This window comes from Lissotriton vulgaris, chromosome 8 (assembly GCF_964263255.1).
Source record: "Lissotriton vulgaris chromosome 8, aLisVul1.2, whole genome shotgun sequence".
Taxonomy (NCBI): Eukaryota; Metazoa; Chordata; class Amphibia; order Caudata; family Salamandridae; genus Lissotriton; species Lissotriton vulgaris.
Genome location: NC_141696.1, coordinates 30,953,225 through 31,025,313, shown reverse-complemented (window position 1 = coordinate 31,025,313; position 72,089 = coordinate 30,953,225).

Genomic DNA, 72,089 nt, shown 5'->3' with positions numbered 1-72,089 from the left:
GCGTGGCCTAGTAAATATCACTGAAACCCTTGTGTTGCCTTGCATCAACTGAGTCGCCTTGCGTGACAAAGTGCCAAAGCAAGTGCTTGGTAAATCTGGGCTCAAGTGCCATATAATGTTTTAAGTGCAACTACTATTTTCATTTGGAAGCCTAGTGTAGGCGCCAAGTTAGCACAGGCTGAAGGGATATTTATAAAAGGACGTAAAATCGCAATTTAATTCACAGCTCAGTGGTGGTCAGTGGTGGTTCATCCATACATTGTCTGGTTAAGCACTGTTTGTCCACATGAGCAAAGGGCACCAGGATGAAATTAGTAGTTTGAAATCCTCAGGCAAGCAAGGATTTTTTTCTCTTAAGATTCATCTTGTACTGAGCCTTCTTAGCTAGTGTAGTAATATGAATGAATGAATGAATCTTTTATAGCACAAACGGCTACCCTAACAAGGGTTGTCCTGGCACTGGAAGACAACAGTGAGCAAGGCAGGAACTATGGGCCCAATTCAGAACAGTAAACTTAGACCATAAGTCTAACCTGGACCAAAAGTCAAACATTACTACTTTTTGGTATTCACAAAGGGACGTAAGGCCAGATGTTTCAAAGGGTTTTACCTATTCTGTGTCTATGGGGAAATGTGCTCATACATATGGCCCTTAGTACCTTTATGCCTGCGCCGCACTCAGGGTGAAAGTTCTGCAGGTAAACAGTCAAAATATCGAGTTTTTAATTTCGACCTACACTTATATCGAGTTGCTAATATCGATGGGACAGAATATCGATGTCCAGAATATCGATGGCCAGAATATCGACCCTAAGGTAAGTAATATCGAAATCACTAATATCGATAGCATATATATCGATGTAAGTAATTTCGATTTACTAATATGTGTTAGAAATATTAGTTAAGTATTTAAATTAATTGTTATAATATGTGTTTAATATGTTTTTATAATTTAAAAATATATAAAAGTAAATAATATGTTTTACTACCACAGCGGGTTGTGGGTTTATAGGGGAATAGGGTGGGAAGTAATTTATTTGTAATTAAATAATTATTTTTCAATGATTAATTTATTTTGCAATTAAATATTAATTGGCAATGATTTATTTTAATTGATTAATTGATTAATTAATTGATAATTTATGTATATTTTTAACTAAATTATATGTTTTACTACCACAGCGGGTTGTGGGTTTATAGGGGAATAGGGTGGGAAGTAATTTATTTGTAATTAAATAATTATTTTTCAATGATTAATTTATTTTGCAATTAAATATTAATTGGCAATGATTTATTTTAATTGATTAATTGATTAATTAATTGATAATTTATGTATATTTTTAACTAAATTATATGTTTTACTACTGGAGCGGGTTGTGGGTTTATAGGGGAATAGGGTGGGAAGTAATTTATTTGTAATAATTAATTTTGGGTAAAGGGGTATTTTTAGGGTTCAGGGTCAGTTTTCAGTTTTTGGGTAAAGGGGTATTTTTAGGGTTCAGGGTCAGTTTTCAGTTTTTGGGTAAAGGGGTATTTTTAGGGTTCAGGGTCAGTTTTCAGTTTTTGGGTAAAGGGGTATTTTTAGGGTTCAGGGTCAGTTTTCAGTTCTTTGGTAAAGGGGTATTTTTAGGGTTCAGGGTCAGTTTTCAGTTTTTGGGTAAAGGGGTATTTTTAGGGTTCAGGGTCAGTTTTCAGTTTTTGGGTAAAGGGGTATTTTTAGTGTTCAGGGTCAGTTTTCAGTTTTTGGGTAAAGGGGTATTTTTAGGGTTCAGGGTCAGTTTTCAGTTTTTGGGTAAAGGGGTATTTTTAGGGTTCAGGGTCAGTTTTCAGTTTTTGGGTAAAGGGGTATTTTTAGGGTTCAGGGTCAGTTTTCAGTTCTTTGGTAAAGGGGTATTTTTAGGGTTCAGGGTCAGTTTTCAGTTTTTGGGTAAAGGGGTATTTTTAGGGTTCAGGGTCAGTTTTCAGTTCTTTGGTAAAGGGGTATTTTTAGGGTTCAGGGTCAGTTTTCAGTTCTTTGGTAAAGGGGTATTTTTAGGGTTCAGGGTCAGTTTTCAGTTTATGGGTAAAGGGGTATTTTTAGGGTTCAGGGTCAGTTTTAGATTTTTGGGTAAAGGGGTATTTTTAGTGTTCAGGGTCAGTTTTCCCTACTGTTGCACCCACTGGAGTGGGAATAGTAATTATTGTTAAGTAATTATATATTATATATGATTTATCATTTTATTTTTTTATTAAATATGTATTATTATTTTTTTTAACAATTCTTACATATATTTAAATATGTTTAAGTAATTAATAAGTATTATTTACAGTTTTTTTTATGTTATTTTAAATTTCAAAAAAATCGATATATTTAACAACGATATTTTTAACATCGATATTAATTTTTCGATATTTTGGTACTTACCATGTTGTACATAGGGCGTCGATATTTTTGCTATCGATATAATTACGCCGATATTTGTGTAGGTCGAAATTCTGTCTGTCGAAATTCTGTCATAGATCCAGTTCTGCACTCGGGCACAACCTTTCAACATGCTAAGCATTGGTGTATGCCACAGCACATATTCACACATCATGACATATACGTCAAGTTGTACAAGCAACATAATACAAAATGCCTCACAGGAAAATAAAAACTGCTATATGTATTCACTGCCTGTTACATACGTGTATGCTTAGGACATGTGCATGTAGGTAACAGTAGTGTATGACAGCATATTATTAAACATTTGATTACACAATGAGTAAGGTACACTCGTTACTTGGAGGTGAAAAACAAAATGTGATGGGAGTAGGACAAGCGAGCTGTAACCAAAGTATATTGGAGGGGTAATTGTAATAGCCAACACACACCCCTACAACAGTGCAGATATATCAAGAAAGATGCATTACCATAAACATATTTACATTACCCTTCAAGTGGCAACAAGAACATCATAGGTTACTTTGTTACAACATCTCTTCTTTAGTTAGTTGCACATTTACTAATTATTTATCTGTCATGTAATGTCACAATAAGTTCAAATGTGACTGTTGTAGACAAGTCAAAACCTCTAATTAAACCTCAGATTTCTAAGTTTCACCAAAGCACACTTCACACATCTGTGTCAATACTTACCATCCTTCTACCTAGCTGCAACTGAAACTCGGTAGCTCAACAGCCAATCCCAGCCTGGTTGGATGCATAAAAGCAAAGCTGCTAAAAGTAAACCCTTTCAGACCACACAACATGTCGCTAAATGTGCTTGTTGGTTGGCACTTTGTAATCAGACAGAAAGATTTGAGGAGGAGAACTGAGAGTATCTTCAGACAAAGGATCAACCTCTTTGAAATGTCCAGCCAAGATGTTACCCCGGGGGTGCACCGGGTGTTTATGCCTGGTTTGCGGGCCCACGGGGCATTTTGGTATTATAGATGGGGGTGCAGACTCTTTTGTTTCCCTTTTATATTACCAATAGCGTTGGCACACTTATAACGCCAGCTCTATGAACAGAGTGTGTTCTCTCATTTGCATCGGGTGTGCCCTTTGCAAATGAGGGAACTCCTTTGACTCTGCGCCTGCGCCATATTACAGATGTGGGCACAGAGTTAAAAAGACCTCAGGAGGTGCACTGATAGTGCGCCATTTAAAAGGTGGCTCAATGTCAGTGGGCCCCTTGAGAGCAGCCCTCTGCAGGAAGTAGAGGGGGGTCCCATGGACCCCAATACATCCCTTTGCAATCGGGTGCAGTCACTGCAAGGGATACTCTAAACCCCTTTGAAAGTGCAGGTGGTTGCCGCCTGCACTGTGAAAACATGGAGCTGCTGCTCTGTGTTTTCACGTAAATGCGTTACCCATGGGGCAGCGCGAGTTTGCAGCTGCCCTGTGGGCAGCGCATTTACCATAATGGGGCGCATTGGCATTGTTTGTGCCCGATGCCCCTTTTCAAAGGTGCGCCGGGCGCAAACAATGTCAATACGTAATACGGGCCGTTATGTAATCTTGGAGATGGTTTGTGACTGCGAGCAGGATATTGACTCTGAGACATGCAGCTCCCATGCCATCCCAGCCTATGTCAAGATCATAGAAGCTCTACATTACTTTGCTATTTGGTCTTTCCAGAGGATGTCCCGTTATATTGTGGCATCCGGTACTGAGCTGCATAAATAGGAGATTGCCTCTCTACATTTCTATGCCGCATACACTGGCAGGAAAGCAATGGATGATTAGGGATCTCCACCTCTTTTTCCACTTCCCATGTGTGCGAGGTGCAATTGATTGCTCTTGTAACACTTCAGCCACCTCGTCACATACACACATCATCCGCAACAGACGCCACTGGCACTCATTCAATGTGCAGAGTGGGTTTGATGCCAGTGGCTACTTTACTGATGTGTACGCTGTATTTTCAGATAGTACAGAACGTGGCTTCTGGGTAAGTACTCAAGTACTATATAAGTTTGATATGTGTAAATGTTGTTTGAATATTCACATCAATTGCAAATGGCTAATTCTCATGACACATACATGACCCGAACAGACACAGAACGTACCATTCCATGCATTCTCAACTGTACAGATGCAAGAGGCACATGTACAAATATTTCCTAATTTTCCTGCTCTTTTGATGCCGCATATGCACTCTCCCCATATCTTTTCACATTATACAGATATGTAATCACTGTACGTTAGCGTAGGTACAGTAGGACACACATTTTTACACAAGACATCAGAGACCGCACTTTTGATCTTCCAAGTCCCTATTTCAGATGTCTTAACCCTTCAGAGAGGGGCTATTTCTGTACTCCCTAGAAATTGTGTGCAAGATAATAGTAGCCTGTTACATCTTATACATTATTGCTGTGCCTCAAGGCTGAATCCTCATCAAGAACTGAATCCAGGAAGCCAGAGTGTTGTTCCCAAACAGAGGGCAGGGTATGCAGGTGCGTGACCAGCTGGTTGACACTGTTTTCTCTTGATCCACCAGTGTGTTACGGCCTTTTGGTGGTTTTTCAATCTGTTGATGATTGGTAGGCAATTAGCAAAGTCTGTAAATTCAATCCTGAGACCACTCTGTGAGTTTTAAATAATGTTTGCAAAGACCAGCTGTTTTTATGAGACAGAACATAGGCCATGCAACACATTTCTTGCATATGATAGTGATTAGTGTGGGCAAAGCCTCAGATGGACACCATTACCACAGGGTAGTAAATGTCACTGCATGTGTGAGATGTCCCAGGACAGAGGACATCTGAAAATCTGTCTGAACCAAGTGTCACAATGAGCCATGTCTATGCATAGAGTGAGTGAGGATTGGTATTGTGTACAAGATTGAAACCTATGAGTATATGTGAAATAGATGAGATTACAAACCTAGATAAGAGGTGTCATCTTTTGAATTACCCATGGTATATAAGTGCCATGCTGTGTGGTGCACTGTACCCTTTACAATGGGCTTTACTAACATAAATTTCATGGGGGTTTACTAACATAAATTTCATGGGGGTGACAGGCAGTGATGGCAACTTATTGGTCTATTCACTATACATTTTAGGAACAATTAATAACCAAAATGTAACAAACTGCATATTGCTAATTACATTTTTAACCTAATGTCGGCATTGGAGACACAGAAGTCTATGGTGCAGACCTAGTGAGGCTAGGAATGTTTACAATGTAGTATGCATAGTCTACTGTGTGCAAGCATTGTTTTATGATGGGTATCATGATGCTATAGTGACACACCGCACACTCATCAAATCTCCAAGTTGCATATGTGATGTACTCAGACAGGACTACATTTATGATTGTAAGTATCTGTACGGAGGTGTGTTTAAGAATCAAAACATTAAACACATTTATGTACAGGTAGGGATAGATATTTTGGGCAGATTTACAAGCCCCTTACGCCTCTTTTACGCCGCCGTTGCATCACTTTTGTGACTCAGCGGCGGCGCATATGATGCGCCATGGTGTGGGGTATTTACAATGTGACGCATCTGGGAGATGCGTCACGTTGTAAGCCCTTCGCCATAAGGAGGCGTTCCAGCGCAGGGGGGGTGGGGTGGGGGGCGTTCCTGTGCAGGAACGCCTCGTAAAAGTGGCTGAGTGAAATGTACAAGATTTCACTCATTCACTTTTAGGCCATGCTGCGTCAAAACCCTGCGCCTGCTTGAAGCAGGCGTAAGGATTGACGCAGCATTAACAAGATAATACCCCCCAGAGCATTGCTGGAGCTGCGTCGCGATGCAACTCCAGCAATGCGCCGCCTTTACGGCAAAGATGCGTCACCATCAGTGCCGTTTTTGCCCCATGGTGCGCTGCATTGTAAATGCGGCGCACCATGGGGGGCGGAGCTGCGGTGCACAATAACTGGCGCATCCCTGCAGATGCGCCAGTTATTGTAAATCTGCCCCGTGTATCTGTGTGTGCTGCTACTCTTGGTGGGAAATAACTTAACAACGAGGTTCTTCCTTGTTGTGTCTTTACCACACATTTTTAGTATGCATATTTTTACCACATGTATATCTTTACAACTCATGCCTTTACCATGCAGTTATGGTAAGTTAAGGAGTCTGAGGTGTCTCCCTCACAATATATGGAAACAATATATGGAAATGGCATGCGCTGCAAAAGCATATGTGTGGTAAAAACATGTGTGGTAAAACATGTGTGGTAAAGGCCTGCAATATATTTCCCTGAATGGTACCATCGTACAACACTCTTAGCAGTATATCTAGTAAAAGTCTGTCATGCATACACAGTGTGCAACTGTACCTGTGTAATGACTTGGATTGTCTCTGCTCAGAAAGTGACTTCTTCATGTGCCCAATTATAAAGTAGAAGGTTGGTTGGATTTGAGTTTATGGTCCTGGAAGCATCACACATTCTTATAAAGTCTAATGTGCATGCATTGCTATATGTAACTATCTCATGAATACTTCCATGAAGTATGATAAGTAATTAACAAGGTGTAAATGGCACTGTTTCAGATATAAATGGTGAACGAACACATCCTGTATGTAATTTCCTTTATGTCACTTCCTGTGTGCTGTCATTGATTTCCATCCCAATCCCAGAGTCTCTGCCCTGTGAACAGAGATCCCGCTCAACACGAAGGGGCATATTTATAAGCCCCTTGCACCTCTTTTGCGCCGCCGCTGTGTCACTTTTGTGACACAGCGGCGGCGCAAAAGATGCGCCATAGTGTGGGCTATTTACAACGTGACAAATCTGGGAGATGCATCACGTTGTAAAGCCCTGCGCCTTAAGGAGGCCTTCCAGTGCAGGGGGGGGGTGTTGGGGGGGCGTTCCGGCACAGGAAATCTACAAGATTTCACTCAGTCACTTTTAGGCCAATGCTACGTCAAAACCCTGCGCCTGCCTGAAGCAGGCGTAAGGCTTGACGCAGCATTAGTAGAATGGGCCCCCCAGAGCGTTGCTGGACCTGCGTCGTGCATGCGACGCAACTCCAGCAATACGACGCCTTTACGGCACAGATGCGTGACACATCTGTGTGGTTTTCGCCCCATGGTGTGCCGCATTGTAAATGCGGCGCATCATGGGTGGCGGAGGCATGGTGCACAATTACTGGTGCATCCCTGCTAATTTGCAGGGATGCGCCAGTAATTGTAAATATGCCCCAAAGTGCAGAAGTTCGGCACTCCAGTGTAGGTTCTGCACTTGGGGCAGAGGTTCTGAGCCAAGAACCAATGAAAATACACAGGAAGTGACAAACAGGAACTTACATACAGGAAGTTGAATGCAACCATTTTGTGTTCCTTCCATGCCATCCTCTTTTCAGAGCAACATCCTCCGCAATCAATACAAGCCACTTGTAAAGTGCACAGCAGCCTACGGAGCGGCATCCAGGCACTAATAAGATATGTCAGAAAAGTAAAGAAGAAAACCTCCAGACAGTAGTAAAAAAAACAAAGTTAAGATACCTTTCGAAATCAAATTCAGAGCTTCTGCACCCCAAACTGAGAGGATGAGCATTCCACAGCTTGGAAGTGACAACGACAAAAGATCTACCTCCTCTCTTGGCCCTACTAATGCGAGGCAGTTGAAAAAGTATGAGGGTATTAGACCTTAGGGATCTGACTTGGCAATAGAGCTTAAATCGCCGCCTGAGATAGAGGGGGCATTTTAGCTTAAAGGCCCTAAAGGCAAAATGAGAGCCTTAAATTGGATCCTCTTGATATTTGAGAGTCAGTGAAGAAGGCATAGATGGCATGACACCGGTATGCCAGCAGACTCAAGTACATGCTACTGGCATAGTCCAATTTGGACGTAATGAAGGCATGGACAATCGTCTTGTGAAAGTCTTCCTGAATAAGATGTAGAATTCCTTTTAGTGACCTAAATGTACCAAAACAGTTGGCAGAATTATCCTTAATTTGGGGATCAAATGAAAGATTGGAATCCAATTTCACACCTAGGTTTCTTACCATAGGTGCCAGAAGAGGGGGAGCACCCAATTTTGCCAGCCACCAGTTGCTGGAATTAGGAACTGTCTTAGTGTCAAAGTAGAACATTTCATTTTTTTTCTAAATTAAGCTTTAAATAGCTTACTTTCATCCATTCAACCACTGACTTCAAGCAAAGATTACAGTAAATCTGTTGGACCTGGGTCTTTCTGTAGTGTCACCCCCAAACCTTTTGCCTCCCTCCTTTCCTTTTTGCTGAATTTGTTTTTGTTGGCTTTAGGACTCTGGACACTTTGCCGCTGCTAGGCAGTGCTAAAGTGCAGGTGCTCTCTACTTTAAACATGGTAACATTAGCTTATCCCCAATTGGCATTTTGAATTTACTTATAAGTCCCTAGTAAAGTGCCCTACATGTGCCCAGGGCCTGGAAATGAAATGCTTCTAGTGGGCTTGCAGCACTGATTGGGCCACCCACTTCAATAACCCTATACACATGTCTCGGGCCTGCCATTAAAGAGCCCATGTGTATAGTTTTAATCAGCCATGCCAACCTGGAAGTTTAACCCTCTTGCTAGGCTCAGACTTCCTTTGATATACGGCACCCTTAAGGTAGCCCCTAGACAGCCTCAAGGCAGGGTGCAGTGTATTTAAAGAGTTGGACACGTACTTTTAAGTTTTACATATCCAGGTAGTGAAAACTCTTAAATTTGTTTTTTTTCACTACTGCACGGCCATATCTCCCCCCTAGGTTAAGATTGGGCTTGCCTGATTACACTTTATAAGTATAATTCCCAATTGAAAAAAGATAGATATTTTCGGTATGATGTCTCTGAACTCTCAATTTAAAATCACAACTTATGGTAACTTTGGATTTTATGGTGCAAGTCTGAAAATGCCCCTTTTAGAAAGTTGACATTTTCTTACTTCAACAATTTTGTACCTCTAACTGTCCCTGAATACATGACTGGGATGGGTGAGAGCTGGGACTTGTGTATTCCCTCTAGAAAACCCAAACACAAAGGAAGCTTAGATTTGCCTGATGCGTCATCTACATCCTGATGGCAATTCACATCCTGACGGGTCATCCTGGGCAGGATGAGAGGCAGGAGCTGACATTTGCACCTGAATGGACTGTGCTTGTCCTCACACAAAGAGCTGTATACCCAGGGATCTTGTGCACTTCAAAGGCCTCTCTTTAAAGTCTCCCCACTCTAAAGGTACAACTGGATTTAAGTACTGTCAGTCTGCTGAACTCCTGTTTTTCTGTGCCTGCCCTGCTGCCACCCTTGCCTGGTAGTGAGAAGGACTGGGCCCTCATCTCTAGTAATAAAGTGACTACAAGTGTTTGCTGGCTTGCCTCCTGCTTTGTAAGTCTTAGGAAAATCAAAGACTTCCAGCAACTCCGCTACAGCTTCTGGACTCTGCACACTGTGAGTCCTTCCCTGCCAAGTGGTGCAATTTCAGTCCTGGCCCCTTGGAAGTGGGTTTTCTGGCAATTGCATCGCCTCTGTCGCTGAGGACAAAGACATTGCAATGCAGGCTGTGTGGCTGAATGATGAAGCGTTGCCTAAATCGCCAAGCTTTTGCCTATCATGCATCTCTGACTCCACGGATCAGAAGTGACACATTAGCTGCATCGGAAGGGATCAACACTAATGCAGTTTCTCCTCTTCTCCTCGCATTGGGTCTTCGACGTCAACGAATCCTCCATCCAAAGGTTCTTTTTCAGTGGGACAAGGTTAGTCCCAGTATTTGACCCATGCTACATCACGGTCTGCAGGAACTTTCATATTTGCCAGGTCAAGAATGACCAGATACCCCCGGTTGGCACTTTGGGGTATATGTATCAAATACTGTTTTTGCGATTCTCAAATAGCAATTTTTAGAGAAATGCTATTCAAGAATCGCAAAACGGGATGTAATTAAAAATTTGCAAATATTTTGCGATTCTGTGGCATTCATTAATTGCGATTCGCAAATTGCGAATCGCAATTAGGGAATACCTTCCCATTCATTCCTATGGGCTAGGAGGCCCAAAGCCCATAGGAATGAATGGGAAGACATTCTCAATTTGCGATTCGCAATTAGAGAATTGCAAATTGAGAATGCAATTTCAAGGGTGCCAGGGTGTCAAAAGGACACCCTATTGCACCCCTGAAATATGTATGTGTGCACATATAATAATATAATAATAATAATATAATATAATAATAAAATACATAATTCAATTGCAAAAAAGAGAATCGCAAATTTTGAGATTCTCTAATTTGCGATGCCCTTTTCCCATTCGCAATGGTCCGATTCAGAGAATCGGCCCGTTTGCGAACGGGAAAAGGGCTGATATATATGCCCCATTGTGTTGTCTTTATATGCTCATCGCAATACTCTGCACGCTCGCGGATGTCTGCTGAATTTGTCGGAGCTTTTGGTAACCCCCCGAAATTCCACAGAGTGAAACTCCATGAGCTCTACCCAGGCCAACATCAAACGAGTTTCCTTGTTAGAGGACAAAACAACAGTGACACAGGCAGATCATATGGTTGATTCGTCCTTCACCGCTACTCAAAGGCAGCATATCAGCCCTATCTCAGCACAGGGTTAACCAACGTCATAAAGGAGAAATATCTGCATTAACAACTCAGTATTCTTACCTATTTTCTCCATCTTTCATCCTGGAAATGCACCACAGCCAAGCCTTGCTGTCGACTGTGTGGGGTTGAGAGAGAAGATATAGGGGCATATTAGCTACAAAATGCAATAATTATCGCAATTCTCGTTTAGCGAGGTTTTTATTATCACTGGATTACATCGCCCTGTTAGCGGCGTATTATCAACATGCCCCAAATAGGCGATGTAAAATCCAGCGATAGGGGTGATAACCTGTGATAGCGGGAGAAATCCTGCAATAAAAATATAGCTATATGAAAAAGCTTGCTAATACGCAAGTGTAGACTTAACCCATCAGTCCACCTCCCATTGGAAAGATGGTTAAGTCAGGTTTTCAACAGGAGTAAAATTTCTGCGCTAACCGCGGTTAGCACGAGTTTTATTATCGCTTCGCGTGTCAGGGGCCGCATTGATAATAGGGCGATGTTGAGTTTGCGACTATTTTAATGCAGTGTAAATAAGGAACGCCTGTCTTGCATGTCATTAGCGAAAAATATCGCTGACATGCAAGGTGATGGAAAAAGTGCCTGAAAGCTTACGCTAACGCATGTTAGTGCAGTGTTATGCCCACTTTTTTAATTTCAAAGGTATTCATACTTGAAGGGGGAGGTCAAGGCATTTGTCACTGAAGAGGATCTACACCCAAACTGCCGCTTGCACGATACTTGATCACAGTCGAAAAGAGACTAAACAACAAGACTACTCCCTGAGGACAACAAGGTGGGGCTGGGGAAACAGCTTCTCTAACACGCCCTGTCATGAAACCTTATATCTTAAACTACTGTCTGTGGACTATCTGAACATTATAGCAAGGAGACTAAACCCACCAAATCATATCTCGAGGGGGACAGGGAAAACATCTCAGTCTTCAACAGCTCCAACCTACTCCAGGGGGTATGACGTCCTCTACATGAACTCATTGGGAACTGAGGTCAGGTTAGAAATGAAATTTTTATGGGGAGAATCCATGTTATTTATTTTCTTCACATTTCTTTTTCTGTATACAAAATGCTTCTGATTCTTCATTTTTAGGCCTCACTGGACAGGGATATGACCTACTGAGATGTATTACTTTTTCTATTCACCAGCTGTTTTTATATTGATTTTAGTGATGGATGAATTGTACTCCTCATTTTTGACCATGTATGTTTGTTCTCAGTGTATACATTTGATTGTTTTTTAATTTATATATAAGGTAGAATTGAATTCTCATCAGTCAGTAAGTACTATTGTCTTTTTGCACAAACAATTGCTCTTTTTAACTGTATATATCTTTGCAAAGGTTTTAATTAATCATGCAAATAAAATTACTTGTTTCTTAATTACTAGCCACAGGAGAGTATAAAGCAATGGTCCTCTTCTCATGCAGGCTACAGATAGCTTATCTTGCGTTATGTGGTGGGGCATGTTATTATTATTATTATTTTGAATTTATACAGCGCGTAGCTGCCTCAGCAACAGGGCCTCCCAGCGCTACCCAAAGAACAAATGCCAAGAGACCTCTCAAACCCACAAAGGAAACAGATTATGTCAGAAAGAGCCAGGTCTTTGTAGCACTTCGAAAGGTCAAATGGTTCTGGAGTCCTCTAATAAAGATCAGGAGGGAATTCCATAAGTTGGCCGCCTGGACCTTTAAAGAAGGACCCCTCGCTCTAGCTCTCTGAATTCTGGTGGTACAGACCGATCCTGAGTTAGCAGAGCGCAGAGGGCGATTCGGGACATATTGAACTAACAGATCCCCCAAGAACTGGGGCCTTGTTGTGTCAAGATTTTATGAGCAACACACAAAGACTTAAACTGAATTCTGTTATCTATTGGCAACCAAAGAAGTTTAGAGAATAAATTAGATACCGAACATGACTTGGGGAGTGTCAACAGGGCGCGTGCTGCAGCATTCCGAATTATTTGAAGGTGCAGGATCCAATATTTATTGGCCCCTAAATAAAGGGAGGTGCCATAATCTAACCTGGCTAAAATTGCAGCCTGCAGGATGGTTTTGCGTATTCTTGGTTCAAAGTATCTGAGCAGAGGTTTCAGTCCCATTAGGAGTCCAAAACAGGACCCTGCTAAGGCTTTGGATTGGGTATCAAAAGAAAGATCACTATCTATCCAAAAACCTAGGTTCTTAACCGCCTCTTTAGGTAGTGGTACTGTTTTACGTTTATCAGGCCCCCATTGTTCTGACCAGAGAGCACTATCTCTCCCTAGAACAAGAATTTCTGACTTGGCAGCATTAAACTGCAGGTAGCTTGCTGTCATCCAGTCAGCAATTACTGACAAATCCTCTTTAAATTTGAAAAGGTTGTTTTTGCACTTTTTAAATGAATGAATGAAATGCCTTTGGTATACTATGGACCAATGGTAGGCAGTGGACCACAGTGGAAGGTGGCATTCCCTAATTGGGGAATTCAGGAGGATCACGAGGGTGAGTATAATTTAGTGGGCCATTCCGCCTTTTGTTAGAAACTGTCCACATACTCTCTCAAACACCTCCACCTTAGTTTTTAGTTTATAGTAAATCTGTTCATATTCAAGGTGCAGGTAGCCTGCAGCTGTCTCAGTGATGTAATATACAGATTTGGTCATTGCCAACCACACGGCCAGCCAACGATGAGTGTGAGAGGCAGGGTCAGTTGATTAATGAAGAATCCCTGATCGGGCCATTGGGGTGGACCAAGAAGTGACAACTGCATTGCAGATGTAGTCATACTGATGATCGCCACAGTTGTAGGTCCGAGTAGGGCCATAGAAAATAGTAGAGATCACAATTATCACTGTTACACCTCCAGCTGAGATCATGGGACAAAAGTCGAACATGGCGCAAATTCCACGGAGTCCACTCCAATGTCACTCATGAAGGATCTTGAAACACAGAAATGTCCATTTTGATTCACTGAGAACTTTATCGAGGTCAAGGAGCAATGTCCTTCAACCTTAATCCGCCGGGTCTGCCAAATTAATCTAGATTGACTATGAGTGAATCCGGAGTGTAGGGATCTGATCAGAACTCCTTAGAGGTCTGAAGCTACTCCTCCTAACTGGTTCCAGATCCACAGATATTGCAGGAAGGGCAGCATCTGGCACTCCCTTGGTTGGGCACAGAGTGCTGTGCTTAGGCTGTGAGTAACTGTTGATATTTCGAAGGCTCTGAATCCAGGGCCCTTATTTATGAGGCCTTGCGTCAGTTTTGCGCCGCCGCTGCGTCACTTTTTGTGACGCACCGGGCGCGTACAAAATGCACCTTGTTGCGCCATATTTAAAAAGTGACGCATCTAGGTAGATGCGTCACTTTTTAAACCCCTGCGCCACATTATACCTGCGTCAGGTATAATGTATGCAGTGGGGGCCTTTCCCCGCAAAAAAGCCTCGTAATAGTGACGCAGTGAAATCTATGAGATTTCACTGCGTCACTTTTAGGATGCTGTTGCGTCAAAATCTTGCGCCTGCCTCACAGCAGGCGTAAGACTGACGCAAGCCCTTTCACATGGGGCTTTCCCCATGTGAATGGACGCATTGCTGGAGTTGCGTCTCTTTTGTGTCACACTCCAGCAATGCGTCACTTTTGCGCTTACAGATGCGTCAGAAATACTGACGTATCTGTAAGTCCTTGCAACATGATGCGTCATACATTAAATATGACGCATCATTGGTGTCGCAAGGAGTGCGCAGTGAAAAGTGACGCATCGCTGTTTTCACGCAGCGATGCGTCACTTTTCATAAATGAGGCCCCAGGTTCTTCCAGCCATCCTCCACAGGAGACGGGAGGAGTAACTCTGAGTGCCTGGAGCGGCTTGAGAGTACCCTCAATGAGCATCTGGTCTGTTTGTTTTAGTCTTTTTCCACTCCAGGCATTTGATTGGGCGTGGCCTGTGCCTTCATTGTATAGAGTAGTGAGTAGTATGAAAAAAAGCTCTCTGCAATATCGAGCTGGTGAGTCAGTAGTGTGCACTTTGCCTCACAAATTACCAGGTTAGTGAGCTGGGATTCACAATGTCTCAATTGTGCAGCGAGGAGGAAATTGCTTTTTCTCCATGGTCATACCTGCTCCACTGTAGTTTATTCAAAGCCTTTTCTGCCACTTCCATGAAAAATTATTTGAGACGCAGTTTGACCAACTCTAGATCTGCATTAGGCCTGGATGTAAAACTGTGATCCGCTCACCGAGTTTGCAGAATTCAGCAACTCCACATTCTCCACATTCCGTGGAGAATGTGGAGTTACTGATAAACTCCGCACACTGCAACAGAGCAGAGTTTTTTTATTTGGCACACTTGAAATGTTGTTTTGCTTGCTTGGGATGACTTTCCAGCTGCTCACAAGTGCCCATTGCATTTTCTAGCCGCGTGTGAGCACCCACAAAATTTCCTAGCCACCTGTGAGCTCAAGCAATTTTTTTCTGCTGCCTGCACAGCATTAGGGGCCCGATGTAGGTAGGGCTTTACCGATCGGTATCGGCCGAAAATACCGATTTTTGGCCCTTACCGATCGGTAAACAGCCATCGAGATGTAGGGAACCAAAAACAGAACGAATCGGATAGAAAACCGATTCGGAATGTGTACCGAATGTGAAAGAATCCGATACGTACATACCGAAAATCGGATATGTAACGAATCGGAAAAACACCGATTCGGTTACAAAGACCGAATCGGTCCATGTACCGAATCGTTAGTGACACCGAATCGGAAAATCACCGATTCGGTCCTACTACCGATTCGTTAGTGACACCGAATCGGAAAATCACCGATTCGGTCCTACTACCGATTCGTTAGTGACACCGATTCGGAAAATCACCGATTCGGTCCATGTACCGATTCGGAAAAAATACCGATTCGGACATGATCCGAATCGGAAAACATGCCGATTCGTATGAATCTCCGATCGGGAAATTCCCCGATTCCGACAGTTGGGGAGATGTAGGGAGGCACAGAAACACCGAAATCGGCTCAAAATCGGTAGAATTCACTCGGTATTTACCATGGATTGCAATCAGGTGGTAACCAACTCCAACCCATATAAACAGTCCCAAAATGCATTGCAACTTGCAGGATGGCAGCTTTCTATGTCATTGCGAGGCGGCTACGGCTACAGCAGGAAGGACAGAGGGAATGGCTAAGAAATGAACAGGTCTACAGACAGAGGATAACCCTGTTCATGCTCACTGAGGCTGAGATCCTACAGAGATACAGGCTGGACTCTGACACCATACTTGAGCTCATCAGGGACCGTAAGCCATACTTGGACCACCACACCCCAAGGGCACACGCCATCCCTGCGCACGTCCAGGTGCTATGCAGCCTACACCTGGTAGCGTCTGGCAGCTATCAAAGTGGAGTAGCAGCAGCAGGAGGGGTGAGCCAGAGCAGCCTGTCAAGGTTCTTCCACATATTCCTTGACGCCATGATAGACAGGATGGACCAATACATCTCATTCCCTGCAACCCACGCAGAACTGCTACAAACCAAAGCGGACTTCTACCAGATGGCACACTTTCCCCAAGTCATCGGTTGCATAGATGGCACGCATATTCCGATTTGCCCACCAGCGGACACCGAATACATATACCGCAATCGGAAATCGACACACACCATCAACGTGCAGGTGATCTGCAATGCCAAGTGCACCATCACAGACCTGGTAGCAAAATTTCCAGGGAGTACCCATGACTCCTATATATTCCAACAGAGCGGCATATATGCACGGCTGATGGCTGGCGATTTTGGAGAAGGATACCTCCTAGGTGAGCCACATCATCAGACCCCCATAACACATAGTAGGTAGGTGTAATACATGTGTGCATGTGTCTAATGTGACCCCTTTCTCTTCCAGGCGACAGTGCATATGCCCTCCGCTCATTCATACTCACCCCCTACCTCAACCCCTCCACACACAGCCAAAGGAGGTATAACCGGGCCCACATACGCACCAGGAATGTTGTTGAACGGACCTTTGGCATCTGGAAAAGTAGATTCAGATGCCTGCACAAGAGTGGAGGTGCAAGGCAGTATACCCCCATCACCTGCTGCAAGATCATAGCTGTATGTGCAATGTTACACAACCTTGCGGTCAAGAAGGGCACTGAGGTGGAGTTGTCTGACTACGAGGACTATGACGACGACGAAGCTGTGCCACTGACACAGCCAGCTGGGGTGTGTACGCCATGTGATGGCAGATACAGACGTGAGGAGATCACTGAAAACTATTTCTGACTGAGTACAGATGCAAAGACAGCTAAATGTTGCTTGGAAAATAAAAATTTTAATAGTGATGCACCACAGTTACATCACTGAAGTGCATCAAAAAATGGAGTCTGTCAAAACAAATAAAGTCCAGGGTTCTGGTTTGATCATCCCCCCTTGCCAGCCTATTTTTTGGCCCGCTTTCCAGACCCACTGGGGTGTCCCTCGGCCCCCTCCGAATGGCCTGCAGCATCAGCGGATCGCCTGGTGCTCCTCCTTGGCTCTGATGCAGCGCTGGCCGGGCTGCTGCGGCTGCTGCTGTCTCCAGCATCACCCAGGTCCAGGGCAGGATTGGAGGCGGCGTTTGATATTAACATGGCCTCCATGGCCGTGGTGATCCTGGCCATCCCCCTGGTCAGCTCAGCCGTTTGCTGACTGAGCACCGACTCCTGATTTGAGCTTCGATGGCACAGCTGTGCGGTCGCCGCTGCAAGGCGGGCCATGGCCCGGTTGAGCACCCGGGCATCCCTCCTGCGCGCAACCTCATGCTCCTCCTGCCTGGCAGAGGAGTGGGTGATGGCAGTGGTCAGCCTGCCCAACCCTGCTGCCACCTCCTTGTTGCTGTCCACAACAGCCTGGAACCCCTTCACCAACTCCCCCATCTGCAGGTTGTGCTGCAGGAGCTGGCGTTGGCAGGCCATGGTGGATCTGGCCTGTTGGCGCTGGATTTTGACCATCTGGCCCTCCAGGCCCAGGAACACACTGCCCTCCCGTGCTGGTGCAGCAGTGGTGGTGGTGGTGGTGGTGGTGGCACGGCGTCTGGCACTGCTGCCTCCGGCCTGCTGAGTGGGCTGGGGTGCCACTGGTGGTGGTGTGGTGCTGGCCGGTCCCGGAGCCCCTGCTCCCAGGACAGGTAGGACGGGTGGCAAGGCCACGGTTGTGGCAGGAGCTGTTGTCGGCGGAATGGTCTGCCTTGTAGGGGAGTTGTATGGTGAAAATTGCAAGGGGGGTGAGCTGGGCAGTACTGGGGAGTGCACTGCCTGGAAATCAATCACCAGGACTCCCTCCATTCCAAGCCCTGGGGTGTCTCCTTCCTCATCCTCATCCTCCTCCTCCTGGCCAGGCTGGCTGGTGCTCGGCCCTGCCACTGCAGTATGTGATGTCGAAGCTCCCTCTGCTGCCACAGTGGTGCCGCCTGATGGTGCCCCTAGGTACAAAGAAGCATTTGTAAACTGAGTGCCGATGTATTACAGTCAGTACAATTATGGCATTCCACATGTCCTTGCATCTCCTTACACCGTGTCACACTGTTTCCTGTCTTGTGATTCTGCACTGACATATTTGGCTAACTTCTGCTGACTACATGTACCATGATGCTTGTCTCTTGTATGTTGGTGACAGTACAGTGCTGGTGTTTGCCTATGCATTGTGTCTAATGGGGAGGTGTCTGGTAGGGTGTGTCATGATGCGCATGCTTCTTACCTGTAGCTGTGGCCATCGCAGTGCTGTCCAGGGTCCCGATCCCTACGATGCTCTCCCTCTCGATGGTGCTGGAGACAATTTCCTCCAGCTCGGTGAGGGGTGGCGCCGGGTTCTTGCCTCCTCCGGTGTGTCCTGCCTGCCTTTGGAGGTCGGCCAGCTTCCTCTTGGTGAGGCTGCGGAGGTCATAAAACCTTTTCTTAAGTTCCTCAATGGACCTGGGGGTGACTCCAGCAGCATTGACCTTCTGGGCGATGTCTGCCCACAATCTCCTCTTGGTGCTGTCTGGCACGTTGAGGGACAGCTTGCCAAAGAGCTGCCGGTCCACCCTCACCACCTCCTCAACCAGCACCTGAAGTTCTGTGGTGGTGAATTTGGGCTTCCTCTTTTGGGAGGACTTCTGGCTTCCTGCCTGATCTGCCATTTTCTTCTGCTCCTGCTCAGTCTGCAACCTCCTTCTCCCACTGCTGCTAACTGTGTGTTGGGCTCAGGCAGGCTTTCCAGAAACTTCTAGAAACTTCTTAATTGGCTGCACCTGCCAGGGTTGCCACTCCCTGTTTGGGTGGGGGAGGGGGAGCCACCGCATTGGCTGAATCGCCTATTGCCGAGTCGGCTTTTACCGATTCGGTATAATCCGAATCGGTAAAATCCGATTCGGTATTATCCGATTCGGTAAAAGCCGAATCGGTTCATGCAATGCATTCCTATGGGCTTTTTCGCCATGGGTCTATGATTGCCGAATCGGTTTTTACCGAATCGGCTTTTACCGAATCGGTATTCGCCGAATCGGAAATATCCGATTCGGTGGTAGCCGATTCGGTGTTTTCCGATTCGTTGTTGGCCGATTCGGTAATTTCCGATTCGGACCGAGCTGAATCGGAACGTACCGAATCTCATTACCGATGCCGACCGAATCGGTTTTCATTCGGTATTTTTTTCCTACATCTCGTTTTCCGATTTCAGAATACCGATTCGGCCCGCCTCGGTATTTTGAAATCGGAAAATCCCGTTTACCTACATCGGGGCCTAGGTGTGCAACAGCGACTTCCAGCGCTTCTTTGTGACATACTCGAGTGTGAGTAAGTGTGATCAACCGGGGCTGCAAACTAGGGAACGCTCTCTCCTCGAGAAGCAGCTCGATCTCCTCAAAATGACAATTTGGAGTTAAAAACCTTCTCAAATGGATCGTTTGCGTTGGTTTTTTAATGTGAGGTGTCCTTTTTCATTTACGTTTTTTACAACAGGAAGTTAAGTGCCCCTGTTCCTGGTCAGCAGGCTTCTCCCAGTGCTTGTCCATCTCCTGGTCAATTTTCATTTGAATTCGGAACTGGAAGGATCACTCTTGTGTCTTGTGCATATATACCATTGGAATTAATGACTTTGTATTTGAGATTTCACAAGTAAGTTAAAAAACTGTTGTGTAAGGGTTTTGTTGCTTGATGGAGGGCATACCCCAGGATTTATTTGTATTTTTATTCAATTTTTAAAATGAATTGTCGTGGTGGTGGCCTGCAGTTTCAGTAGGGGCCTTGTTATGTTTGCATTTAACCTTTCTTCTTTGTAATGGAAATAATTGCATAGTTTAATATATTTTCTCCATGTTTTTTTTTAAATTTGCATTATTCATTTAATTCACTATGTGGCCTAGTCTGTAAATAGGCCTTTCAGCCAGTAGGCCCAGTACTAGTCATGGGTGCATGGAATAACTGTTTCTGTGGTGTCTGTTGAATTGAAGCCTCATTTAGACCATGGATGGCATTGGATTAATATATAAAATATGTTATTTGTTGTGGCATTTCACAGGTTCTTTTCCGAAAACAGGTTAGGTGATGCCTATGGAGATGGAGGATGTGTTTTATTGTAAAAATGTTATCCCAGTTAATAGTCATTGTTGGCATTGCTGAAATATTGCTGTGTTCTCTGTATTACTGTGCCTCATGTGTCTGGCCAGTGTGTGAGTGTGTTTGCCTTAGGCCACCATTTATCATTGTTACCCATGCCATGTGGACAGGGACCATTTTATATGGGCAGTGCCCATAGACCTTCATGTGTTCTTTGTTTTCCATGCCTCCTTGCTGGTGGTTGTTGTTGTGACCATGTGGCTGGTGGCCATTTTGCGTAGGTAGCCACTGTGCCTTTGCCATAGGCCAGCATGTGTTCTTTGTTTGTAACCATGCCTCCTTGATTGCTGTTTGACATGTGGTCAGTGTCCATTTTGTGTAGCCAGCCAGTGTGATTTTGCCATAGGCCTACATACGTTCTTTGTTTGTGGCCATGCCTCTCTGCTTGCAGTTTGACCAGGTGGTCAATTGCCATTTGTTGCGTAAGCTAGTCAGTTTGCTTTTGCTGATAGGCCTGCAAGTGTTCTTTGTTTCTGGCCATGCCTCCCTGCTTACTATTTCACCATGTGGTTGATGGCCATTTTGTGTGTTATGCTTGGGGCCTAGAAGCTCAATGTTCATACTAAATGTACTGTAGGAACACTGTTTTAGATATTATTACATCGTTTTTTTTATATTTCATCTGCACCACTCCTTGCCTTCTAAATCCCAGTGGGTTTCAAATTCAATTCTCAGGGTAGTAGAAGCTCCCTTCCCCTAGTACATCAGCAATTATATATTTTTATTTTATTATTTTTTAAATAACTGTTCTGTGGTGTCACAGCACCAATCACAACACCCAATACAGAGTCGGAAGGGCAGTTGCAGCAGAAGGACATAGGCTATGCAGACGCCCACCATATACATTTAAAAGGTAAAAGAACCGTACCAGCAAAGTAGTCCCTTGTGGGCGCGTCTGCGTTGTGCTGTGGGAATGTCCTGGGGCATGGCAAACGCTGGGGCGTGTGGTACATTCCGCCCTTCATGCCATGTCTCATTTCGTGTGCTGTGGGCGTGTCCTGGGGCGTGGGCGTGTGAGGGGCGTGGGATTACGGGAAAAAAAAGCGAGCGTTGTGCCCAATATTTCATTGTTTTTTCTTCCCAGGTTCTGTACATTCCAGCTCCGGGTGTCCACCCTGCTCCCTTTAAATACCGCAGGACCCCATAATCATAACCCACCCTTACTCCTTAAAATACCCCAACACCCATAAACACTAATCCATCTTAACCCTATAAATATACCCTTTACCCCAAAACTCAAACCTATCCCTAAACCCTAAAAATACCCCTGTACCCCAATACCCAAACCTAGCCCTGAACCCTATAAATACCCCTGTACCTCAAAACCCAAACCTACCCATGAACCCTAAAAAAACCCTGTACCCCAAAACCCAAACCTAGCCCTGAACCCTAAAAATACCCCTGTACCCCAAAACCCAAACCTACCCCTGAACTCTAAAATACCCCTGTACCCCAAAACCCAAGCCTAGCCCTGAACCCTAAAAATACCCCTGTACCCCAAAACCCAAACCTAGCCCTGAACCCTGAAAACACCCCTGTACCCCAAAACCCAAACCTACCCCTGAACCCTAAAAATACCCCTATACCCCAAACCCAAACCTAGCCCTGAACCCTAAAAAACTCCCTGTACCCCAAAATCCATATCTATCCCTAAACCCTAAAACTACCCCTGTACCCCATAACCCAAAACTATATCTGAACCCTTAAAATACCCAAACACCCCAAAACATATGCCTCAGTACCCCAAAACATATACCCCATAGCCCATACATTAAAAAAACGTGCTTTTACCATTCATGCATTTACAACAAATTTTGTAGTAAATGTATGCGTGGTAAAAGCATATAAAATGTAATGCCATGCGTTATAATGGCATTGCGGAGTCATGGTACTTTCGTAATGAAAGTATGCGGAGTGATGGTATGCAGAAAGAAAGTTGCGGAATAATGGATGTTTACCCTCCCCCGGTAAGTACATTGGTGGCACGGCAGCCCACATCTCCAGCAACATACTCATATTTTTTCACCACCGATTTGAAAAATGCACAGGTCTCTTTCATTGATGGCCAGCACCGACATACACTTTTAGACACACCTCCCACCACAAGTTCTAGAATTGCGAACTATAGAGCTGGGGAGCCCCCTGTACCCCAAAACCCAAACCTACCCCTGAACCCTAAAATACCCCTGTACCCCAAACCTCGCCCTGAACCTTAAAAATACCCCTGAACCCCACAACCAAAACCTAGCCCTGAACCATGAAAACAACCCTGTACCCCAAAACCCAAACCTACCACTTAACCCTAAAATACCCCTGTACCCCAAAACCCAAGCCTAGCCCTGAACATTAAAAATACCCCTGTACCCCAAAACCCAAACCTAGCCCTGAACCATGAAAATAACCCTGTACCCCAAAACCCAAACCTACCCCTGAACCCTAAAATAACCCTGTACACCAAAACCCAAACCTACCCCTGAACCCTAAAAATACCCCTATACCCCAAACCCAAACCTAGCCCTGAACCCTAAAAATACCCCTATACCCCAAACCCAAACCTAGCCCTGAACCCTAAAAACCTCCCACCACAAGTTCTAGAATTGTGAACTTTAGAGATGGGGAGCTACGTTCGAATCTCGGCATCAGCTCAACATCCTGTGATTCCAGGCAAATCACTTTGTCTCCCCGTGCCTACCACAAATGAATGTGTTCTTCTGTAATGTAAATTGTGCTCTTGCTATGTTGTCGAGTTCGCGCTATATAATATTGCAAGGAAAAATAAAGAAGGGGAACTCGAGTTCACACACTACTGAAAGCGCATTTTTAAGTGCATCAGCAGTGCACTGTGAATCGGAGCGTTTCACAGTCCTGTTACAGATAAGAAATGCTATCAAAATGAAATCCTACAAAACAATATACTACTGGCCGGCAGCAATTCATACCCGGACAACGTCGGGACGGGCTGCTAGTTATTTATAGCTTAAGTACCCACACTAAATGATGCTACTAATTCAACTGTAACAATGCCACGTTTCACTAATGTTCTTGTAGTAGTAGTAGTAACGGAGCTTATAAAGCGCCTGGTTACACTAGCCAGAGTGTCCCCGCGCTGTACCGCTGAGGAACCCATCCTGGCCTGTTCCTGTGAGGCACCCACTCCTAGGCACCCCAAGGTGAAGCCAGGCATCCTTAGCGATTAGGGCAGGTGTGGAGATTAAGCAAGCTATTTCCCAGAGTTGAAGAAGTGGACCCATGATTAGAGTAGGCATCGTGGCGAGAATTATCGGGTCCACGGACATTGAGCCCAAGACCCTGCTGTGACGCGAATTGAACCCTGGTCCCGGGTCTGATCTCTGCATCAGGGTCTGCCGCTCTAACCAGTGAGCCACACTTCTCTGCTTGTTTGCTTTTAGGTGCACAAGAAACAACATCACCCACAGTACTGCCAGACAGAAGGCCTGTGCACGACGTGACACATGACCACACAACACAGCTATTTCTACAGCTTGTCTAGTTAAGTGCTACTGCCAACTCACAAGTTCAAGATTTCCCCAAAGGAAGGTGCTCCCAAGAAAATGCACAGTGGGGATGAGAAAAAGCTGAATTCTCCTACTAGCATGCGGGCCAGTGCCTTTTTCAGCAAAACTGTGCCTGCCGCACTGGCCTTTGGGCAGCAAGATGGGAGCAGCAGCCCACATCAGTGGACCCACCCTAACCTAGGCCCAAACCCATGTCTGGCGCTGAGGTAGCCACTCCAATCACGACAACGCTGATGAGCAGTGACGTTGAAATGGGTTTATCTCTGGCCTCATCTCTTTTACAAGGTAGCACCCAATCATTGCAGGAAACCCAGAAGTGGACAACAACAGCCGCAGCCAGTAATAGTAGTGCCTCTCAACAGTTTAGGAGATTAAGCTTTATACTGAGGAAGTAGAAAAGGCCCCTCTTTCAGACCATCCATTGTCTTCCAGATCTCCAGCAAGAAAAAGGAAGGGTACTCCACCATCTTTTTCTCTGATGATCAAGGTTCCACGTGGATGCCGCCTCAGTCTGAGACAAGCCAGGAGAGGCTAGGGAAAATGAAGGTTCCCAAAAGCCATAGAGTGATGGATGAATAAGGGGAGGATGACGGCAACCCAGTCATCATGGATGCTAGCACAGAGGATGTGGCACAGACACCACCACCAACCCCACCAGCTTCCACATTTGAAAGGCCCCGGCAGCGACCTACATCCATAACCACCTCAGTATAAGTAGGCAGTGCAGGGAGGCAGATGTTAAAACACCCACCCACCGCCACTTCTTCTGACATTGTTATGTTATGTTATGTTAATAAAATTTGTACACATGAGGCACAGGGTCAGAGCTGATTTGCATATAGCCAGTGTCTAACCCAGGGTGGTGTGGAGTGCAAAAAAACGATGGAGTTACGCCCAGATCCTTGTACTGGGGTGAATGTATGACATTGTTCTACATTCTGTCCATCAACTGTGTTTTTTGCAATTTTCACCCCGAGTGTGCTGGGCATACTCAGACGTGAGTCCCAGGCTCTCCACACCACTGGAGTCAAGCTATCCAGGCTGATGAAGGCTGATAGCCAGAAACCGGTCCTTGGATGCTTGATTCCGGTCTGGGAAAGACATGGCTTGGTAGTTCGGACTGGACTGTTCCCATGAGGCACAGGGTCAGAGCTGATTTGCATATAGCCAGTGTCTAACCCAGGGTGGTGTGGAGTGCAAAGAAAACGATGGATTTAGGCCCAGATCCTTGTACTGGGGTGAATGTATGACATTGTTCTACATTCTGTCCATCAACTGTGTTTTTTGCAATTTTCACCCCGAGAGTGCTGGGTATACTCAGACGTGAGTCCCAGGCTCTCCACACCACTGGAGTCAAGCTATCCAGGCTGATGAAGGCTGATAGCCAGAAACCGGTCCTTGGATGCTTGATTCCGGTCTGGGAAAGACATGGCTTGGTAGTTCGGACTGGACTGTTCCCATGAGGCACAGGGTCAGAGCTGATTTGCATATAGCCAGTGTCTAACCCAGGGTGGTGTGGAGTGCAAAAAAATGATGGATTTAGGCCCAGATCCTTGTACTGGGGTGAATGTATGACATTGTTCTACATTCTGTCCATCAACTGTGTTTTTTGCAATTTTCACCCCGAGCGTGCTGGGTATACTCAGATGTGAGTCCCAGGCTCTCCACACCACTGGAGTCAAGCTATCCAGGCTGATGAAGGCTGATAGCCAGAAACCGGCCCCTCGATGCTTGATTCCGGTCTGGGAAAGAAATGGCTTTGTAGTTCGGACTGGACTGTTCCCATGAGGCACAGGGTCAGAGCTGATTTGCATATAGCCAGTGTCTAACCCAGGGTGGTGTTGAGTGCAAAAAAATGATGGATTTAGGCCCAGATCCTTGTACTGGGGTGAATGTATGACATTGTTCTACATTCTGTCCATCAACTGTGTTTTTTGCAATTTTCACCCCGAGTGTGCTGGGTATACTCAGACGTGAGTCCCAGGCTCTCCACACCACTGGAGTCAAGCTATCCAGGCTGATGAAGGCTGATAGCCAGAAACCGGTCTTTGGATGCTTGATTCCGGTCTGGGAAAGACATGGCTTGGTAGTTCGGACTGGACTGTTCCCATGAGGCACAGGGTCAGAGCTGATTTGCATATAGCCAGTGTCTAACCCAGGGTGGTGTGGAGTGCAAAAAAACGATGGATTTAGGCCCAGATCCTTGTACTGGGGTGAATGTATGACATTGTTCTACATTCTGTCCATCAACTGTGTCTTTTGCAATAAAATTTGTACAGCGCACGAATACCCTCGGGTAGTGGCAGGGGCACCATTGTCAGAGAGTGGATCTCTCAAGTATGGGACTTCTGTACAGTTAGCAAGAAGGAGCCAAACATTGCCATGTGCTCCATTTGCAGAGCAGGTGTTAGTTGGGGTAAGCTAAAATATGGTATAGGAGGCCAAACAACCCATTTGAGAAAACACCACACAATCCGCTGGGAGACATACCATAGTAAAAAAAACTGCAAGTGGTATTGGTGAAGGTGGTGAGAGCAGGGAATCTGAATCTTCTCTGATCACGATGGAATGTGAAAAAGAGGGGGACATTTTCATTACGCAAAACAGCTCTGTCCCCAGCAGTGCATTAGTATCGCCCACATCAGCAGCATGACAATGGCACCAGAGACAGGTTGAGACACCAAGGCAAGAGAATATAGTGAATGACACACTGAGATGCACGTTGAGCCTACCAACTTCGGCTTTCAATCTCAAGAAGAAGTTGCCTGCATTAGTGGTACCAGAAATGTAAAAAATCCAGGCTACTATTCCTTTCATTTTTAGGCAAGAGGGGCAGTACAAACCCAACTGCACTTTTGTACACTGCAAAGCTGGCTAAAATGTTAGCTCTAGGCCTCCTCCCCTTTTCTTTTGTGGAGGGGTGGGTTTTCTAGAATGTGGTGCAGCCATCTGCCCAGAATGGAAGGTTCCCAGCCATTCTTATTTTGCAAGCGCAACATCACAATGTGATGGAATTGCTTGAACAAGCTTTGCAGCAGAGTGCTTTTCACACCATCCACCTGATGACAGACATGTGGACCAGGGGCCAGGGCAATGATTACATGTGCATCACTGCACAATGGATCTCTTTTGTGGGTTTTATAGAAATTATATCTTTAGGTGATGACACTGCCAAACATTTTAATGATGCTAGACAGCATGCAACAGTAGCCATGCTCGCCATGGAGAAATCCCTTACTGCTACAAACATCCTGGATGACTTTAACAAAAAGATCTTTGAATGGTAGTTACCAAGAGGGCTTAACGTTACATTAACAATGGCAGTAATATAATTATGGGCATGGCAGAAAGTGACTATTTCAGGGTCCTGTGTTTGGCAAACTGCATCAACATCATTGTACAGGACTTTCTCAAGTACCTTACTGTCCACTTGCAGAAGAATCTGCACTCATTTCAGCCATTCTTTTGAAGCCCGGAAGCAGTTGAGGGTCATCCTGCTTGATGACTGAGTGCCAGTTAAAGCACTCATACAGGAGGTGACAATATGTTGGAACTTGACTTATTACATGTTGCAGTGCCTGTTTGAGCAGTGCAGACCAATTAATGAATATGTCATGCAAAGAGGGGATGCAACTGTGAAAGGCATGATCTCTGAGATGGCCCAATGGGGCCCGGTCAAACGCCTGACAGAGATGCAGCTCCCTTTTGAGTTTTTCACACAGGAAGTCAGCAAGGAGGACAGTACCAAATGCGACAGAAGCAGCTAAAGGAGGTGTATGAAATGTACACAGTTGTGTATGAAAAAAAGATGTGCATGAGTTGGTATAGAGCTTATCCATCGCTTATCTGTTCATACAAGGGTGCAAACAGGCACTGTGTCAGCCAAACATTACATTTGTGCCATAATTCTTGATCCACAGTACAATTACTGGCAACTTTGATTTTTCTGACTGGTATGTTTCAAATTATAAGACGTGGATTGCTGAGTATGCCAGAGACCTAGAAAAAGAAAGGCTGAGAATTAGAGGCCCACTCCTCCGGTGCACAGACATAATATCGAGTCAAAAATATCTAATGGACACAATATCAAAGTCAAAATATAGAATGAACAAAATATCAAATGAACAGAATATAGTGGTTAAAAATATCGAATTGAAGGTAAGTAATTTAATATCGAATTTTAAAGTATATAAAGTCAAAATATCAAAGTATATAATATAGGTTTCTAAAAATATCGAATTTTTATTAATGTCACTTTTTTAAAAGTTTTTTTTATGTTATTTAATTTTTGTGTAATTTAATTCTGTAGCGGGTTGTGGGTTTATAGGGGAATAGGGTGGGAAGTAATTTAATTGTAATTAATTAAATATCTTAATTTATTTATTGGTATTTATTTTGAATTATTTGATAATTATATTTTAATTGGCAATTAATTAATTTTATAATATTTTAATTTTTGCGTGATTTAATTCTGTAGCGGGTTGTGGGTTTACAGGAGAATAGGGTGGAAAGTAATTTATTTGTAATTAATTAAATATATTAATTTATTTATTGCTATTTATTTTGAATTAATTAATAATTGAAGTTTAATTGGTAATTAATTAATTTGTAATTGGTAATTAATTTTTAATTGATAATTTATTTTTATTAATTGATTAATTTGTAATTATGTTTATTGTATTAATTTATTTTCTGTAGCGGGTTCTGGGTTTATAGAGGAATAGGGTGTGAAGTAATTTAATTGCAATTAAGTAGATCATTTTTATTTATTTATTGGTATTAATTTGTAATTAATTGTTAATTAATGATAATTGGTAATTCATTTGTATTATTAGGTAATTAATTTTAATCAATAATATTAATTTGTATTTTTAATTGATTAATTGTTACATAATATTAAATTGGTAATTTATTTTATTTAATTTATTCTTGGTATTGATATTTAATACATTTTATTAATATATTAAATCTTTACTTTCCCTACTGTTGCACTCTCTGGAGGGGGAATAGTAATTTTTACCCCTACGCTATCCAACGCTTTCCCTATTGTTGCACTCTCTGGAGTGGGAATAGTAATTTTTACCCGTACACTATCCAACGCCTTCCCTGATGTTGCACTCACTGGAGTGGAAATAGTCATTTTTACCCCTACGCTATCCAACGCTTTCCCTACTGTTGAACTCTCTGGAGTGGGAATAGTAATTTTTACCCTTCCGCTATCCAAATTTTCCCTACTGTTGCACTCACTGGAGTGGGAATAGTCATTTTTACTTCTACGCTATCCAACGCTTTCCCTATTGTTGCACTCTCTGGAGTGGGAATAGTAATTTTTACCCTTCCGCTATCCAAATTTTCCCTACTGTTGCACTCACTGGAGTGGGAATAGTCATTTTTACTTCTACGCTATCCAACGCTTTCCCTATTGTTGCACTCTCTGGAGTGGGAATAGTAATTTTTACCCGTACACTATCCAACGCCTTCCCTGATGTTGCACTCACTGGAGTGGAAATAGTCATTTTTACCCCTACGCTATCCAACGCTTTCCCTACTGTTGAACTCTCTGGAGTGGGAATAGCAATTTTTACCCTTCCGCTATCCAAATTTTCCCTACTGTTGCACTCTCTGGAGTGGGAATAGTAATTTTTACCCCTACGCTATCCAACGCTTTCCCTACTGTTGCACTCTCTGGAGTGGGAATAGTAATTCTTATACTGCCGCCATCCTACGGTAAAAATATTGTATATTTTTTATTGATATTTATGTTTTAACAAATAAGATTGTATGTTTTTTTATAACTTAAATTAATTATTTATTAATTTTAAAGTTATTTAAGTATTTTTAAGTATATTTTAGTTTTTTTTTTATATTTTTTTTAATTTTACATTATTTTTAAGAAATTCAATATTTTTACAAAGTATATATTTTGAAACAATATTTTGGATTCAATATTTTTATACTTACCTGTTTGTGGATAGGAATTCGATATTTTGTCTTTCGATATTTTGGCATCGATATTTTTGATAGTTTATATTTTGTTCTTTGATATTAAGTAAGTGATCCCACTCCTCCAGAGCATACGTTCAGTGGTGCAGCCTTCAACTTCATAGTCTGAGGTCAGTGCTGTTGGCTCACTGCAGCCAAAACCAACAACAAAAACACCAGCAACAACAGGAACAGGAGCATCAGCCACCAAATCTGCTTTTGATTGGTTTCCATTGTCAACTAACTGCTGGTATGCTATACTGTATGATATAATACATCCACAACATTGGGGGGTCCACCATGACCATGGCCACTCTCTTGTTTCACTATTTAAGCAAGAAAAGAAAGCTTTCCCAACAAACTTGCGTAGAATACCTTACTTGGGCATGCAATCTTCAGAGCAGAGTTCCTGGCCTAAAGTGTGTTCTCAGACTCTTACCACCTGTCCACAAAATATTTATTGGGAAGAGGGAAAGCTTACTGAGTGAGTACACTGACAAAGCAGAAGAAAGGAAGCCACATACAGACTAGTACAGGCAGTTTGATGTCACGTAAAATGAGTAGATCGGATAATGCAAGGATAAGGAGAATTTAGGAAACAAAATGAAGACGAGTTGGAACAAAATGACAAGACAGGCACCGTAAAAAGGAAAAATAATTTAAATATGGAGCGCTAAAAGTTATGGTAATAGTATTATTAACAAATGGCGGACTTACTGGGGCCAGCTGAGCCATCTCCGTTGGTACTCATGGAGGCCTGTCCAGCTCCCTCACTAGCCTCACTGGTATCCCTTTTGCCCCCAGATGCTGATGTAAGAAATAAACAAAATAAAAAAAGGTTAGTAGTACAGTTAATAATCTCCCCAAAAATATTTTGATGGGGAGAAGCAACTGCAGTAACAGTGAATGTTTCTAAATCTGATCTCCTCTTCCACACGCAAGCTCCATTCCAAGTAGGTCAAGCAGGTCCTGATCCTCATTTAGGCGGTCAGCACACCGTTGCATCAGCTGTTGTTTGCGCCGGACCCCTGAACTGTGGCGCAGAGCGCGACATACACTCTCTCAGTGCTGCCGACACTCCCTTAGGCCATAGCCACTTCCAGGCATGCCATCTGCTATGAGAGTGGAGGTGAAGTGGTGCTGCATGTAAAAAGCTAGTACAGCCACCTCCACCTAAGATGAAATGGCGCAGGCTGCACCCCTTCACAACGTAGTGGATTGTAAGGTGCTAGTGCCCTGGGTGGTTCGGGCAGAACTGGTGGTGGGGCTCCCCCACTCAGCTATGTTTCTGGGTGGGCTGAAGACAAGAAACAGGAAGGAAAAAGATGGAAAGAAGGAAAAACATTGAGGAAGTAAAGCAAAAAGTACAAAAGCCAAGCAAAAAAACAAAAAAAAATGTAAAACCTAAAATAACAATAACACAAAGACACAGGGTAAGGTAAAATGAGTGGTAGATAGGTTTCAGAGGGGTAGGATTAAACCGACTAAGAGAGATTACTAAGTATGTTCCAGTACCATAAACAATGCAAAAAACAAAAAGGCTGTGCCCTTGTTAACCGCGTGCTACTATTCATGTGCGATTTCCAGCACGAGAATGCACTTCGCATTGCATATGATAAAAAACATCATGTGAGCGGGTGTGAAGAGCAACTCTACCCTCTCGTGGAACTTCACATAGCGCTGCAGAGTTTTTCTTGCACTTTGCGGAGTTCCTCGTAGCGCAGATATGTGAACTCTGCCCAGGCCTAATCTGCTGTGTGTAGAAGGGTGAGGCCTTAAATTGAGCACTCAGGTCTTTGATCTTCTGCTCTATACGGCATGGCTCTATATGATTCTTATGTTTAGCCATGGCAGAGTGTCTTGTCATAACCCTTTTCATCATAGCTTGACCTACAATTTTCCATTCATGATAGTGATACCTTTTTACGGACACGTTGGCTCACAGATATGAGTTTCTTATATTTTACATTTATGTTGTTTTGAGGGAATTATTTGTACTTGATTTACTCATCAATACTTTGTCTATGGATTTCGATTGTATCACTATGTATTGTATTTAACTACTTCTTATACTTTTTTAAATAATAAACTTATTGAACACAAAAAAATAGCTTGACCTACAATTTATAGTGGTCGATGAGATTCTGCAGAGCCTTATTTTTCCGACAGATATTTCCAGATGCTGTAACTGCTTCTTTTGCTCAGGTTGTTTTTAGACCTCCACCTAGCACTGGACTGTAGTGCTTTCACTGTGGAATGTTTGGCCTTATCGCCCGGATATCACCCCAAAAGGAAAAGCCCATGGAGGTAGGGTTAACAAGGTCCTTTTTATGTACACCAGAGGGGCACAAGCCCCCACCCTATTACCAACAAGTACCGATCAACGGGGAACCCCCAAAGCGTATTGTAACACCAGGCTTTCCTGGGAGGAGTACAAAACACTACTGGAATTGTAAACATTCAGAATGTGCACGGAGACAACAAATCCTATCCAACCTCGGAAGTAAGCTTCCAACATGAATCACCAGTCAAACCAGTATCCCTTAACATAGGACTCATTCCTAAGTTACCCGAGGCCCTGGTTCTGGTTAATGCCTACCGCTATATGGAGGAGTTAATAAAATAACATTGGATCAAGGAAGAAGATTGGAGGGAGACCGCCCTATTCGCCCAATTAGAAGACCAAAAATGGCCACCAGCAAAACTGAAGTCTTACACTGGTTGCACCGGTGCCCCAGCAGTCTTACACTGTTTCAATGGTGGCCCAGCAGTGTTACATTGATTGCAACGGTGTCCCAGCAGTGATACACTGGTTTCACTGGTGCAGCAGCAGTGCTGCATTGGTTGCACTGGTGCACCAGCAGTGTTACATTGGTTGTACCTGTGCACCAGCAGTGTTATGTTGGGAGCACCAGTGCACCAGCAGTGCTAAATTGGTTGCACCGGTTCCCCAGCATAGTTAAATTAGTTGCCCTATTGCCTCCGCAGTGTTACATTGATTGCAACTGTGCACCAGCAGTGATACATTGGTTGCACTGGTGCACCAGCAGTGTTACATTGGCTGTACCTGTGCACCAGCAGTGATACATTGGTTGCACTGGTGCACCAGCAGTGCTACATTGGTTGTACCTGTGCACCAGCAGAGTTATGTTGGGAGCACCAGTGCACCAGCAGTGCTAAATTGGTTGCACCGGTTCCCCAGCATAGTTAAATTAGTTGCCCCATTGCCCCCGCAGTGTTACATTGGTTGCAACGGTGCACCATCTGTGCTACATTGATTGCACCGGTTTCACAGTGTTTCATTGGTTGCACTGGTGAGGCAGCAATGTTAATTTGGTTGCACTAGTTCCCCAGCAGTGTTACCTTAGTTGTGCCAGTGCCCCAGCAGTGTTAAATTGGTTGCACAGGTGCCCAGCTTTGTTGCACTGGTAGCGCTGGTGCATCAACAGTGTTACATTGGTTTTCACTGGTGCACCAGCAGTGCTACCTTGGTTGAACCAGTTCCCCACCGGTATTATATTGTAAGTATGGGCACAAAATATATTCAGCTCGCAGATTTTGCGGATTTTAGGCAAATTCGCAATCCGGGAATTCCTGCGAATTTGCTGAAAATTCGCAAATCCGCAAGCGGAATGGATCCGGGGGGCAAAAGTTCAAGCTTCAAGCTTGTAACTATTTTAGAATGGCACCGGCAAGCTGCCAGCGCCATTCTAAAATAGTTACTAAGTTAGCTTCAACAGGAAGCACTAATAGAAGCAGGTGCTCGAGTTTAACTGAATTCGAGCACCTGCTTTATTTTATCTATTAGTGCATCCTGATGAAGCTAACTTAGTAACTATTTTAGAATGGCGCTGGCAGCTTGCCGGCGCCATTCTAAAATAAAACAGGAGAGGGGCAGAGGGCAGAAGGGCACAACAACGAGTGGGGCAGAGGGCAGAATGGCACGAAAACGAGGGGGGAAGAGGGTAGAAGGGCACAAAAACGAGTGGGACAGAGGGCAGAATGGCACAAAAACGAGTGGGGCAGAGGGCAGAAGGGCACAACAATGAGCGGTCTTGCACAAAAAAAAACCACGAACACGCAAAGTGCCCCGCAAACATGCAAATCGCCCCGCAAACACGCAAAAAAAATCTGCAAATTTGCACAAATTCGCACATTTTGCGGATCGCAAATTCACCCATACTTATTAAATTGGTTGCACCGGTGCATCAACAGTGTTACATTAGTTGTACTGGCTCCCCAGCAGTGTTACATTGGTTCACCGGTGCAGAGGCAGTGTTACGTTGGTTGCACCAGTTCCCCAGAAGTGTTACATTAGTCACACTGGTGCCCCAGCAGTGGTACATTGGTTGTACTGGTGCCCTAACAGTGTTTCACTGGTAGCACCAGAGTGTCAGTGTTACATTGGTTGCACCGGTGCACCAGAAGTGTTATAATGGGTGCACTGGTGCTCCGACAGTGTTACATTCGCTGCACCAGTGCACAAGCAGTGCTACATTGGTTGCTATGGTTTCCCAGCAGTGTTATATTGGTTGCACTGGTGCCCCAGCAGTGTTACACTGATTGTACCGGCGCATCAGTTGTGTGTCACATTGGTTGCACCAATGCCCCAGCAGCAGTGTTACATTGGGTGCACCACTGGCCAAGCAGTGTTACATTGTGTGCAACGGTGCATCAGTAGTGTTACGTTGTTCCACCAGTGCCCCAGCAGTGTTGCATTGGTTGAACCGGTGCCCAAGCAGTCTTGCTTTTAATGCACCGGTGCCCAAACTTTGTTGAATCAGTTGCACCAGTGCCCCAGCAGTTTTAAATTGGTTCTATGGGTGCCCAGCAGTGTTGCTTTGGTTGCACCGGTGCACCAGTGGTGCTACATTGATTGCACTCGTTCCCCAGCAGTTTACATCGGTTGCACTGGTGCAGCAGCAGTGTTACGTTGGTTGCACCAGTTCACCAGCAGTGTTACATTAGTCACACCGGTGCCCCAGCAGTGCTACATTGGTTGCACTTGTGAGAAGTTGGCCTGGCATATGCTGTCCACTATTCTAGTGGGCACCTTGCACCAGTCCAAATTACCCTTACTGATAGAAGGTTAAAGACATCCTTAATAGAAAGCTATCGTAGTGGTAGCTGTGGAGAGCAGCCTTGAGGCTAATTCTTCAAGGAATGTTAAGCACCTTGTTTTACCAGTCTATAATCTTGTGAATGACCAAATGAAAGGAGAACCACACCAGGTATATATATATGAAATATATGTATTTATTCTAAACACATCGCACTAGTCTCTTTATTAGGCTATAGGGTTAACTACATTCAGTAAACTTAATAACACACAGTAAATTAGCACAATATACGTTGAGCCCTAGGGGCGTAGCAAACCATATGTTAAGAAAGTGGTATAAGAACCAAGACTTGCTTAGAAACAAGCCCTAGAGCTTTTAGAAACGCTGGGGCCACCAGGACCCACCCAAGGTAGTGACACAGAAGACCTAATTAAATTCTATATCTACACTTCATGTGCCCCAGCTCAAGCCATGAAAGAACAATTGCAATCAGTATTCACGGACGAACTCTCTCCCTGGCACAGACAGCTGTACCTGGGCACTTCCACATTGAAGATTGAAATCTCAAGCCTCTATAATTCAATCATTCCCCTGTCAACGTGGAAAAAAACGATATAAAGCCAAATCACTTTAGTGTAATTCGAGAGAGACATTGCTCGGCTGCCCAAAAAAACACTCCTTACAGCTCTTGATGCTTCGTATATTAAGGGGAAACCTCAGCCATATTTGAATTACTCTCTCCAATCCCAGACTTGTAATAAAATTATTTATATGAGGCTGTTAACCCTTCCAATTTATGATTTTAACCCGCTGTGGGCTCGGAGGAATGGTCAGTTGACTTGCAGGCTCTGCAATTATTCACATGAGTCTTGGTTACTTCTGCTATGTTGTTGCCCCCATCTTGCCAACGAACGTCGACGTCTACTGGTCCCAGTTTATTGGGAAAAACTACTGAGACATTGCAGGGAAGCATCTGATTTGTGCTTCAGTAATAATTCAGCCCAAGGTCTAGCAAGGGCTGGGAAGTTTGTCAACATTATTTTAACTGCACTGCATAATGTCCAGCACTGAGAGAAGACAAGCATAAACGAAGTTTAATGAAAGTTAACTCTCTGTAACAAGCATTGTGACATTTTGTTATATGGGCCGGGATGCCCGCCACCCCTCCCAACACCAATTCCCCATGGGAGGAGACAGACACAGGTTTGAACTTTTGGAAGGCGGGGGGCCTTACCCCCCGAACTTATTTATTAAAATATGAAACAAAATTTAAAACTTTAAATTAAAATGTTTCATGAATCATGTACAATTTTAACTTCCATTACATTTTGATGAAGACAAGCTTTTTGGCTAACCTTAACAAATCTCTAATACAAAGGTTTCCTAGCCGAGTCTAGCATCCTGCAAATGCATAACATTCTAAGATAAAATTGTACATCCTAGCATTAAGGGCCAACGGCAAGGTCTTAACCGGTGTCAGATCCCTACTACCAAATTCCCGCCCTCACGGTGTGAGTGGCGCATGCGCAGAGGACTTTACCCTCGCAGCCAACTGTAACTTCCCTTGTCGTGGGGGCCCCCTTTCACTCGACGCCATCTTAATGTCGTCCGAGTCCTTGTGCGAGGTATCCGTAAGAAGGACAGCGTGGACTCCCCCCCTTCCCCACACTCTCTTCCGCCGGAGCGGATATCCGGCCCCTGGGAAATTCGTAGAAGGGGCATATAGCCGTCTCCCCCTGGGAGGGGCCTATGGCCGTCTCCCCCTGGGCAACCCATCCGTAGTGGGTGCCGCCCCCCATGGGAGGGGCCAATGGCCGCCTCCCCCCGGGCGCTCCCATCCATACTGGGTGGCGCCCCCCCTAGGGACCTTGAAATCACTGCTCACCGATCATGACCTTACCGCCCGACCAAAATAAATACGACAGTTGCTTTTTGCCTACTAAGGAGAGAAAATACGCCTAATCTGTAACAGCTTGACAATTCGCCAACTTTGACATTGCTACAAAGGAAGAAAGTCCTAAAGCACAAGACAATCATTATTTATTTACTCCATCCCTCTACGTTTCTACAAAGGAGAAAAAGGCCTACAAGCATCTAATCAATCAAAGGCATACATCTATGATGCAGAAATGACTGTATCTTTTTATTAAGCTCGAATAATCACCAACAACTACTTTATTCCACAAACATTGCAAACAGGGGCTGGTGGGTGGGTCAAAATTGCAGCTTGTTCCCTAGAGGGCTCACGAGCGACGAGTGGTGCAGCCTTCAGAGCACTGGAACAAGAGGAAGCTTCGTAGAATTCCCGCTCTATTTATCCATCTGCGGGAGGGCGGGGGCCCGCCTCAGGTACGCCCATCCGTGCACGGACTTCCGGGCGTGTGTCTGGGCCAACCTCTTCTGGGCGGGAGGGGCGTGCTCCGGCTACGCCGCTTCGGGCATACCAGCCGGGACACGCCCGTCGCCCACAATAGTTTCCCGGGGGATCGGGGCACCCATCCATACGTTCGGGGGGACCGAGTGGTCTTCCCTTTCCATATGGGCCAGGATGCCCGCCACCCCTCCCAACACCAATTCCCCATGGGAGGAGACAGACACAGGTTTGAACTTTTGGAAGGCGGGGTGGCCTTACCCCCCGGCCGTATTTATTAAAATATGAAACAAAATTTAAAACTTTAAATTAAAACGTTTCATGAATCATGTACAATTTTAACTTCCATTACATTTTGATGAAGACAAGCTTTTTGGCTAACCTTAACAAATCTCTAATACAAAGGTTTCCTAGCCGAGTCTAGCATCCTGCAAATGCATAACATTCTAAGATAAAATTGTACAACCTAGCATTAAGGGCCAATGGCAAGGTCTTAACCGGTGTCAGATCCCTACTAGCAAATTCCCGCCCTCACGGTGTGAGTGGCGCATGCGCAGAGGACTTTACCCTCGCAGCCAACTGTAACTTCCCTTGTCGTGGGGGCCCCCTTTCACTCTACGCCATCTTAAGGTCGTCCGAGTCCTCATGCGAGGTATCCGTAAGAAGGACAGCGTGGACTCCCCCCCTTCCCCACACTCTCTTCCGCCGGAGCGGATATCCGGCCCCCGGGAAATTCGTAGGAGGGGATTATAGCCGTCTCCCCCGGGCGACCCATCCGTAGTGGGTGCCGCCCCCCGTGGGAGGGGCCAATGGCAGCCTCCCCCCGGGCGCTCCCATCCATACTGGGTGGCGCTCCCCCTAGGGACCTTGAAATCACTGCTCACCGATCATGACCTTACCGCCACAGGCCGGATAGTTGACCGACTATCCGGCCCCCCCACACCTCCTAAAGGTCATGTCTCCTCAGTGCCACTAGCCATGCTACGAAGTCTCCTATGAGTAAGTCATTCCCAGCCCTGGACAGGTGCACCCCATCATTCAAATAATAGTGATCACCCCGAATACACCCATGGGGAATGCTTTGTAAATGAGTGGAGCGAAACAGTTTCTCAATCTTGTCGTTGACCCTCTTTACCGAGTGGTTCAACGCCGTCACAGACAAACCCCCCCGCCAAATTCTTCTGGGAATCATGTGGGACCAGGCAATCGTACACCCCGGGAGCCTCTTGGCTAACCAACTGACTGCTGACAATATGTGCTCTACTAACACCCGTCTTCCCAGTCTTACCAAGTCATTGCCTCCCAGATGCACTATGATTACAGATGGCGGTGACCTGTGCTGCCCTAAGAGTTCCTCCACAAAGCTCTGAAACCGGTCAAAGCAGAGGCCTCCATTCCCGTGGAAGGACACTCCGAACCCATATTCCTCAGATGCGTGAGTCGCGTCACCTGCATTGAATATGTCCCCGGCACGCCTCACGTATGAGTGGCCCACGACGCATACCACGTGATCTCTAGTTGGTGATCCTTTCTCACTGGTCCTCTGGTGTTGGGCCGATCCCAATTTTCGCCCCGCGTTACAGGCTTGCGAAACTGTAATCCAAACAAAAGACAACAAGCGTGAGTGCATTTCATCTGTGTTGGACTTGGCCCTTATGGCAGGTTCACCCCTAAACTTTTTGCTTTTAATGGTGACCTGGTGATGGTGATTTTTGGGTTCTGCGCACTTTCACTGTGTCCCAGTGGAAAGTGCGTGCGCACTCTGAGTGCATTTGATGAGATAGGCCTGCCCTCCCATAGGGATGCATGGGGAATGTATGTGTCCCTGGTAGTTCCAGATGCGTGGGGTGTACAGGTTCGAATCTGATATGTGTGAACTCGTGAGAGTGAATGCTTCACAATGGTGTGTGTTGCATGAGTGTGTCATATGTAGAAGTGCTTATTCAGAAAAGGGGGTGGTGATGAACAGAGTGTCTGAATTAAGCAGACCACTCTTACCCAGTCCAAAGATCAGGGCTTGATCCATCACCGTTTTTCAGCTCACTGCACCATCCCAGCTCAGAACTTGGCTATATGCAAATTAGTCTGACCCTGGCCCAGTGCATCATGGGAACAGGGCAGACCAAACTACCAAGCCAATTCTTACACTGGGAAGGAAACAAGCTACCGGGGACCGGTTTCTGGCATTTCAGCCGTCTTCGGCCCAGCTTGCTTGAATCCTGATGGTGCAATGAGCTAGGCACTCACATCTGAGTATACCCTTCCACGCCTATGGTGGACAAAAATTATTCAGAAAAGGGGGTGGTGATGAACAGAGTGTCTGAATTGAGCAGACCACTCTTACCCAGTCCAAAGATCAGGGCTTGATCCATCACCGTTTTTCAGCTCACTGCACCATCCCAGCTCAGAACTTGGCTATATGCAAATTAGTCTGACCCTGGCCCAGTGCATCATGGGAACAGGGCAGACCAAACTACCAAGCCAATTCTTATACTGGGAAGGAAACAAGCTACCGGGGACCGGTTTCTGGCATTTCAGCCGTCTTCGGCCCGGCTTGCTTGAATCCTGATGGTGCAATTAGCTATGGACTCACATCTGAGTATACCCTTCCACGCTTATGGTGAACAAAAATTATTCAGAAAAGGGGGTGGTGATGAACAGAGTGTCTGAATTAAGCAGACCACTCTTACCCAGTCCAAAGATCAGGGTTTGATCCATCACCGTTTTTCAGCTCACTGCACCATCCCAGCTCAGAACTTGGCTATATGCAAATTAGTCTGACCCTGGCCCAGTGCATCATGGGAACAGGGCAGACCAAACTACCAAGCCAATTCTTATACTGGGAAGGAAACAAGCTACCGGGGACCGGTTTCTGGCATTTCAGCCGTCTTCAGCCCGGCTAGCTTGAATCCTGATGGTGCAATGAGCTAGGGACTCACATCTGAGTATACCCTTCCACGCTTATGGTGGACAAAAATTATTCAGAAAAGGGGGTGGTGATGAACAGAGTGTCTGAATTAAGCAGACCACTCTTACCCAGTCCAAAGATCAGGGCTTGATCCATCACCGTTTTTCAGCTCACTGCACCATCCCAGCTCAGAACTTGGCTACATGCAAATTAGTCTGACCCTGGCCCAGTGCATCATGGGAACAGGGCAGACCAAACTACCAAGCCAATTCTTATACTGGGAAGGAAACAAGCTACCGGGGACCGGTTTCTGGCATTTCAGCCGTCTTCGGCCCGGCTTGCTTGAATCCTGATGGTGCAATGAGCTAGGGACTCACATCTGAGTATACCCTTCCACGCTGATGGTGGACAAAAATTATTCAGAAAAGGGGGTGGTTGGGCCATCAAGGGTACTCAAGAACCAGCTGCGACTGGTTCCGCCCCCACCCTGCACCTTCAGACAAAGGAATGTACTGTATAAAAATGGGGCTGTGTCCCCACAGAAGTTGTTCTTTCCTGATCCTACTTGAGGGGGCTGCTGCTGCTGGGGCCAGGAGGACCGCCACTTGGGGTGTCTCCCTGCCTGGAAACCCAGTGTGCTGGCTCTGGCCCAGCCTTGCCCCCCTGCCTGCCTCCAGCCCCTGCTGGAGCCTTGTCCTGTACTCCAGTGCTGGGGAGCACTGAGGACTCCTTGCCTGCAGCCTGAGAGCGCTGCTCTCTGCCCTTCAGCGCTGGGGAGCGCTGGAATCGCCTGCCCTTCGTTTCTAGCGCTGCTAGCGCTTTGAGAGCACAGCCGGTGCCCACCCGGCATCTGATTTCCTTGTGTGGCGATTTGGCGGCGCGGGTGCCACCCCGCTCATTGCCGCGTTGTTTTGCCCGTTTTTGTTTATCCACGAGGGAGCCCACTCCTCGGATCACATGGGAGCCCGCCTGCCTGCCTAAAAGCGAGCCGCCGCGCTGCCCACGGCGACCCGGAAGTGGTGAGGCGGCCAGCCAATCCCAGCGTGGCCCAGGAGAGGCCGACCAGAAGTCCCGCCTCCGTAGCCGAGCCAGGAAGAGAGAAACTGCCGGCCGGATCCCCGAGGCTCCCCGAGTGGAGAGGAGAGCCCCGGGACCAGAGGGAGAGACCCGCCTCCGCTGGAGGCCAGAGCCGGTGAGTGTTGCCAGAAGCGAAGGGAGGGACGCCGGGACACGTTGTCGGTGTCCGCCCCCCCTTACCCCCTCAGCAGCGCGACCTCGCGCCCTTGTGTTTAGAGCCAGAGAGGCTCTTAGGGGGCATTTCTGGGCAATTCGAGTCCCCAAGAGGGGGAGTCCAACCCGAGCCAGAGAGGCTCTTGCTGCCATTTGTCGTCCTGAGTCCCCAGAGGGGGGACTCCACCGAAGCGCTCCCACGTGTTCGAGGGTCCCCCGTGAGGGGCCCCGACGCCCACCTCCTTGTTGAGGAGCCCAGAGAGGCTCCTGGGGGCCATTTGTTCTTTGAGCCCAGAGAGGCTCTGAGGGTGCCATTCCCTCGTTTTGGAGCCCAGAGAGGCTCCAGCGTTTTGCGTTGCGAGCCCAGAGAGGCTCATTGCCCATTCTTGTGAAGAGCCTGAGAGAGGCTCAGGGCACCATTCCTTGTCCAGGAGCCCAGAGAGGCTCCGCAGTGCCACAGTGGTGGTTCTTGAGCCCAGAGAGGCTCCAACGTTGCCCTAACTTTCCCTGAACCAGTTGCCCAGCACTTTTTTGGGCAACTGCTACGTTTAGGCCCTGACATTGGGACACAGGGACTGTCACAGGTGGTGACTGATTTAAGTTTTGCGCAATGTTATTTTTACACCTCTGAATGTATTGTTGATGCATCATGTGTTTTCCTCCTTACACCTCTGAATGAATGTTATGCATTGCATCATGTGTTTCCTTCCTTAGACCCCTACAGGTATAGCGATACTTAGGTGGTTTTCCTTCTTGCTAGTACAGGTGGTGCTAACAGAGCCCAGGTTCCCTAGTGTAATCTCCTAAGATAGTGAGGGTTGCATAGGTGGTGCTCACCTGGTACCAGTAGTGACTGGTTGTATGTTATTTTTGCGCTACAGTGATAATTCTATGATCTAAAAAGTGCTATTTCTGAAAGTGTTACTTCTGAAAGTGCTGATTCCTGACAGTAGTCCAGGTGGCCCTGTCTTGTAAATATCCCCTGTAAATTCTGCCCGTGCCTCGGGCACAATGTAAAGTGTGTGTTTTATCTAATGTGTTTTGGTGTAATACAAAGGCTATTTTTTATATATAACCTTGTGTGGAGTTTCCTTTGTGGTGGGCCTTGGGTGTTGTTGCTGGGGTGCGTGCGCAAATACTTAACTCATACCGCCTCCAAGTTTAGCCTTGCTGCTCGTGCCACGTTACCTAGAGGGCGAGTAGGGGTTATCTTGGCGTGTAACTCCCTTGCCCTGACTTGGGAGTGGTGGTCTCTGACTGACTTTGACGCAAGCCCTGGCCAGCCAGGGATCCCATTTCTAACATTGGTGGCAGCGGTGGGATGAGGATTTGTGTTTGCGTTGTACCACAGTGGCAACTGGCCACTACAAAACTCTGCATTTTAGATGACCACATTTTAGGGGATTATTGTTTTTGAAGTTCCATTATTTTCTTCTCCTGAAGGTATCATTGTGCAATTGTGTCCAGTACATTTGTTCCCCTGCCCCGCACCCAGAGTTTGGTACCTGTGTCACCAGTGGTCAGGTTGAGGAATCAGGGGTGGTAGAAACTGCCTTACCAGTCCGAGGGGGGGGTGGTGTGTGAATGAATGGTGTGTGGCACTAGGCAAGTGAGTGTGAGTTCTCTGGGAGAGAGAACTTGCTGAACCTTTGTGAATTGTGTACTCCTGTGTTAAGCTCAGACTCCTAGGTTCCCTGTGTGATCTTTTCTCCAGAACGTCTGCCAGAATGGAGCCTGATTTTGATTTCTGTGATCTGTTTGGATACCGTATGGGAGAGTTGGTAAGGTTCTGTGGAGAGAGAGGCATAGGAGTGGATGAGTCAGATACTCAGTCTGAACTTAGGAGCAGCCTGATCCTATGGCAAAAGGGTCAGTGGGATCTTGCGCGCAGTGAGGAAGGGGCCCGGGTCTCACACCATGAGGGTGGTGGGTCTGTGGGGAGCCCTGAAGATTCAGAAGAGGATGAAGAAAATGATAGCACGGGGACGCCAGCACATAGTGAGGACCCCACAGATAGGGAGTCCCTTGCTGGGTCCAGCGTAGGAGGCAGCGCCTCATCCCTTTACCTGTCCCCAGAGGAGCTGGAAGATAGGAGGAGAGAAAGGGAGCACTAGCTGGCTTTAGAGAAGCTCAGGTTGGAGCATGCCCAGGCTATGGCACAGCTGGGCGTTAGAAAGCAACAGCTGGAGGTTAAGAAGCAACAGCTAGAGACTGAGAGGGTCTTAGCGCAGGAGGAGGCTGAGAGGGCCTCCACCAGAGGCAAAGTAGCTCTGGAGGGTAGACTATCCCCTGCGCGCAGTGTTGATTGTCTGGATTCCCCGGGGAGGGTTGAGTCCAGTGGTGGCAGCTACATAGATTTCAGTGTAGGAAATCCCACTCCCAGTTCCCCGAGTATGGTTCCTGTTTCCCCAGAGGAGGAGAATAGGTTGAGGTTTAGGAACCTTAGGAAACCGTCTCACCAGTCTTGGGTAGATTTTGAGGATGACTGTTGTGGAGCCCTGTGTGATTGGGTACGGGAGCCCACGAAATGTGATTGGGACATATTGTTTGATATGTTTCTCAGAGAGCAGTTGCTCAGTGTTGTTTATCCAGGATTGCGCCAACACCTAGTAGGGTGTGGATTGTCTGAACCATACGATCTTGCAGAGGAAGCAGACCGCTGGGAGAGGGCCAGAGGTTCTTTAGAGTCCCTAGTGAGTGAGTCCAACAGTAGTGGTATAGGTATCTTCCAGCCCAGCGTGGTGGAAGAGGCTCAGTGTAGCCCAGCTAGGTCCCAGTATAGTGAGAGAGGTGGAGGGGCTGACTACCTGGCTCAGTGGAGCAGGAGTCAGTGGGAGGCTGAGAGTCCCCAGAGGCCCGAAGCCCTATCTCAGAACCTGGGTGGTTTCTTGAGGGAACACCAGGTTAGGGACCTAGGCTGTCCTGTTAGTACACTTGAGGAGGATCTACTAATGTCTAGGGAACCTGGAGCTTCTGTAACTAGAGCTCCAGTGGTTCCAGTGTCCGGCAGTGCTACTCCAGGAGGGAGGGCACAAAAGTCCGAAGTGAGGAGTGATTGGGGGATGAGTTTCCCAGTGGATGCACCAGTGGACCAGGGACTAGCCAGTTGGGCTAGATCTTCTTGGGGGGACCCGGGTGGCGCCACTTCTGGTCTGGGGGATCTTTGCGCACTGTCAGGTGGACTGGAGGCGGTTGATCTGCGCCAGGCAGACAGTCACACGACACATGGGTCATGTGTCAGCCTCAGGGGGATTGCGTGTGAATCCCCAGAAGTCCTGGAGTGCCAGGCAATTATTCCGCCAAAGGTTTTAGACCGGAGGTTGGGAGGCCAGGTTCAGGTTCAGCCGGACCTGAAGGGTAGGACGACTGTAACCAGTGTCCTGACCGGTTCTTCTTCCAGAGGAACTTCTCCAGTTGGGAGAGGGCAGACCTCTGGAAGGGGGTGCAGAGGGTGGGAGAGCCCACCTCTGACCCCTGTGCAACCTGAGGGGTTAAACCCTGGGTTGGAGTGGCGTTGTAAGGGTACCCCTCGCAGGAGGAGGAGGAACCCTAGAAGAAGAGGTAGGGGGAGGAGAGCCTTCCCCGAGACTCCTGGTCCGCCTGAGGTTGTAGACCCTAGGCTGGAGAACCAGTGGCAGTCTAGTCCTGTCTTGCAGTCAGGAAGAGTGGAGAATGGCTGCTATGTGCCAGGGGTTACTACCCCCCGCTCTGCGAATTGGCAAGGACCGGTGGCACCTGGGTGGCCCAGGGCCTGGCCCTGGCCGTGAACAGCTCGGGAGTACCTGTGGGGTAGCCCAGTTGGTCCAGACAGTGTGTTGAGAAGGAATCCCATGAGTTCACCGTGGCGTAGAACAGGAGGGTGTCCCTGCAGTTGCAGGCCCGCGTCCGTGTTCTATCGCCCCAAGCAGGGAAGTCCATCACGGTGGTGATTGGTCTGCCCTGCGTTTTGGCTGGAAGGAGGTTGTGTTGGACTTGGCCCTTATGGCAGGTTCACCCCTAAACTTTTTGCTTTTAATGGTGACCTGGTGATGGTGATTTTTGGGTTCTGCGCACTTTCACTGTGTCCCAGTGGAAAGTGTGTGCGCACTCTGAGTGCATGTGATGAGATAGGCCTGCCCTCCCATAGGGATACATGGGGAATGTATGTGTCCCTGGTAGTTCCGGATGCGTGGGGTGTACAGGTTCGAATCTGATATGTGCGAACTCGTGAGAGTGAATGCTTCGCAATGGTGTGTGTTGCATGAGTGTGTCATATGTAGAAGTGCCACTTCTAGGAGTTGGCATATTAATATAAAATGTGTCTGGCGTGTGATTGGCTGGAGCAGGCTGGTGAGCCTGGCTCCAGGAAGGCTGGATGGGTCTGCCCGGTGGTGAGTGGGAGATTAGCATGCTGATGGCTGGGGAGGAGTGTACCTGTGGCCTGAATGAGGCTGGGTTTTCCCCAGACAATGCTGGCTCCGCCCCCCTGTGGTGTGACTGATGTCCCTAGCCCTGCCAGTGAAAGAAAGGGGTGGTTGGGCCATCAAGGGTACTCAAGAACCAGCTGCGACTGGTTCCGCCCCCACCCTGCACCTTCAGACAAAGGAATGTACTGTATAAAAATGGGGCTGTGTCCCCACAGAAGTTGTTCTTTCCTGATCCTACTTGAGGGGGCTGCTGCTGCTGGGGCCAGGAGGACCGCCACTTGGGGTGTCTCCCTGCCTGGAGACCCAGTGTGCTGGCTCTGGCCCAGCCTTGCCCCCCTGCCTGCCTCCAGCCCCTGCTGGAGCCTTGTCCTGTCCTCCAGTGCTCGGGAGCACTGAGGACTCCTTGCCTGCAGCCTGAGAGCGCTGCTCTCTGCCCTTCAGCGCTGGGGAGCTCTGGAATCGCCTGCCCTTCGTTTCTAGCGTTGCTAGCGCTTTGAGAGCACAGCCGGTGCCCACCCTACATCTGATTTCCTTGTGTGGCGATTTGGCGGCGCGGGTGCCACCCCGCTCATTGCCGCGTTGTTTTGCCCGTTTTTGTTGATCCACGAGGGAGCCCACTCCTCGGATCACATGGGAGCCCGCCTGCCTGCCTAAAAGCGAGCCGCCGCGCTGCCCGTGGCGACCCGGAAGTGGTGAGGCGGCCAGTCAATCCCAGCGCGGCCCAGGAGAGTCCGACCGGAAGTCCCGCCTCCGTAGCCGAGCCAGGAAGAGAGAAGCTGCCGGCCGGATCCCCGAGGCTCCCCGAGTGGAGAGGAGAGCCCCGGGACCAGAGGGAGAGACCCGCCTCCGATGGAGGCCAGAGCCGGTGAGTGTTGCCAGAAGCGAAGGGAGGGGCGCCGGGACACGTTGTCGGTGTCCGCCCCCCCTGCCCCCTCAGCAGCGCGACCTCGCGCCCTTGTGTTTAGAGCCAGAGAGGCTCTTAGGGGGCATTTCTGGGCAATTTGAGTCCCCAAGAGGGGGACTCCAACCCGAGCCAGAGAGGCTCTTGCTGCCATTTGTCGTCCTGAGTCCCCAGAGGGGGGACTCCACCGAAGCGCCCCCACGTGTTCGAGGGTCCCCCGTGAGGGGCCCCGACGCCCACCTCCTTGTTGAGGAGCCCAGAGAGGCTCCTGGGGGCCATTTGTTCTTTGAGCCCAGAGAGGCTCTGAGGGTGCCATTCCCTCGTTTTGGAGCCCAGAGAGGCTCCAGCCTTTTGCGTTGTGAGCCCAGAGAGGCTCATTGCCCATTCTTGTGAAGAGCCTGAGAGAGGCTCAGGGCACCATTCCTTGTCCAGGAGCCCAGAGAGGCTCCGCAATGCCACAGTGGTGGTTCTTGAGCCCAGAGAGGCTCCAACGTTGCCCTAACTTTCCCTGAACCAGTTGCCCAGCACTTTGTGGGCAACTGCTACGTTTAGGCCCTGACATTGGGACACAGGGACTGTCACAGGTGGTGACTGATTTAAGTTTTGCGCAATGTTATTTTTACACCTCTGAATGTATTGTTGATGCATCATGTGTTTTCCTCCTTACACCTCTGAATGAATGTTATGCATTGCATCATGTGTTTCCTTCCTTAGACCCCTACAGGTATAGCGATACTTAGGTGGTTTTCCTTCTTGCTAGTACAGGTGGTGCTAGCAGAGCCCAGGTTCCCTAGTGTAATCTCCTAAGATAGTGAGGGTTGCATAGGTGGTGCTCACCTGGTACCAGTAGTGACTGGTTGTATGTTATTTTTGCGCTACAGTGATAATTCTATGATCTAAAAAGTGCTATTTCTGAAAGTGTTACTTCTGAAAGTGCTGATTCCTGACAGTAGTCCAGGTGGCCCTGTCTTGTAAATATCTCCGGTAAATTCTGCCCGTGCCTCGGGCACAATGTAAAGTGTGTGTTTTATCTAATGTGTTTTGGTGTAATACAAAGGCTATTTTTTATATATAACCTTGTGTGGAGTTTCCTTTGTGGTGGGCCTTGGGTGTTGTTGCTGGGGTGCTTGCGCAAATACTTATCTCATATCGCCTCCAAGTTTAGCCTTGCTGCTCGCGCCACGTTACCTAGAGGGCGAGTAGGGGTTATCTTGGCGTGTAACTCCCTTGCCCTGACTTGGGAGTGGTGGTCTCTGACTGACTTTGACGCAAGCCCTGGCCAGCCAGGGATCCCATTTCTAACAATCAGTCTTTTACAACATGTGCAGTCGCACATACCTCTTGAAACAGTTCGAGGACCAACGGCCTAACTGTTTCACTTCCTCTGTACACAGACCCCGAGCCGTAGCCTCAGTAGCGGCCCCTATTCTGAATGAGTGGGTCCCAAAATCACACAGGTTCAAGCCCGCCGCCGCAATTGTAATTGCCAGCACCCTCCGAAATTGAAATTTTGTCAACGGGGTGCCATCCTCGTGTCTAAGCAGGGTCCCCCCCCATGTTGTCAAACTCTGTGCCATGTAGTCCTCCAAATACCTTACTGGACAACTGGGGTTTCCCCGGGCGCGCTGCAGCACCACACTACTCCCCAAAGCCTCCTGGTCTGTATTTGACCTGGCTATCGAGATCAGCAGAGAATCACCCCTTATTTGGACGTGATCCCTTCGTAGACCTCCCCCCACGTCCTTCTTATTCCTCAACACAAGTTCACTTACCCGCATGGCCCCATGGAATGCCAATGCGAAAGCCGCTCGGAACAGAATTACCTCACAGTGCGAGGAGCATGTCTCATCCAGTTTTGCTAGTAGCAAGGACAATCTGTCTAACCCAATCGGGTGCCTTGTATCCTGCCTGCGACCCTCCAGGCGCTGCCAGCCGCGGAGTGCCTTCCTGACTAAGAAGGAACCCGTCGGGTCCCGTATCCCGTGGAGCTGTGCCATGAATGATATGGCAGCCCTATACCTGTTGGCGGTTGCCGCCGATCGGCCTTCCTTATGAAGTGCCACCAGAAACCGGAGCAAGGACTCGTCCCGCCCCCAGCTATGCCCCCTTACTGGCCCTAAAAAGGCGCGGTATGAACAGAACGCTCCTTCATAAGCTTTCCTCGTCATGGGCGCTAAACTGGCTGCCACGAGGTCTTGTAGTCCGGGGCAACGATCTGCCATAATTCTTCGGGGAAAGGTGCCGCCACTAGTTCCGCTGTGGGTAGATAACCCCTGAAAGCCTGCATGTGTGAACGAGAGAGTGCATCAGCTGCATTATTTAGTACACCCAGCACATGCCTTGCCCTGAATTGTACATTCAATCTCATGCATCGAAATACAATTTCTTTCAACAGTCTTAAGATCCACTTGCAGCGTGCAGCCTGGTGATTAATGCACTCGACCACCGTCATGTTGTCTGACCAAAACACCACTGAGCGGTCCCTAAAGTCTTCCGGCCATGCCATCAGAGCCATCCAAATGGGGAATAGCTCCAAGAATCCAATGTTACCTGTCAGGCCGCTTACGTGCCACCACGCCGGCCATGTTTGTGCCGACTACTGGTTTCCAAAGATTGCCCCAAACCCCACGCTCCCAGCCGAGTCGGTCCACAATCCCAGTTCGTCCGACGAGGCTGGGGGTTTGTTCCACACCACTCGACCGTTGAAATCCGCCAGGAATGCCAACCAAATGCGCATGTCCTGGCGAACCTCTGCCGACAGTCTAGTGCGGTGGTGTCCTTCTTTAAGGCCCACCATAGCCTGTGCTATGGAACGTGAGAAAGGGCGAGCCATCGGGATCACTCTTAAGGCAAAATTAAGCTGACCCACTGTCTGTTGTAATTGATGTAGGGTTACCTTTTCTTTTTGGAGACATCGTACCAAGGAAGCCCTGAATTTTTCCACCTTCTCAACCGGCAGACGGAAACACCCCTCCACCGAGTCTAGTTCAATCCCCAGAAACTCCAGTGAGGTAAATGGCCCCACCGTCTTACCTGGCACCAATGGGACCCCAAAATCCCGCATGAGTGTGCAGAAGTCCTGCAGCGCTTGTGCACAGTCCTGAGTGCCCGCCGGGCCCAGGAAAAGGAAATCATCCAAATAGTGCATCACCTGTCTATGCCCTGTGGCCTCGGTGAATGCCCATTCCAAAAAGGAGCTAAACATTTCAAAATAAGCACATGAAATTGAACAACCCATGGGCATACATTTATCCATGTAATACTTTCCTTGAAATGTGAATCCCAGCAGGCGCTGGTCCTGAGGGTGTACCGGGAGTAACCTGAATGCAGATTCAATATCAGATTTCGCTAACAATGCACCGGGGCCCAGGCGATTCAACAGCACGACTGCGTCATCGAACGATGCATATCTCACTGAGCATACCTCGGGGTCAATCGCCTCATTTACCGAGGCCCCCCTAGGGGCCGAAAGATTGTGGATGAGTCTATACTCCCCCGGGTCTTTCTTCGGAACCACTCCTAATAGAGAACACACAAATTCCGCAACTGGCGGGCAGTTAAATGGACCTGCTACTCGCCCCAAGCTAACTTCTTTCGCTATCTTTCTGGCCGCCACCGCCGGGTTGTGCTGAATAGACAGCTGGTTCTTACAGGAGGGGCTCCCCCGAAAAATTGCCCGCCGGGATCTTGAAGCCATATAGAAAGCCATTCCTCAAAGTCTCGGCGGACGCATGATCTGGGTATCGGTTCAGCCAAGGGGTCAAAGCCAAGATATCAACGGGCGAAGATGTTTGCTTCCGAGGCACCGCATCAATCCTGCTTGGATCCCCCCTTTCCTCCCGCACCATTGGTCTTGGATCGGCAACTGGTTTCCGGGTGTGAGGAATTCCCACAGCCCGAACAAGCGTGCTGGAACCTACACGTTCCTTGAGGCCTGGTACAGGTTCCTTTGTTGAATCCCTAACAAACCCCCCGCTTGCCTCCATTCCCGCCAGACCTGGGATGGGGATCCCCCCCGGCGCTCGCCCGAAAGGGCTGCGACGGCTTCTAATGGAATGCCCCAGAGCCACTCGTGTTTGGTACCGAAATACCCGCCGGTCCCGGCAAGAGCTGAGCATGCCATGACACTGTATCCAAACAATCCCATGTCAAGGCCTCGTTAAACTCCTTCGCTTTTCTAAAGGTAACATCGTAACCCTTCCATTCATTTCCCCCGTACATTGCATGGAAATTCATGATCCTGTTCTGATAACATGCTAAGTCAGTCAACACTTCCGGTTTACGCTCCCCAATAATTGCCGTGAAAATAGAAAAGGCCCTGACCCAGTTCACCATGGTCTCATCGACCCTGAATTCCGCCATCTTGGCCCGCCATACGCTGGGGTGCCATAGATCTTTCTGGGTCTTTGCATATTCTAACTCCCAATAGTCAGTCAAAAGTGAAAACATGTTAATATACTTATCTCCCCACACCATCTCTTTTGTAGCCATGGGAATGTGTTGCGATAAACTTTCCCGCCTTGAAGGTACTGGACCCTCCCCCACCAATGGCAACGCTCTCTTACCGGCTTCAGCCGTCTTCCCAGCCGTGTCCTTTGCCTTCGCTCGACCATCAGCCATGACCCCCATCACCACCTGCGGGGGAATAGAAGGTACATTCGCCGTCCCGGCATCCCTTGACTGCCGCAACTGCTCAACAATTAATCTGGCTTCTTCAGCCGGGTCTCCCGCAGCCACTGATCCCCCTGCTCCCTTCTTTAGCCATGGTAATACTTCCGCTAAATGAAGTGCTAGTTCAGGGGGCATTTGGTCATCCCCAATTGGCGTGATCACCACGGGAATTGGCAAACCCCCATCCGGTCCTGGTACCGGGCTATCTACCGGCGCGATGGGAATGTCCGCGCCTGGGCTCGATAGAGTTACCCCTGGGACTGGAACCTCACCGGGACCTGCCCTCCCCCTCTTCTTCTTACCCTTATCCCCCGGGCCGACGTTCGGCAAGGCCGGTCCTATGACTCTTTTAGGCCGCCCCGAGGGGGCATTCTGGGCCGCCACCTGTTTCCTGATGGCCGCTAAGCCACGACCGAGCTGATCCACTTTACCCAACTTTCGGTCCATCACCGCCACTTGGTTCACCAAGGTGCGTAGCATCCTCTCCATCTCGGAGCTTTTTCCCGCTTTCTTGCCAGGCATGACTTTGATCACTCCGTCCGACTTGACCCGCAAGGGTGACTCGATCTTCCACACGCCTGATACTGAAAGAGAAAAACAAAGATTACAAGTTCTCAAAGTTGCAGCTTGTTCCCTAGAGGGCTCACGAGCGACGAGTGGTGCAGCCTTCAGAGCACTGGAACAAGAGGAAGCTTCGTAGAATTCCCGCTCTATTTATCCATCTGCGGGAGGGCGGGGCCCGCCTCAGGTACGCCCATCCGTGCACGGACTTCCGGGCGGGTGTCTGGGCCAACCTCTTCTGGGCGGGAGGGGCGTGCTCCCGCTACGCCGCTTCGGGCATACCAGCCGGGACACGCCCCCCGCCCACAATAGTTTTCCGGGGGATCGGGGCACCCATCCATACGTTCGGGGGGACCGAGTGGTCTTCCCTTTCCATTGTCTCTCATATTATTTACTCCCCTTTTGGACTAATAGGCTATTTGGGATATATTGCCATCAACTTGAAATGCTGCTTTTGGAATTGACATTTTTCGTGTTGCCAGATTTTATAAATATGTATACAATTTTTAATCTTTGAAATTTTATTAAGTATTACTATGAAGTTTGTATGTTACGGTTTTAATTAACTGTATAATAAATATGATATGATATGATAGTGGCACAGGGGACCCACGGGGATGCGTGCAGTGTGTGAACACAGCCACCAATCACCGTTAACTTTTATGGGGAAAGTCGCAGTTGGAACTTTAAAGATAAAGGACACTTAGAAGAGGACTTGGAGCAAACCCCTTTAGAACTATGGAGTTCTAGAGCCAACACCCACGGGAGCACCAGAGTACTCAAGTTAACTCACCCAGGGAAGCCAGGTGCATAGGTGTCTTTTTGTGTCGGGTTTCGTCTTCGTTTTCAATGGCGATCTGTTGCAAAGTGTTGCTGGCGTCCAAGTGGAAAGTTTCCGGGTGGATCCAAGCCTGGATTGGAGATGTGAAGAACCTGAAAGCCGAGGGGGCAGAGTATGGGTCACTTGCCAGTGACCAGGAAGGCGATGAGCGGATGCCCACCGATGTCGGGTTATTTCAGGTGAAAAAGGTGAAGCTTGACTCTTCAGCCACGAGGTCCAGGAGGCGTCGACAATGACCAGGTTCTGGATTCGAGCTGTCCAACAAAGGATGTCGAGTGCTGCGGTGTCGGTTTCCAGATTGGACCCAATAAGCCTTGGCAACAGCAACCCATGCAGAAAGCAGAGATTGGCTTTGGTGCAGACCAGCAAGGTCTGAGGGACTCACCACGTGGTCAAGGGCACGTCTGGAGCAACCAGGAAAGCCCAAAGAAAAGTAGAGTTACCTTCGAGGGGACTCATCAGTCAACCGACCAGGGATTGCAAAGGGGCCTCAAGCTGAAATGCAAGAAGCGGGCTCACGGAACACTTGTGGAATGTAGGCCCACAATCTTCAGTGCAGAGGGTGCTCGGGGCTTGTGCTACAAGTAACCCAATGCACAACTTTGGGAAATCTCAGGAAGTTGATGCATTAGCAAATGTGCACAGTGTCCAGGAGTTCCGTTTCCACATCACTTGTGAGGGCTGTGGGTCTCATCTTTGCTGGGATCTCGTATCGGCCACTGAGAAGTCTGGAAATCTTCGTCCTGTGTCGCAAATATTTCGGAGTCCAGCGGAAGCTTCGGAAATGCAGACCGGCAAGATGCTTTGTTGGTGCCTATTTGAACAGGCAAGTCACTTCTTGAACCCAAGGGAGATTCTTCCCTCCTTTAGTCTTTAGTAGAGCATCAAAGTTCCAGGATTCAGTATCAGGGTTTCGTCCAGGTGTAATCTAAAGTCCTGTTGCCATGGATCCCTTACTTATACTAAGAAAAGGGGTTGGACATCCTCTGGGGACCCACCTATGGAAGGGATTGGAAAGAGGGGTGGCTACACTCATTTCCTTTGTCCAGTTTCATGCGAGAGCAGGGGCTGGCAGCCCCTGCAACCTGTTTGAACTGGGCTATGCACAGGGACACCACATGTGCCCCCAGGGCTGACTTCAAAACACTCCCAGAGTGCACCCACCCAGCCACAATATACAAAAGCCTGTCTGGGAGGTGGTTACACCTCCCTGTGACAGGAAACCGATTGTCCAGGCCTCTTCTGCCAGAGTTTCATCCAGCAGCAGGAGGCCAGACCCATGTCTGTGGCTGCAGCATCAATTTTGTGATGCCAGGGCTCTTTTAAACTATTACCAGTTAGACCAGTCTGTACATGTCTCTCCTTCTAGAAGGGTGGAATTCTACCACCGCCGCCAGGACTGGTTGGGGGTAGGCTTCCGGTTGTTTGACACCAAAGACGACACGTTTCCATGCAGCCATTCCAAAGTTGTTACTAAAGACAGGGGTCCCTAGAACATGCTAATTGAGAACTTGAATCAACATATGCTGAATAGTCAATATGTCCTTTGTCCAGCAGGAGAGAGTTTTATTTTGTCAAATATAAAAATATAACATAGAATTGCAAATGATGTCAAGGGGGCACAAGACAGAACAACAATTTTCAGGCAAAAAACGAGCAAAGCGGTCTGTTTCCTATTATTCAGTAAACAGACTTAATGAAAACATGGTACCATTGTGAAATTCATTTTGAGTATTTTAAAAGACGTATGGTACATAGCTGTCGACGTTTCGATGCCAAGACTTTAGATATGTCACATCATCTTCAGCACAGTATTATAAAGCATACCTGTCTTGAATTATTACAGTTGCCCAAATAGTGGCAAACAGGAAGAAAGAGATGAGGCAAGCGGGAGAAGATCGGAAATCAATCCAGCCGGGTATAGGGTGAATCCAGAGTTAATTGGGTTTGATTAGAACATGTATTTAAAGGCCATTGCGGATCGCGATATACGGCAGTTTTGAGATGATACTCAGGATGTGGCACTCGATCAGCGTGGCTCTGCAGAGAATGCTGCAGAGCCGCTGGAGCATTTCTTGTGAGGTTATAATACACTTAAGAGTATATGGTCTGGCTGCATCACAGAATAGGCTCAGAGAATAGGCTTTGAAAGCTGCAGAGGGGCCCAGCTCATGCATGGGTACCCTCTCACACAAAAATGAGCACTCTGCCTTCAGGATTGATAAGGACTGCCATAGGATGTACAGTGATTAAAGGTAGATATAGGTAACCTATATCTTAGTAAGGGGTGCATGCACCACCTTACCCAGGCTGCAGTAGCAGTCCTGTAGTGTCATTTTAGAAGGTTTCCCAGGGGTGGCATAATACATGCTTCAGCCCCTGGTAGGCCACTGGGTTACCTATGCCCTTTGTACCTATGGTACCATATACTAGGGACTCACAAGGGTACCCCAGTAACCAAACTGGAGTGTACCTAAAGTACATGCAATCATTTTAGAGAGGAAGCAGCTAGTCTGGGGTCCTGGATAGCAGGGCCCCCGCGAGACTAAAGACGAAAAACAGTGAAACACCAGCAAAAAGTGGGGGTAACCATAGTAAGAAGATCCTACTCTCCTACAGCACTGGTGCCCAAGCAGTTTCATTTTAGTTGCACCTGTTTCCCAGCAGCGTTACACTGGTGGAACCAGTGTGTAACTGTTACATTGGTTGCACCGGGGCACAAGCAGTGTTATATTGGTTGCACTGGTGAATCAACAGTGTTATATTAGTTGCACCAGTGCACCAGCAGTGTTGCATTGGTTGCACTGGTACACCAGCAGTGCTACATTGTTTGCACTGGTTCCCCAGCAGTTTTACGTTGGTACACAGGTGCACCAGCAGTGCTACATTGGTTGCACTGGTATCCTAGCAGTGTTATATTGGTTGCACAGGTGCACCAGCAGTGTTACACTGATTGCACCGGCACGTCAGTAGTGTTATATTGGTTGCACCAGTGCCCCAGCAGTGTTACATTGGTTGCATGTTCCCCAGCAGTGTTATGTTGGTTGCACCGGTGCCACAGCAGTATTACACTGATTGCATGGGCGCCAGTAGTCTTACATTGGTTGCACCAGTCCCCAGCAGTGTTAAATTTGTTGCACCGGAGCACTAGCAGTGCTACATTGGTTGCACTGGTTGCCCAGCAGCGTTATATTGGTTGCACTGGAGCCCCAGCAGTGTTACGCTGATTGTATTGGCATGTCAGTAGTGCTACATTGGTTCCACCACTGCCCAAGCAGTGTTACATTGGTTGAACCAGTGCATCAGTTGTGTTACATTGGTTACGCCAGTGCCCCAGCAATGTTATATTGTTTGCACCAGTCCACGAACAGTGCTAAATTGGTTGCACTGGATCCCCAGCAGTGTTATATTGGCTGAACGAGTGCAGACACAGTGTTACGTTGGTTGCACCAGTTCCCCAGAAGTGCTACATTAGTCAGAATAGTGCCCCAGCAGTGATACATTGCTTGTACTGGTACCCCATCAATGTTTCACTGGTAGCACCAGTGTGTCAGTGTTACATTGGTTGCACTGGTTCCCCAGCTGTGTTACATTGGTTACGCCAGGGCACAATCAGTGCTACATTGGTTGCACTGGTTTATTAGCAGTGTTATATTGGTTGCACTGGTGCCCCAGCAGTCTTACACTGATTGCAACGGTGCATCAGTTTTGTTACACTGGTTGCACCAGTGGCCCAGCAGTGTTACATTGGGTGCAACGGTGCATCAGCAGTGTTATAATGGTTGCACTGGTGCTTCAACAGTGTTACATTTGCTGCACTGGTGCACTAGCATTGTTACATTGGTTGCAAAGGTACACCAGCAGTGCTATATTGGTTGCACTTGTTCCCCAGCAGTGTTACGTTGGTTACACCAGTGCACAAGGAGTGCTACATTGGTTATACTGGTTTCCTAGCAGTGTTATATTGGTTTCACTGGTGCCCCAACAATGTTACACTGATTGCACGGTGCATCAGTTGTAATTTATTGGTTGCACCAGTGCCCCAGCAGCAGTGTTACATTGGTTGCACTGGTGCCCAAGCTGTGTTATGTTGGGTGCACCGGTACCCCAGCAGTAGTACGCTGGTTCCACTGGTTTCCCAGCAGTGTTACATTGGGTGCAACGGTGCATCAGCAGTGTTATAATGGTTGCACTGGTGCTTCAACAGTGTTACATTTGCTGCACTGGTGCACTAGCATTGTTACATTGGTTGCAACAGTACACCAGCAGTGCTATATTGGTTGCACTTGTTCCCCAGCAGTGTTACGTTGGTTACACCAGTGCACAAGTAGTGCTACATTGGTTATACTGGTTTCCTAGCAGTGTTATATTGGTTTCACTGGTGCCCCAACAATGTTACACTGATTGCACGGTGCATCAGTTGTGATTTATTGGTTGCACCAGTGCCCCAGCAGCAGTGTTACATTGGTTGCACTGGTGCCCAAGCTGTGTTATGTTGGGTGCACCGGTACCCCAGCAGTAGTACGCTGGTTCCACTGGTTTCCCAGCAGTGTTACATTGGGTGCAACGGTGCATCAGCAGTGTTATAATGGTTGCACTGGTGCTTCAACAGTGTTACATTTGCTGCACTGGTGCACTAGCATTGTTACATTGGTTGCAACAGTACACCAGCAGTGCTATATTGGTTGCACTTGTTCCCCAGCAGTGTTACGTTGGTTACACCAGTGCACAAGTAGTGCTACATTGGTTATACTGGTTTCCTAGCAGTGTTATATTGGTTTCACTGGTGCCCCAACAATGTTACACTGATTGCACGGTGCATCAGTTGTAATTTATTGGTTGCACCAGTGCCCCAGCAGCAGTGTTACATTGGTTGCACTGGTGCCCAAGCTGTGTTATGTTGGGTGCACCGGTACCCCAGCAGTAGTACGCTGGTTCCACTGGTTTCCCAGCAGTGTTACATTGGGTGCAACGGTGCATCAGCAGTGTTATAATGGTTGCACTGGTGCTTCAACAGTGTTACATTTGCTGCACTGGTGCACTAGCATTGTTACATTGGTTGCAACAGTACACCAGCAGTGCTATATTGGTTGCACTTGTTCCCCAGCAGTGTTACGTTGGTTACACCAGTGCACAAGGAGTGCTACATTGGTTATACTGGTTTCCTAGCAGTGTTATATTGGTTTCACTGGTGCCCAAACAATGTTACACTGATTGCACGGTGCATCAGTTGTGATTTATTGGTTGCACCAGTGCCCCAGCAGCAGTGTTACATTGGTTGCACTGGTGCCCAAGCTGTGTTATGTTGGGTGCACCGGTACCCCAGCAGTAGTACGCTGGTTCCACTGGTTTCCCAGCAGTGTTACATTGTTTGCACCAAAGCCCCAGCAGTGTTGCATTGGTTCCACTGGTACCCCAGCAATGTTACATTGGTTGCACCAGTGCAGCAGCAAAGTTACATTTGTTGCACCAGTGCAGCAGCAATGTTACATTGGTTACACCACTTCCCCAGAAGTGTTGTCTTAGTCACACCGGTGCCCAGCAGTGTTATACTTGTAGCACCAGTGCATCAACAGTGTTACACTGATTGCACAAGTGCACCAGCAGTGTTACGTTGTTTACACCGGTGAAGCAGGAGTACTACATTCTTTGCACTGGTTCCCCAGCACTGTTACATTCACTGCCCCCGAACACCAGCAGTTCTACATTGGTTGCACTGGTTTCCCAGCAGTGTTATTTTCTATTCTATAGTAGTGGTAAATTGGTTGCATCTGTGCACCGGCAGTGTAACATTGGTTGTACTGGTGCCCCAGCATTATTACTTTGGTTGCACTGGTGTCTCAGCAGTGATACACTGATTGCATAGGTGCATCAGCAGTGATATATTGGTTGCACCACTGCTCCAGCATTGTTACATTGTTTGCAAAAGTGTCCCCGCAGTCTTACACTGATTGCATCAGTGCACAAGCACTGTTACATTGTTTGCACCGATGCACCAGCAGCGCTTTATTAGTTGTACTGGTACCGCAGCAGTGTTACAGTGGTTCCACAAATGTCCCAGCAGTGTTACTTTCGTTGAACCAGTGCCCAAGTAGATCTACATTGGTTGCACCGGTGCTTCAGTAGTATTTAATTGCTTGCGCTGGTGCCACAGTTGTGTTACATTGGTTGCACTGGTGCTCCATTAGTGTTATATTAGTTGCAAGGGTGCCCTAGCAGTGTAGAAGTGGTTGCACCAGTGCCTCTGCAGTGTTACTTTGTTTGCCCCGGTGCTCCCGCCATGTAACATTGGTTCCACAGTTGCCCCAGCAGTGTAACAATGGTTGAACTGATTCCCCAGCAGGGTAGGATTGGCTGCTCTGATGCACAAGCAGTGATGCATTGGTTGCACAGGTGCCCCAAAAGTATTACATTTGTTACCCTCATTGTTGTACAGGCCACATGAAGGGCCGCTCTCCCCCGGCCCAACCAGGCCCAAGTCCAGGCCCACAAGTACCACACCCCACCATTGCACGTCCTCTGCCCCCTCAGAGACCCCTGCCCTCGAGCATGTCAACCTCGTGGGTCCAATCCACTGCCGGCCCTCGCGCCCATCCTGGGGCGCCATCTTGGACCATCCACCACGAGGCCGCCGGCCCCCGATCGACCTCAACCCTGGGCCTGGCCCGACCTCAGACATCCCGGCACCACCATCCACCCAGGAGGTGAGCGGGCTACTTGGCAAGTCAATGGGAGAAAGAGGTGTCGATGGCTCTCCCCCGCCAAGTGCCGCTCGCCCATCGCCTCCCCGGGCGCCGGCTCCACCCCCCTGCTGGGTGTCTGGACTCCCTCATCCCGGACCTCCCGACCTCCAAGTGCGAGGGTCCGGACATCAAAGCACACCAGCCCTATAACTGGGGCAGCTCCAGAGCAGGAAGGCAGTTGTATCTTGGAGTCGAGAGACGCAAAGAAGAACTCATCCGGGACGGACTACCGGCGCTGCCGTAGCTCTGTCTTGTGCACCATCATCTGGCCTGCTGGTGCTGCCGCAACCTTCGTAACCTTCATATCCTTCATCGTCGTCGGGACCTGCTGGCGTGGCCGCGGACCGTTTGTAACCATCATCTTCATCGGGACCTGCAGGCTCCGCCGCGGACCGTCGTTTTCCTTCGTCCATCTCGGGACCTGCTGGCTCCGCCGCGGCCCGATCATCTAGAACGCCGAGCTCGAGGATTGAGAGCTATTTTCATCTTTGTGGTAACAAGACTGTCCCGCTACCCTTTTCCCAAACCAGAGACTAGAATCGAGGGGACCCCTGAGTCCAGACCTCCTTGTACCAGTCCATCGTAAACTTAAAGAATTGCCTATAAAGTCTCGTTGAACTTCAACCTTGTGTGGTGTCCGTCTGTGGGGGGGGGGTTACTTGTCTGTACGATCGCTGGAGACGGCTCTCCCCGGAGACCTCTCCCCTTATTCTCGGCCGACCCTCCCGGTCCGTCTAACATTGGTGGCCAGCGGCGCGATCCGAATCACCGCATAAACGTACAGAGAGTAGCTCACCCCACGACGAAATCACAATGACAACTAAAGAAAGCGGATCAACCGAGAAGTTCCAGATGGAGAAATTGGATGAGTACAGCCATCGTGAACTAAAACAATTCTGCATCGAACTAGGTATCGCTACCACCGGACTAAGTACCAAAGACGATTTTAAGCATGCCCTAGAGTCTTGGGCAGAAACCGGGGCCGCCGGAACCCCCGATCAGAGCACCGCAGCAAAAACCACCACGGCCCCTGAAGAACAAAGAACGGGTCTCTCGCAAGACGAGATCCAGGAAAGAGAAAAAACCCGACTACACGAGCTGGAAATGGCCCGACTCAAGATGGACATTGAGCTTAAGTTGGCCGAACAAAAAATCAACTTAGAGCACCTGCGTCTCCGAGAAGAAAGAGAGGAGAAACAGAGACAAAGGGAGCTCGAGGAAAAGAAACTAGCGTACGAACACGAGCGGAACCTAGCTGAGATCAACCTACGCAAGCAGAATAAAGGAGTAGGGGTGCACGAACAACCCCACTCCCCAGGGGCAACAGAGAAAAAGGTACACATCCCCAAGGATGTCGTTCGAGAATACTTCCGAGAGGACGACATCCAGCAATGGTTTAAGGCCTATGAAATCGCTATGACTGCACACCGGATCGATAGAAGCGATTGGGGAGCCGGTCTATGGGGGAGATTCCTCAATGAGGGCCGCGATGCCCTGCTACAGCTCCCGGACCACCAGATGACCTCCTATGACCATATGAAAGCTGCACTCCTCACCCGCTATGGCCTCACACCCGAAATGTACCGTCAGAGGTTCCGAGACTGCACCCCCATCCCGGGTACAACTTGGGTGGACTATGTAAACTACTTTAGCCGAGCCTTCGAGGGCTGGATCAAAGGAAGCAACGTCACAACCTACGAACAACTGTTTAATCTTATGGTATGGGAGCATCTGTCGAACAATTGCTTCATTGAACTCCGCCAGCACCTCCTCGACAGCAAGTTAACGGATCCCCGGCAGCTCGCAGCCGAAGCTGACCGGTGGGAGATCACCAGAGTGGGTCGGAATGGGTCCTACGAACAGAACCGGAACAACAATGGTCAGCACCGTCCCCGAGGGGGAGGAGGGGGCCAAGGACGAGGAAGAGACAACGCCCCGGTCGCCCCCGCTACCAGCACCACCCCCCCGGCCAACCGGGGCAGCACCCCGGCGCGACCGGGATATCGAGCCAATGTTACGTGCCATCGATGCCAACGAGTCGGCCACTATGCGAACGACCCAAACTGCCCCCAGTACCAGAGCCCAAGGCCCCGCCAGGTAGCTGCTGCTGCCCTAGGGGAGGAACAGATCACAGAGGAACAAGAGGAATATGAACAAGAGCATCAAGAATGGGAGCCAGCCGCTATGGCCCTAGCCTGCTTAGGGGGGAGAGACCTGGTCCCGCGGGTCCCCCTACCCGCTAACACCCAGAAGTACAGCCAATGGGTGAGCATCAATGGACGCCGGGCCGAAGCCCTTCGTGACACCGGGGCCAGTGTAACAGCCGTCGGCTGTCACCTGGTGACCCCAGAACAATATCTACCGAACATTCTCTGCCCGGTACGTTCAGCCGATAACTCAGAAAGTCTGTGTCGGATGGCCTGCGTCCCCTTCGAATGGGGAGGGGTCTCCGGCATGTTGAAGGTAACAGTCCGAGACGACGCCCCCGTAGACTGCCTCCTGGGGAATAACCTTGAAAGCTCTCCGTGGGCAGCCGTAGAACGAAGAGAACACCTGGGGATGTTAGGCGTCCCAGACTGGGCGTGTGTCACCACCCGGTCCATGGCCGCCCGTGCCAACCACCGCCCAGAAGAACCCGAATGGCCGGCGCCACCGCCTCCGGTCGCCCCAGCAGAAACCACCGACCATGACGTCCCCCCCGAACCAGCTCAACCTTCCGACCTCGCTAACCTCGACCAGTGGCCTCAAGAGGGGGGGCCCACGCAAGAGCAATTTCGCCAGGAACAGAAGACCTGTCCCTCCCTCGAGGGACTCCGCCAGCAAGCGCTCGCCCAAAGCGCAGGGGATACCTCCGGAACTCACTGGGTCTACTGGGACAATGATCTGCTGTACAGTGAGCAAAGAATCGCAGAGCTGGGGGCCAGCCGAGTACTAGTGGTGCCGCTCCGTTTTAGAGACTTTCTGCTAAACCTGGCCCACGATGTCCCCCTAGCAGGGCACCTGGGACAAGATAAAACCTACAGTCGCCTAGTGACCCACTTCTTCTGGCCCAAAATGAGAAACGATGTACACCAGCACTGCCGATCTTGTCCCACATGCCAAGCCAGTGGAAAGAGCGGCCGCAAACTAAAGGCCCCCCTGCAACCTTTTCCCGTGGTCACCACCCCGTTCGAGAGGGTCGGGATAGACATCGTGGGACCCCTGGACCCGCGTACCAAACAAGGCCATCGATTCATCTTGGTGCTAGTGGACCACGCCACCCGCTACCCTGAGGCTGTTCCCCTGCGGACCGTGACAGCCCCGGTAGTCGGCCGGGCTCTAATGGGGATCTTCTCCCGGGTGGGCTTCCCCCGAGAAGTCGTCAGCGACAGAGGCACGAACTTTATTTCTAAATATATGAAATCCCTCTGGCAACAGTGCGGGGTTACCTACCGATTCACGACCCCCTATCACCCTCAAGGGAACGGACTCGTTGAGCGGTTCAACCGCACGCTAAAAGGGATGATCGGGGGGTTGGAAGAACCCCTCCGTCGCCAATGGGATGTGATGCTACCGTGCCTCCTCTTCGCCTATCGGGAGGTCCCTCAGAAATCCCTGGGCTTCAGCCCGTTTGAACTGCTATATGGACACCCAGTGCGGGGACCGCTCAGCCTAGTCAAGGAAGGCTGGGAGATGCCCCCGCTAAAGAACCCTCCAGATGTCTTCCGGTACCTCCTAACCCTCCGCAACCAGACCCGGCGGTTCAGGGAGCTGGCGAAAGCTAACCTAGAAGCCAGCCAAGAGGACATGAAAAAGTGGTATGACCGGAATGCCTCTTCCATTGAATTTGAACCTGGCCAACAGGTATGGGTGATGTCCCCCACCGAGCCATGCGCCCTGCAAGACAAATGGACGGGGCCCTTCAAAGTAGTCGAGAGCAAGGGCCCTGCCACCTATCTCATCGACATGGAATCGCCCCGGAACCCCCTCCGGGTCCTCCACGCTAACAGACTGAAGCCCCACTTTGTGCGTACAGAACTCAGCCTCCTGATGGCCACAGACAGTGGGGCTGAAGAAGACTCCGAGCCCCTCCCTGACCTCCTACGGACTCGGGAGCAAGACGGCTCCGTGGATGGGGTCCGACTCTCGGGGGCCCTCACCAGAGAGCAACACCAGGAGTGCCGAGTCCTCCTGTCACAGTTCGCCAGCCTGTTCTCCCTCACCCCAGGTGTCACTTCCTGGTGTGTGCACGATGTGGACACGGGGGACAGCCCCCCTATCCGCCACCGGGCCTACCGCGTGCCAGATCGGGTACGGGCCTGCATCCAGGAAGAAGTAGCCAAGATGCTCGCGCTCGGGGTCATCGAGCCCTCAGACAGCCCCTGGGCCAGCCCTGTAGTACTGGTCCCCAAAGCAGCTGCCCCCGGCACCACACCAGAACTCCGGTTCTGCGTTGACTACCGGGGCTTGAATGCGGTCACCAGAACAGACGCACATCCCATTCCCCGGGCAGATGAACTAATCGACCGCATGGGAGCTGCCCGCGGCGCTACCTCAGTATCTTCGACCTGACGGCGGGCTACTGGCAAATCGGCCTTACACCCCGGGCGCAAGAACGCTCTGCCTTTTCCACCCCCGATGGCCTTTACCATTTCACAGTCATGCCCTTCGGCATGAAGAATGCCCCAGCAACATTCCAACGGCTCGTCAATCAGGTCCTGGCGGGGCTCGAAGAATTCAGCGCCGCCTACCTAGACGACATCGCTGTATACAGCCACCATTGGTCCGAACACCTCCACCACCTCCGAGCAGTGCTGCAAGCCCTTCAGCGAGCTGGCCTCACGATCAAGGCCAGCAAGTGTCAAATTGGGCAAGGGTCTGTAACATACCTCGGGCACCAGGTGGGAAGCGGCCTGGTGGCCCCTCTGCAGCTAAAAATTGCCGCCATCCAATCCTGGCAGCCCCCCATCACCCAGACCGAAGTACGAGCCTTCCTGGGCCTCACGGGCTATTACCGAAGGTTCGTGAAAGACTATGGTACGATGGTGGGGCCCCTCACAGAACTCACGTCAAAGAATCAGCCCAAGAAAGTCAACTGGACCCCCGAGTGTCAAGCTGCATTTGAACAATTGAAAGCCGCCATGTGTTCCGCCCCTGTGCTCCAGGCCCCCGACTACAGCCGGGAGTTCGTCGTCCAGACGGATGCCTCCGACCACGGCATTGGGGCGGTCCTGTCGCAATTGAACACCGAAGGCCTTGATCAGCCAGTGGCCTTCATCAGCCGGCGACTCCTACCACGGGAACAACGCTGGAGCACCATAGAGAGGGAGGCCTTCGCTGTAGTCTGGGCCCTCAAGAAACTCCGGCCCTACCTTTTTGGTACCCACTTCCGGGTGCAGACCGACCACCGACCCCTGCAGTGGCTGATGCAGATGCGGGGGGAAAACCCGAAGTTACTACGCTGGTCCATCTCCCTGCAGGGTATGGACTTCACCGTTGAACACCGGCCTGGGCCGGATCACGCCAACGCGGATGGCCTGTCCCGATTCTTCCGCCTCGACGAGGAGAGTCCCCAAGAAGATGGGTAACTCTCCCCGCCTTCAGCTGGGGGGGACGCATGTTGGACAGGCCACATGAAGGGCCGCTCTCCCCCGGCCCAACCAGGCCCAAGTCCAGGCCCACAAGTACCACACCCCACCATTGCACGTCCTCTGCCCCCTCAGAGACCCCTGCCCTCGAGCATGTCAACCTCGTGGGTCCAATCCACTGCCGGCCCTCGCGCCCATCCTGGGGCGCCATCTTGGACCATCCACCACGAGGCCGCCGGCCCCCGATCGACCTCAACCCTGGGCCTGGCCCGACCTCAGACATCCCGGCACCACCATCCACCCAGGAGGTGAGCGGGCTACTTGGCAAGTCAATGGGAGAAAGAGGTGTCGATGGCTCTCCCCCGCCAAGTGCCGCTCGCCCATCGCCTCCCCGGGCGCCGGCTCCACCCCCCTGCTGGGTGTCTGGACTCCCTCATCCCGGACCTCCCGACCTCCAAGTGCGAGGGTCCGGACATCAAAGCACACCAGCCCTATAACTGGGGCAGCTCCAGAGCAGGAAGGCAGTTGTATCTTGGAGTCGAGAGACGCAAAGAAGAACTCATCCGGGACGGACTACCGGCGCTGCCGTAGCTCTGTCTTGTGCACCATCATCTGGCCTGCTGGTGCTGCCGCAACCTTCGTAACCTTCATATCCTTCATCGTCGTCGGGACCTGCTGGCGTGGCCGCGGACCGTTTGTAACCATCATCTTCATCGGGACCTGCAGGCTCCGCCGCGGACCGTCGTTTTCCTTCGTCCATCTCGGGACCTGCTGGCTCCGCCGCGGCCCGATCATCTAGAACGCCGAGCTCGAGGATTGAGAGCTATTTTCATCTTTGTGGTAACAAGACTGTCCCGCTACCCTTTTCCCAAACCAGAGACTAGAATCGAGGGGACCCCTGAGTCCAGACCTCCTTGTACCAGTCCATCGTAAACTTAAAGAATTGCCTATAAAGTCTCGTTGAACTTCAACCTTGTGTGGTGTCCGTCTGTGGGGGGGGGGTTACTTGTCTGTACGATCGCTGGAGACGGCTCTCCCCGGAGACCTCTCCCCTTATTCTCGGCCGACCCTCCCGGTCCGTCTAACATTGGTGGCCAGCGGCGCGATCCGAATCACCGCATAAACGTACAGAGAGTAGCTCACCCCACGACGAAATCACAATGACAACTAAAGAAAGCGGATCAACCGAGAAGTTCCAGATGGAGAAATTGGATGAGTACAGCCATCGTGAACTAAAACAATTCTGCATCGAACTAGGTATCGCTACCACCGGACTAAGTACCAAAGACGATTTTAAGCATGCCCTAGAGTCTTGGGCAGAAACCGGGGCCGCCGGAACCCCCGATCAGAGCACCGCAGCAAAAACCACCACGGCCCCTGAAGAACAAAGAACGGGTCTCTCGCAAGACGAGATCCAGGAAAGAGAAAAAACCCGACTACACGAGCTGGAAATGGCCCGACTCAAGATGGACATTGAGCTTAAGTTGGCCGAACAAAAAATCAACTTAGAGCACCTGCGTCTCCGAGAAGAAAGAGAGGAGAAACAGAGACAAAGGGAGCTCGAGGAAAAGAAACTAGCGTACGAACACGAGCGGAACCTAGCTGAGATCAACCTACGCAAGCAGAATAAAGGAGTAGGGGTGCACGAACAACCCCACTCCCCAGGGGCAACAGAGAAAAAGGTACACATCCCCAAGGATGTCGTTCGAGAATACTTCCGAGAGGACGACATCCAGCAATGGTTTAAGGCCTATGAAATCGCTATGACTGCACACCGGATCGATAGAAGCGATTGGGGAGCCGGTCTATGGGGGAGATTCCTCAATGAGGGCCGCGATGCCCTGCTACAGCTCCCGGACCACCAGATGACCTCCTATGACCATATGAAAGCTGCACTCCTCACCCGCTATGGCCTCACACCCGAAATGTACCGTCAGAGGTTCCGAGACTGCACCCCCATCCCGGGTACAACTTGGGTGGACTATGTAAACTACTTTAGCCGAGCCTTCGAGGGCTGGATCAAAGGAAGCAACGTCACAACCTACGAACAACTGTTTAATCTTATGGTATGGGAGCATCTGTCGAACAATTGCTTCATTGAACTCCGCCAGCACCTCCTCGACAGCAAGTTAACGGATCCCCGGCAGCTCGCAGCCGAAGCTGACCGGTGGGAGATCACCAGAGTGGGTCGGAATGGGTCCTACGAACAGAACCGGAACAACAATGGTCAGCACCGTCCCCGAGGGGGAGGAGGGGGCCAAGGACGAGGAAGAGACAACGCCCCGGTCGCCCCCGCTACCAGCACCACCCCCCCGGCCAACCGGGGCAGCACCCCGGCGCGACCGGGATATCGAGCCAATGTTACGTGCCATCGATGCCAACGAGTCGGCCACTATGCGAACGACCCAAACTGCCCCCAGTACCAGAGCCCAAGGCCCCGCCAGGTAGCTGCTGCTGCCCTAGGGGAGGAACAGATCACAGAGGAACAAGAGGAATATGAACAAGAGCATCAAGAATGGGAGCCAGCCGCTATGGCCCTAGCCTGCTTAGGGGGGAGAGACCTGGTCCCGCGGGTCCCCCTACCCGCTAACACCCAGAAGTACAGCCAATGGGTGAGCATCAATGGACGCCGGGCCGAAGCCCTTCGTGACACCGGGGCCAGTGTAACAGCCGTCGGCTGTCACCTGGTGACCCCAGAACAATATCTACCGAACATTCTCTGCCCGGTACGTTCAGCCGATAACTCAGAAAGTCTGTGTCGGATGGCCTGCGTCCCCTTCGAATGGGGAGGGGTCTCCGGCATGTTGAAGGTAACAGTCCGAGACGACGCCCCCGTAGACTGCCTCCTGGGGAATAACCTTGAAAGCTCTCCGTGGGCAGCCGTAGAACGAAGAGAACACCTGGGGATGTTAGGCGTCCCAGACTGGGCGTGTGTCACCACCCGGTCCATGGCCGCCCGTGCCAACCACCGCCCAGAAGAACCCGAATGGCCGGCGCCACCGCCTCCGGTCGCCCCAGCAGAAACCACCGACCATGACGTCCCCCCCGAACCAGCTCAACCTTCCGACCTCGCTAACCTCGACCAGTGGCCTCAAGAGGGGGGGCCCACGCAAGAGCAATTTCGCCAGGAACAGAAGACCTGTCCCTCCCTCGAGGGACTCCGCCAGCAAGCGCTCGCCCAAAGCGCAGGGGATACCTCCGGAACTCACTGGGTCTACTGGGACAATGATCTGCTGTACAGTGAGCAAAGAATCGCAGAGCTGGGGGCCAGCCGAGTACTAGTGGTGCCGCTCCGTTTTAGAGACTTTCTGCTAAACCTGGCCCACGATGTCCCCCTAGCAGGGCACCTGGGACAAGATAAAACCTACAGTCGCCTAGTGACCCACTTCTTCTGGCCCAAAATGAGAAACGATGTACACCAGCACTGCCGATCTTGTCCCACATGCCAAGCCAGTGGAAAGAGCGGCCGCAAACTAAAGGCCCCCCTGCAACCTTTTCCCGTGGTCACCACCCCGTTCGAGAGGGTCGGGATAGACATCGTGGGACCCCTGGACCCGCGTACCAAACAAGGCCATCGATTCATCTTGGTGCTAGTGGACCACGCCACCCGCTACCCTGAGGCTGTTCCCCTGCGGACCGTGACAGCCCCGGTAGTCGGCCGGGCTCTAATGGGGATCTTCTCCCGGGTGGGCTTCCCCCGAGAAGTCGTCAGCGACAGAGGCACGAACTTTATTTCTAAATATATGAAATCCCTCTGGCAACAGTGCGGGGTTACCTACCGATTCACGACCCCCTATCACCCTCAAGGGAACGGACTCGTTGAGCGGTTCAACCGCACGCTAAAAGGGATGATCGGGGGGTTGGAAGAACCCCTCCGTCGCCAATGGGATGTGATGCTACCGTGCCTCCTCTTCGCCTATCGGGAGGTCCCTCAGAAATCCCTGGGCTTCAGCCCGTTTGAACTGCTATATGGACACCCAGTGCGGGGACCGCTCAGCCTAGTCAAGGAAGGCTGGGAGATGCCCCCGCTAAAGAACCCTCCAGATGTCTTCCGGTACCTCCTAACCCTCCGCAACCAGACCCGGCGGTTCAGGGAGCTGGCGAAAGCTAACCTAGAAGCCAGCCAAGAGGACATGAAAAAGTGGTATGACCGGAATGCCTCTTCCATTGAATTTGAACCTGGCCAACAGGTATGGGTGATGTCCCCCACCGAGCCATGCGCCCTGCAAGACAAATGGACGGGGCCCTTCAAAGTAGTCGAGAGCAAGGGCCCTGCCACCTATCTCATCGACATGGAATCGCCCCGGAACCCCCTCCGGGTCCTCCACGCTAACAGACTGAAGCCCCACTTTGTGCGTACAGAACTCAGCCTCCTGATGGCCACAGACAGTGGGGCTGAAGAAGACTCCGAGCCCCTCCCTGACCTCCTACGGACTCGGGAGCAAGACGGCTCCGTGGATGGGGTCCGACTCTCGGGGGCCCTCACCAGAGAGCAACACCAGGAGTGCCGAGTCCTCCTGTCACAGTTCGCCAGCCTGTTCTCCCTCACCCCAGGTGTCACTTCCTGGTGTGTGCACGATGTGGACACGGGGGACAGCCCCCCTATCCGCCACCGGGCCTACCGCGTGCCAGATCGGGTACGGGCCTGCATCCAGGAAGAAGTAGCCAAGATGCTCGCGCTCGGGGTCATCGAGCCCTCAGACAGCCCCTGGGCCAGCCCTGTAGTACTGGTCCCCAAAGCAGCTGCCCCCGGCACCACACCAGAACTCCGGTTCTGCGTTGACTACCGGGGCTTGAATGCGGTCACCAGAACAGACGCACATCCCATTCCCCGGGCAGATGAACTAATCGACCGCATGGGAGCTGCCCGCGGCGCTACCTCAGTATCTTCGACCTGACGGCGGGCTACTGGCAAATCGGCCTTACACCCCGGGCGCAAGAACGCTCTGCCTTTTCCACCCCCGATGGCCTTTACCATTTCACAGTCATGCCCTTCGGCATGAAGAATGCCCCAGCAACATTCCAACGGCTCGTCAATCAGGTCCTGGCGGGGCTCGAAGAATTCAGCGCCGCCTACCTAGACGACATCGCTGTATACAGCCACCATTGGTCCGAACACCTCCACCACCTCCGAGCAGTGCTGCAAGCCCTTCAGCGAGCTGGCCTCACGATCAAGGCCAGCAAGTGTCAAATTGGGCAAGGGTCTGTAACATACCTCGGGCACCAGGTGGGAAGCGGCCTGGTGGCCCCTCTGCAGCTAAAAATTGCCGCCATCCAATCCTGGCAGCCCCCCATCACCCAGACCGAAGTACGAGCCTTCCTGGGCCTCACGGGCTATTACCGAAGGTTCGTGAAAGACTATGGTACGATGGTGGGGCCCCTCACAGAACTCACGTCAAAGAATCAGCCCAAGAAAGTCAACTGGACCCCCGAGTGTCAAGCTGCATTTGAACAATTGAAAGCCGCCATGTGTTCCGCCCCTGTGCTCCAGGCCCCCGACTACAGCCGGGAGTTCGTCGTCCAGACGGATGCCTCCGACCACGGCATTGGGGCGGTCCTGTCGCAATTGAACACCGAAGGCCTTGATCAGCCAGTGGCCTTCATCAGCCGGCGACTCCTACCACGGGAACAACGCTGGAGCACCATAGAGAGGGAGGCCTTCGCTGTAGTCTGGGCCCTCAAGAAACTCCGGCCCTACCTTTTTGGTACCCACTTCCGGGTGCAGACCGACCACCGACCCCTGCAGTGGCTGATGCAGATGCGGGGGGAAAACCCGAAGTTACTACGCTGGTCCATCTCCCTGCAGGGTATGGACTTCACCGTTGAACACCGGCCTGGGCCGGATCACGCCAACGCGGATGGCCTGTCCCGATTCTTCCGCCTCGACGAGGAGAGTCCCCAAGAAGATGGGTAACTCTCCCCGCCTTCAGCTGGGGGGGACGCATGTTGGACAGGCCACATGAAGGGCCGCTCTCCCCCGGCCCAACCAGGCCCAAGTCCAGGCCCACAAGTACCACACCCCACCATTGCACGTCCTCTGCCCCCTCAGAGACCCCTGCCCTCGAGCATGTCAACCTCGTGGGTCCAATCCACTGCCGGCCCTCGCGCCCATCCTGGGGCGCCATCTTGGACCATCCACCACGAGGCCGCCGGCCCCCGATCGACCTCAACCCTGGGCCTGGCCCGACCTCAGACATCCCGGCACCACCGTCCACCCAGGAGGTGAGCGGGCTACTTGGCAAGTCAATGGGAGAAAGAGGTGTCGATGGCTCTCCCCCGCCAAGTGCCGCTCGCCCATCGCCTCCCCGGGCGCCGGCTCCACCCCCCTGCTGGGTGTCTGGACTCCCTCATCCCGGACCTCCCGACCTCCAAGTGCGAGGGTCCGGACATCAAAGCACACCAGCCCTATAACTGGGGCAGCTCCAGAGCAGGAAGGCAGTTGTATCTTGGAGTCGAGAGACGCAAAGAAGAACTCATCCGGGACGGACTACCGGCGCTGCCGTAGCTCTGTCTTGTGCACCATCGTCTGGCCTGCTGGTGCTGCCGCAACCTTCGTAACCTTCATATCCTTCATCGTCGTCGGGACCTGCTGGCGTGGCCGCGGACCGTTTGTAACCATCATCTTCATCGGGACCTGCAGGCTCCGCCGCGGACCGTCGTTTTCCTTCGTCCATCTCGGG